The sequence below is a fragment of the Lathyrus oleraceus genome, chromosome 3 (assembly GCF_024323335.1).
Source record: "Lathyrus oleraceus cultivar Zhongwan6 chromosome 3, CAAS_Psat_ZW6_1.0, whole genome shotgun sequence".
Taxonomy (NCBI): Eukaryota; Viridiplantae; Streptophyta; class Magnoliopsida; order Fabales; family Fabaceae; genus Lathyrus; species Lathyrus oleraceus.
The window spans coordinates 138,930,111-139,002,199 of NC_066581.1; the positions used below are offsets into that span (position 1 = coordinate 138,930,111).

Below are 72,089 nucleotides of genomic sequence, written 5' to 3' on the forward strand. Positions count from 1 at the left end.
GACACCACCGAAATTGGTGGTTCTCAAAGAGGAAAAGAAGAAAGCACCTAATGTTACTCCTTCTTCTTACAAGTCAAAAATTCCATTCCCATAAATGTTGGTGAAGGCTAAGGTAGACGCTCATTTTTTGAAATTCGTAGAGATGCTGAAAAAACTTTATGTCAATGTGCCTTTCACCAAAGTTCTACCCCAAATGCCCACTTATGTTAAATTCCTAAAGGAAATTCCGTGCAAAAAGAGAAAATTGGAAGAAAATGAGGTCGTGGTAATGGATGCCATAACTAGTGTTGTGATCTAAAGTATTCCACCTAAACTAAAGGATCTGGGGAGTTTTTCAATTCCTTATCAGCTTGAAACTATTGAGTTTGATATATCACTATGTGATTTAGGGGACATCGTTAGCCTGATGCCCATATGCGCGTGTAAGAGGTTAGGAATAGGTGAGTTGAAACCTAAAATGTTTCTTTGTAACTTGTAGACATATCATTCAAATAGCCAATCAGTGAGTTAGAGGATGTGCCCATGAAAGTATGACATCTCTATATACCAACTAATTTTACTATCACGTACATTAAGGAATATTCCCAAGTACGTATCATTGTTGGTAGGCCCTTTTTGCGTACTTCTGGTGTAATTATTGATGTTAAGAAGGAAAAGTTAGAATTTGAGGTAGGAAATGAGAGAATTGAATTCATAAAGACAAGCATCTTGAAAGATCCTTATACAAAGGTTTCTTGTTATTTAGTTGATGAGGCTGAAAATTATGATGAAACCAAGACCAAAAAGCCAACAATCGAGGTAGAAAAAAAACCACCGCACCAATTAAGAAGAATGAACCATCCTATAAAAGGAAGAAAAATTATGATGAAACAAACCCATTGGAAGAACAAAAAACATCCCCCACCGGTTCAAAAGTATGAGCAACCCCATAGAAGGAAGAAAAATGGGGAGTAGTAAATACGAGAGCTGGCTAGATAGGTGGACATGGGTCCCTAAGACCGTTAAGCCTAAGTTTAAAGGACCAATTTTGAAGGAACCACCATGAGTGCTTTCACACAGAGATCGTCGAGCTAAACGAAGTTAAACAAAGAGCTTTATGGGAGGTAACCCGCATTTTTAATTGCTAATATCTTGCATGGTGTTTCATTTTGCATGCTTGGTTTGTTTTTATAAGGATGGAAAACTCAAGAGAATAAGGAAAAAAGAGCATAATTTTTATAATTTATATGTTGAATTTTCCACCTCCTCTGGGAGGTGCTTTGTAAGTTTTCTCTTCACCCTCTCTTCTCTTATTCTATGATATTGGGACAATGTGTAGTTTAAGTTTGGGGGAGGGTTTCCCTCTTTTAATTTTATCGCATTTTGTGTGTTTGTTTGTGTTTCTATATGTATATACACTACTTTGAAATTTCTTCCAAACGTTTTGAGTAGTTTTTAAAAAAATTCTTAAAAAGCTTTTGATTGTGAGAGAACTGGGAAAGTATATATAATTGGAGGAATAAGAAGTTGAGCTTAGGTATCCCATGAAAGCATGATAAAATTTGTATTACTTGAACACCATAGGTTTCCCGAGTAGGATATGAATTTAACGTGTATTTTGTACCATATTGTAGCGGCAAATTCATGACCGTCAAACTATGGATAAACTTAACGTCAATAAAACCAGAGTCGCCACCACACTTTTATTGTTTCCAAAGGAAAAGGGAAAAGTACGAACAAAACCCAAAGATAAGAAGTTTTCAAATCAAAACTAATAAAATGCCAGAGATTACAGGTAAGGGGGTTGGTTACACAAAGGGAATGTGTTAGCATCCAAAGTGTCATAGGTACTCTTAGGGAGCCCTTTTTATGTGTGCATGTGTTTTTGGTATAAATGATATTTGATAAAATAGAGTGTGAAGATGAGAAAAGAATTCATTGATTATATTTTTATGTTTGACAAAACCTTCGGTCTTGTGCCTACGTACAAACATAAAAATGAGGGATCAAAAACCCACAGTTCGTGGTAAAAAAATTCAAAGAAGTTGGTGAATTGATTTTAACAAAAGTTAAATAAAAAGGCACAAAAAGGCCAAAATTTTGAATGAGATTGTTAGTTCTTTTTGTATTTTGAAATTTAAGTCAATATGGTTAAGTTTAGTTACAAATTTGATTTAAGAAAAGAAGTTTAAAAATCTAGTGGCATAAGGCCAAAGTTTCTAATTATTAAAACATGTCTAAGTTTGAAATCACAAGCAAAGAAAAGTTTTTGAAAAGAGGGAGAGATTTTGAAATTAAAGAAGTGGGATAATATGAAGAGACTACCCTAAACAAAAAATTAAAAGTTAAGAGTTGAAAAGATCTGACCAATGGGATGCAATCCAACAGACAAGAATGTAATATAAAAACTCATTTTCCCTTGGACTTTAATCAAACAATAAGCAATAAGCAATGGGCAATATCCAGACATCATGAAGATCGAGGCATCAAATAAAGATATCCATATCCAAGCAAGCATTCCAATATCTAGCAGTCTTCAATGTCTTCCAATGTATCAGATGAAATATTCCTTGATCAACTTAGAACAAAACATCAGACATAGACAATAATGATAAAATAACAATTAAGCATAGAGACAAAGTAACAGATGAATCAAGGGCATTCAAGGTCTTGCATCAGATGAAGGCACATGCAAATATAGCTCAGTCTCAAATGTTGGCATTGACCAAGTCCTTTAGCATGTGGAATGTTGCCTAATTCTAAGTCCAAAAGCTCAGATCAAGTCTCAACAGTCCAACAAATGTTTTTTAGGGTTTTTATTGTTATTAAATGTTTTAAGGTTATAAGACCACAAACAAAACAAAAGCAAGCAAAAAATATATACAATCACAAGACATGGCTCAAATGAGCAAAGTGAAAATGACTTGAAACATAAACAAGTTGCATGAAATGTAAATGGAAATGAATGATAAAGGTACTGAAATTTAAATTGCATAAAGTAAATGACTTGAAAGTAAAGTAACATTAATAAGAGTTAGTCAAGGATTAGTCAAAGGTTAGTGTTGAGTTTTAATTGATTAAGTCATTCTTTGGAGAACACTCAGCCATTCATTCACAAGTATGAATCCTTAAACCAAGACATCTTCCATGTGAATGGCTCTAACTTGGATAACTCAACAAGTATGCCACTAGCTCTCATGAAAGGAAAAAAGGTCAAGTTTCTATACAATTCCATGAAGAATGGGATACTTACAATCTCACTTACTAGAATGATATGCCTTCTTAATCAAATTTAGCTCTATGTTAAGCAATCGTAATTGGACTTATGTAGAAGTCACAACTATTTGAGGTAGGGCAATAGAAATATAGGTGTTAATGCACATTAGAGATTTGGTACAAAGAACTAAACTCCTAAAACATACCATACACTAAAAGAAAATGGGAAGGACCTATCTCAGTCAGACTTGTATTGATTCATCTGACACAAGGTCATTGATGAATCAATTAGTCATTTAGACAATAGAGATTTCATTGGTCAAATGAGAGAATGGGGAAGAATAGGGATAAGATGAAGAGGGAGAGGGAGATAGAAATACAAATTGATCATAATAAGAATTTCATCTGATCAATATCATACATTCATTTTGGGAGATGAAATGTACATTTCATCAATCCTCTAAATTCAATGGTTTTGATTAAACAAAAGTCAAATAAACCATGACCAAGGCCCAAATAGAAGGTCAAACATCACAAGACCATAAAAATGGCTCAACAATATTTTTAAATATTTAATCAATTAAAATTCACATTTAAAATAAATTAAAATGCATTTTAATTTGGATAAAACCTCAAATCCCTTCAAAACACCAAATAAATGGCCAAGATATTTATCATAGGTAAAATAAGGTCAAAGGACCTTAGACAATTTTTTTTACAATTTTTAAAAAGTCAGAAGTATTTTAACACAATTAAAAATATGCACAAAACATTTAATTCATGAAAAATACCAAAATTAATCCAAAAAATAATTTTAATTCAAAATATGGAAGATAAAAATATTTAAAGATTTTTGGTGAAAGTCCCATATTTTTTGGATTAAAAATGGATTTATTATGAATTAAATAAAATAAGTGGATTAATGAAAATTCAGAAAATACAAAAAAACAAGGGTCATCAGATCTCCCTCATTAATTGAGGTCGCATATCTGATGGCCAAGCGCGCGCTTCACACCATACACCTTAATCAATGTGTCATAGGGATGGTAATTACAAGGAGCGATCAAGATTAAAACATTTCAAATGGATCAGAAGATTGGGAGACTGCCAACGCACCACCGGAGCCCTAGCTCTAGTCTTCTTCTCCGGTGGATCTCACTGGATTGGTCCACCACCAACCTTCACCAAAATAAAAAAGTGTGGACATGATTTTAAAGGAAAAATGCTCATGAGCTCGAATCTGGCCTCCATTTCATCCAATTCCAAGTATATTGAAAGATACATGGATTTGAAATTTGAGGTTCATGATCTGAGTTGCTTCGATTTAACCTCAAAGCAACTCAATCTTGTTTCCTACGTTTGTAGGACTTCAGCCAACCAAAAATCAAAGACAATGGTGAAGAATTGGGAGAGAATCGAAGGCTCAAAGTTTCTAAAAAATCATCTTCGAGTAGCTTCAAATTGGCTTGATCTCGATCTTAATTTGCTTGGTTCTTCCTCCTCTTGCTTGTAGTGACCAATTGAGATGAAAAAGACAATGAGTCCTTGGAGTTTGAACCTTAAAATAGAAGGTGAAATTCAAATTCGATTTCTAAGAAATCCTCAAGGTATTTTATAGTGTAGGGTTCTGGGGTCTCTTGGCAAAGCTTGGGCAATGTGTGTGTCCTATTTCTAAAGCAATAAACTTGCTTATATAGGCAATTGAGTTTATTTTTGCACCCTTTGAAAATTTTCCAAAATTAGTAACATTGGTGCATGGATGCATGGATAATGATTTGGGTCCAATTCATGATGCAATTCAACTCCAATTCATGCATATTGAGTATTGAAACAATAACATGTAAGCATGCAATAGGAAATGGTTATTTGAATTCAAATTTTGCCAAAACAAACCTATGAAAGGAACCATGCTCAAGTCCCTCAATCTTAGTCCAAATAAGGTGATCTTGGACTTTTTGAAAAGGTGACATCAAGGGAAACAATTTTAATGTTGAACACATTTCTATTTGGAGCTTGGATCATGATGAATTATGAGGTGGAAGTTTGAGATGTCAAACATATTTGAAAATTTTCTAAGTACCAAGTCAAATGACCACTTCTTCCACCTTGAATAACTTTTGCTATGAGTTTCAAATGGAAAAAGTTACTTCATCAAAGTTGTATATCTTTCATATCTCTTAAATTTGGTTAGAAATTTGACAGCATTTGGATTTGGCATGAGGGAGTTCTGCATTTTAGAAGTTGAGGAAAATTGCTTGTTTCAATGATGATGACCCAAAATGACCTATAATGTTTCCTCTTGACACATGCCCTTGAAAGTTGAATTTTAAGTCTCTCAAAGTATAAAAGTTGGATAAGACATATTGGAATTGATCAAGAAACTTGTATGGCCTTAATCTCATAAGAATTGAGCAAGTTATGGTCCTTGGAAGTTGTCCTCATAACTAGGGCATAGACAAAATAATGTATAATCTTTCACCATAAAAAATAACTTTCCAAGAAAAAATAGATCTTGATGTCAAGATTAAAGTTGTTTGGAATGTCATAAATAGTAACTTTTATCTTGGAATAATTTTCATATGATAAATATTGTAGGAGATAGAGTCTAGGGAACCCCAGTTTTGACTAGTTGACTTTCTCTGGTCAACCTCTTTGAACCAACTTGCAAACTTGAAGTTCTATTGATCTTTGGGAATCATGGAGGATCATATATGCATAATATGATGTAATATGAAGTATCCCTTGAAATATTTGATCAATTGTTGAATAAACTTGTTAAGGAAGTCACACAAGATACCCAAATGAATTAGGACTTCCAAGGCAAACAAGCTTCAAACTTTTGATGAATTCTTGATCAAAATGATAAATGAAGAACATGAGGATCCATATATGATGTTTATAACCAATTTGAACCATCTCTTGATTGATATCATTGCATTGAGGGTCTCAAACTCTAGTTGTGAGCTTGATAGGGCATAAGTGGAAGGATACATTACCTACAAAAGAAACAAAGCTATACATTGACATATTTTTGGTATTTTGGTTAGTAAACAAAGAAAATAAAGTTATGATACAATCAAATATGCTTGGTGATCTCTCCCAATGCAAACCCAATGAATGAGGGGTAAGGAGGATGCCAAGGTGTGATCCCAAAGTCAATGCAAGTGATGAGATAGCATGAGGGATCTTATGGTGGGGTCTTACACATATCATATGAGTTTGAGAAGTACTTCCTAAGTAGTTTGTCTTAGACATCATGGCATACCATTAATTTACATATCACTTTTGATTAGTTGAGGAAGAATAATGCCAAAAACATGAAAATGGAGGTAAAAGGAAAGTGCATCTATTAAGTTGGGTAATTCTCATCAAGTTATTCAACACAACATTAGTTGAACCCCAAACGTCAATCCAAAAAGGGAAATAATAAATAAACATGCATTTGTGTGTACTTTCATCTACAAATAAAAAAAGGCAACTAATGTGCTTAGGTCTTGTAAATACTCAAATAAATTTCCTGATCGATCTTGTGTGTATGTGATGATTATTAGTATTCTAAATTCCTTAATTTGATTGTCAGAGTCGCCCTACATTTTTAGAGAACAACACGGACATGCAATGTTTCTTGACACTACTCGTGTTCATCTTAACGATAGTTACAAACTCTTGAAGTTTTGAACATTTTGTGACGGTTGGTGCTTCCAGAGTGTTCCATTTTGGGTGCTTAATAATCTTAAGTATCATTTACATGAATTTAGAGCCTTGAATGTGATTAGTGGCTATAAATAAGTCTTGAATCATTGTTAGTAATAATCTTGTGTTAGCTTCATATTATTCTAAGATTTTTTTCCAGCTTTTAAGCTTTTGTTCTAAATTTTTGTGTGTTATTTTGCTACATTTTTCACTTTCCTGTAAGAGCACTCAAGCACTATTGGAGCTATTTATTATAATTAAAAGCCTTGTCTTCATTCATGTTTACTTTTTCCATTGGCGTTGCTTTGATATTATATGCTTAATTTGTCTCTACCTTGTTTAATTACGAAAAATATCACCATGAGTGAGTAGTCCATTAGAGATAATGGGTTGTGAGACCTATCTCATGGCAAACCCTAGTTGAACTATACTTATACGAATAACAAGAAAAATAAAGTGTTGGAGTTATTTTATAATCCGAACGATTAAACATATTTATGTCGGATGCAAGAGCAAAGTCAGCTCAGATACCAGTCATGTACTGAAAGATTGTGAGTTTGAAATGTCATTTTATTTTGGATGAGTGCAATGGTCTAATAGAGTATGGGTAAGGAGTTATGAGTATGAAAGATTGTGAGTTTGAATCTCACCTTTTTTATTTTTAGTGATTTTTCTCTTTTATTTTTATTTCTAACCTTTCTATTTATTTTCAAATCACAAAAATAGTTTTTTTTTAATAATTTTATTATTATTTTTCGTATTTTTTATTAATGTATTTTTTAAAAATATGATTTTTCATTAAAATCATGATTTCATGCACAAAATAGTCACAAAATCATAAAATAAAATAAAATCAATCAAAATCTTTTTTTTTACTATTACTATTAAAATATTTTTATTATTCAAAATTCACAAAGTCACAAATCTATCTAGATTCATTCACTTGATCCTTAAGAAATAGATAAAATCAGGTTAGATGAAATATTTTCTAACCGATTCAACCACATTCAATTTTTTAACCTAATTTTTATCTATAAATAACACATATTTTCTACACTTTTCTCATCCACGGTTTACAAATATTACCATCCTTAAAGTTGATGTTGTTCACAATAAATATAAGCTTTAGTCATCTATGTAAGAACCTTAATATAAGCTTTAGTCATCTCTGTAATCCAAATTCTGGGAGGCAAACCTTACCACCTAAGAAGAACAAGGAGAGGAGTCAAAAAAGGAAGAGTAACCTTGAACCATTGATTTTCTTAAAACTATTATCAATTTTTTTTGTGTACGAATGGTCCTGACAATATCAATAATTTTATAATACATATATTATCAACAATTTTATAATACATATATTATCAACAATTTTATAATACATATATTATCAACAATTTTATTAGTATAAAATTTAAACATTAAATTGTATAGTTTAGAGAAACTTATTCCATGTGATCTATTAAAACAATAGATTAAATTCGTTAAATTATAATACCTACTAACTTGTATAAAAGGGATAATTTTTTTAAAAATAAACAACCGTCTACAAGTAGTATATTTGTTGTACGTATCAAGAGGATGATGGATTTGATCCTGATTTATTTTATAATAAATTCATTAATAATTATTGAATTATACCAAAAATAGTTAACATTATCCTAACACACTAAATTTTAAATCTCAAAACAATGTTGATATCCCTGTAAAAACATCCAAACCGATTTAAGAAAATCCAGAATCTTATAAAAAAAAATTTACTTCATAACAAGATAGGCTTTATTCTTAATAAATTAATAAAATACAAAAAATAAATATTCAAAATATACCCTCGGGTTTTTTAATTAACTAATTATTTATTATACTTTTTAATAAAGAACTTCATGATTAATCCACTTAATTTAGTAACTAATTTTAATTAAATCTTAATAATTAATTTATACTTTTGTAGAATCTTAAATTATTAATTATTAATTATTTAATTATTCCATTTAGGGTTTAATATTTAAAATTGAATAAATGAATTATGGTTAATTTAATTAATTATAATATTCATATTTTAATTAATTAGGGATATATCATATTAGGGTTAATTAAATCAAAAAGTATGGGATAGAACTAGGGACAATTCCTAGGGTTTTAAGGGATATAAAATGGGATAAAATCGAGAAAGGAGATATATATTATTATATCTAATTTAATTTATTTTTATTAATTAAATTAAATAATATCTTCAAATCTAATGGGATAGGGACATGGGATACAATGTGGAATAAAACTCCAAAGTTTTTAAGAGTTAAGTCGGGATTAAAATTGGGATAAAGGGTTATGGATAATATCTAATTATGACTCCTAATTTATTTTCTTAAATAAATTAAATTACTATTTTTTTGCAAGGGATAAAAGGGATAAAATCGATTTAAACTCACTTCAAACCGTAAGACCTCTACCCTAGTGTATTGAGGCACTTTTCAAAAATTGAATATTTCTCCGTCCCTGATGCATGAGAAAATTTTAAGGGATAAAAACAATCAACCAACCAACATTTTTAAAGAAGGACTACGGTACTCTGATCCCTCGCCTAATGCGGAGATACGTAGAAATAGAATTGTAAACTCTAGCGAGTACACTTATAAAAAAAATTGGGTCTCATCCATTTAAAAGTAATACCTTATTTAAATAAATAAATAATTAATAATTAATAAATATTAAAGCAAACACCTTAGAAACATACACTAGTCCTAGAATTGTAAGAGGATCCCATTGAATACAATGGAGGTAAGGGGTGCCTAGTACCTTCCCCTTACTTAACCGACTTCCAAACTCAGTCTCTCACCCTTAACCATTAGGTTTTGTCATTATTTCCCTGTTCATTAATAAAGAATAAAGGATGATGGAGACTCTGTTATTTTTCCAACCGTGATAGTAATGATTTGGTATCCGAGAGCGGATTGCTAAACAGCCAAGTTGCGGTGTCACTAACAAGGTGTCTCGCTCTTGGTCGAGAAAGCCATAATTCAATACTAATTACGAGTCCTCAAATGAATAATACGGGCTAGCAAAATTAAACAGATTATTCATCTGAGAGAATACACATGCTACGAAAGTAGGTGTTGTATAAAGTTTTATCTATTTTCTATAACTTGATATGTTTTTCTCGTATTTAATTCAGAAATTCAGTTAGGTATGTCGAGATAGATAATCACATACCCCGTGTCCTGCTCTTTATTCTGTTAATTTTAATTCATTTGTATTGAATTCCAAATTTTTTGATTGCTTTAGATACACAACGTTTGAGTATAAATCAGTAATCAACATATCTCCCACCGTGCACTTGCGGGTTGCATCATTATGCTCACGATAAATTTCTCAAATGCTTTCAACATGGTAGATCGATCAACCCTATTGCACGAGGTAAGGGAGAGATGCCCATGTATTTCTGTGTGGGTTGAGTTTCTTTATGGCCAAGTAACAAGGTTGCACCTTGTGGATGTACATATTATGTCAGCCACTGAAGTGCAACAAGGGGACCCGTTAGGGCCGCACTTTTTTTCTCTTATGTTACAATCACTCATTTATCAAGTTAGAGAAAATTGTAAATTTCTTCTTCATCCCTGATATCTTGACGATGGGACTATTATAGGGTATTTATAGGAGGTGGCTAAAGCCATTGATATCATTCGGGAGACGGGTCCAGGATTAGGTCTTGAATTGAATATTCATAAGATTGGGATATTTTGGATTTCATGTGATGGTAGTAAACTTTGTGAGGATTTATTCCCGTCGGACATTGGGTGGCTGGTGTTAGGGATGAGGTTGCTTGAGGGGGCTGTTAGTCGAGATGAAAACTTTATCAAGGGTTTGTCCATGAAGAGAGCTTCCGGGTATATTGAGATAATGCATCTTCTACCACAACTAAGGGATCCTCATAGTGAGATTCTTCTACTTTGATCATGCATGGGTATTTCTAAATTATTTTTTGGCTTAGAACGTTCCAACCTAATCATATGAGGGAAACATCTACTTGGTTTGATGAAGAGTTGTGAAGGGAGGTTGGAGACATTGTGGTTGGAGGAGGTCCTTTTATGGGGGACCTTCAATGGAAAGAGACTTATTTACCCATTAGAGTTGGGGGATTGAGTTTGTACTCGGAAGTAAAGGCTGCCTCATACGCTTTTGTGGCTTCTAGGGTCCAATCTTGGGTGTTACAAAATCATATATTGAGAGACAGTGGGGTATATGGTATGAACTTGGATTTTGACAGAGCTTTGGATGATCTTAGTGTTGTGATTCCAAATTTTGACCTTGACAGATTTACTAGCAAGGACATTGTCTCTTCTAAATCACAACATGTTTTGGCGAGTGCCATTTTTAGTAAAACTGTTAAGGACATGGATGTAAAGTTTGCCATGACCATAAGACAAAAAGTAGTTTTTGTTTTTTTGCAAGCCACACATGCTCAAGATTTTCTCCTTGCTATTTGTCGCAACCTGCGGAAAAAAAAACAACCGGCGAAAAAAGAAAAATGACAGAAGAGTCGCCACCGTGCGTTATTTATCCCAAAGGAGGGAAAGGAAACACTCGAAGTAAACCTGAAGAAAAGGAAAGGAAAAGACAAGGTCTCGCAACCAAATTTTGGGTTCGGGAGTCGATTATGCGAAGGGAAGGTATTAGCACCCCTACGCATCCGTAGTACTCTACGGGATCCACTCTTGTTGTTCTTGTCTAAAGGGTGTGTGTATATCTATTGTACTATTTACTAAAAGAGAGGGTCAAAAGAAAATGACTCACACGGATGTCGTATCCACTGCATACGTATCTCATCTAAATATGAGAATCAGAGTCTTCGTATCTCGGCTACCTATGGGTTAAGGAGAAGTGTGCTCGCTAAGACATCGCGTCTTATGCCTACGTAACTCACTCATCTGGAATGAGAATCAGAGCAAACCGTAGTTCGGCTAACTACGGGAACAAGGGTCTCGATTGCAACTAGGGCAAGAGAAAGTGAATGTCTCGATCGCAACGAGGGCGAGAGAAAAGAATCGCAGCGAGGGCGAGAGCAAACAAGGATTAGTTGTTAGTCGTCAGTCAAACTCGGCAAGACATCGCATCTTGTGCCTACGTATATCATCTGAACATGAGAATCAAAGTTGCCATAGTTCGGCTAACTAGGGGTTGCCATCTGAACATGGACTTACAAAGAAGGACACCAGTTGTGTCAAAGGAGAGTGGGCAATGTGTTCACGTCCTAGCAGCAGGTGTCGCAGCTCGCTGAATCGAGTCTTAGGCAGTTACCTCTTTGCAATAGGACGGAGTTACATGCCACAGGATCGGAGACGCACGGAAGGTCTAAAGAAATGAGGAAGCTCTGCCCTAGAGTTGTCATGCAATGTGGACCTAAGTGTTAGGATTTACAAATGGGAACATCTACCTAATGTTAGCATGCAAAGAATAAGGGAATTCTACCTATGTTATCATACAAAATAATAAGGGAATTCTACCTATGTTATCATACAAAGGGTTCTACCTAATGGGTGCTACCTAAACGGAACAAGAGTCGACGAATGGAGCAAGGAGAGGAGCCAGGGATAAGGGTAGATGGTGATGCATGAAGCAATCGACTTACAGGTGGTAGATGGCGATGCCAAAAGCAATCGACTTACAAGAGAAATGGCGATGCATGGAGCAATCGACTTACAAAAGGATGGATGAACACGTGTTGGTTCTGTTAAGTTTTGAAAATGATTACTCGACGTTGGATCGAGGTTTTGATCTTGTTTTGAAATGGTTATCGGGTGTTCATTTTAATTCTTGTATTAACAGATGAATAAAGAATGAAAGAATAAACATTATACACTTCATGGGAGAGGGGTGCATTTGTTATGAATGGGGGTTGTCCATGGCAATCAAACAATAATATTATATGCCTCATACAACATACAAGTAGGCAACAGTTAATCAAACAGATAAATAAACAAGTATATGATCAAATCAAATAATCAAAGAATGAAATAATGAAGCATTAAACAATGCATGAGGAGTATAAACATGTTAAGCAATCAAACAATAGAAGCATGGATGAAAGAAACAAGTATAGAAAATATCAGATGAATCAGACAGATGCAACTATGCACACAAAGGATCAATGAATAATTTAATCGGGAAATGATGCAAGGATCAAATAAAATCAATGTGAAAGGCCCATAATACATGGCATATGAGATGAACAAGGGAGGATCAAAAGATCTCTTCAATTTCCCTAAGCAATCCCTTAAGTCAAACATCAATGATAGAAAAGTCAACTGTAAAGTCAAGTCAACTTAAAAAATGTCAAATAAATAGTAAATTAATCAAATAAATTATGAAAAATTAAACTAAGTTAGGTGGGGTTAGGACATTATCATCCCCCAAAAAGATTTCAAAAATAATGAAAATTAGTGTATAAATTAATTGAAATAAAACAGAAGTCAAATGAAAAGTCAACCAAGCAAACTAGGTCAAAAATAAATCCAAAATAAATTAAAAATGGGGAATAAAATTCAAATAAAAGGTTAGGTTGACCATGAGACATTGGTTAACCCTCATCCCAAAAATCAGAAGTTAAAAAAAATTTGAAGTCAAGAAAATAAAATTAATAAAAATATGTGTGTTAAAATGGACTATTTGAAACAAATAATTAAAATAAAATATTAACAATAAATAAAATATGAAAATAAAAATTAAATAAATTAAATAAAACATTAAAGAATGTAAAAAATATTTTTTTGGTATTTTTATGAATAAATAAAATATTTTTATTAATTAAAAAGCAAAACAGAATAAAAAAATGAATAAAGAATAAAAATGAAAATGAAATGGTGAAATAGTGATGGGCTTTGTGAATGGTGGGGGGCGGATAGCATGGAAGTGCAAAGCCCAGGTCCAGCGGAATAAAAAGAAATGTGACACAAAATAAATGTACCATTCATTAAAATCATGTAGACATGCCCACGATCGGTCAACCTTGCTTTTAAGTTATATAAGAAAAAACAGTAAATCAGCGGCCAGGATCGAACGGTGTATGCGTGATCTAACGGCTAAAGGCGTGACACACATTTTCTCTTCATGCAACGTAAAACCCAACAACGTACAATAAGAAAACGCGAAAGCCATGCAGCTATTTCCTCCATCTTTCAACCAACATTGCTCTCAACTTAGTGCACCAAATGGCATGGTGTAAAAAGAAAAACTCAAGTACGAAATGAGAGGAACATCATGGTATTTTATTTTATGCAAAATAGTGACTTTAGCATGAAGAAAAATGAACAACAAGGTAGGCATATGAACACAGATATGAGTGAAAAATAACAGCATGAACTCCAACTCAAAACAAAGCCTCATGGTGAGGGTTTCATGGACAAGTAGTGCACGATGTTAACATGAAAAAACAACATGATAAGAGCATGGCCATAGCATGAAAACAATAGTAAGCATAAGCATTGCAAGCATGAAAAACAATAATGAGCAAGACAAAATATTCATGGCCATGGAAGGTTGGGATAAGGAGGTTACCTAGTGGAAAATGTCAACTGCCCCTTGAAGATGGAGGAGTGGAAGAAGAAATGAAGTAATGCTTCAATGCCTTAGCTTGAGAAATGGAAATGGGATGACACTTGATCTTTTGCTCCTTGCTTACTTTGAAAATACAACAGCCACCACTCTTAACTCAAAAATGGTATTAGCCTCCCTTCATATTAGGGTTTATGATGTTTAAATATTTAGGCTCAAGGTGTTCTTAATGGGCTTAAGTGTATGATTTTGGTTCATGAGCAAAATGCTACAAAAGGTGAGGTGTGAAATGAAACTCTAAATATGGAAAGACTTAAGTGAGTGAACATAAAGCAAATGGCCAAATGAGGTAAAAAATGTGTTGGTTGGTTTTGTGGTCAAACTTGGTTTTCTTGTGCAGCACAAAAATAGTCCAACAGGGTGGCTTTAAGACCTTGTATCTTGATGAGTATGTAACCAAATGGCAAGGCAATGCAAACAGTAGAAAGAGGGCATGGAGCTTAACATCTTTCATGTTGAATACAAATTGAAATGATGAGTGTAAAGAGGTGAAAATGGCCATAAAGTTCAGGTTCCATAGCTTCAAAATGGTTGGGCCAGTTTGGCCTAAATGCTGTCAAAAAATTCAGTCTATGATACCAACTTTAGATGAGTGTATCTTTCAAACCAATGATCCAAATGGTATGATTCCAAAAGGATGTGAAAGAGGACATAGCAAGGTACAACTGTCATGAAGAAAGTATTTTCAAAAGATGCCTTGAAGTGCAAGAAAACTGGCCCATAAGTCTTGACAAATTTTGCAAATTTTGGACTTAGAAAATTTCCTAAGTGTTCTAAAATAATATCTTACTTTGACCAAGTATAACTTTCTCAATTTTAATCAAAATGAAACAAACTTTATATCTCTAGAAAGCTTGGAACAAGAAGAACAACTTTCATGTTGGAGAAATTTTCAAATGGAGCTTGCATCTTGGTGGAAAATGGGCTTAAAGTGGGTGCAAAAACCATAAAAACTTGCCCTAAATGGAAAGTCAACTATTTCTAAATTTGTTAACTTTTCCAACTCCTGATTAAATGATGAATCCATGATCCAACTTTGATCAAATTTCACATGTAGGCTCCCTTAGGCATGAATTTTGAGATTCCGCTTTCAAAATGTCAGGAGTTGACTTTTCTGGCCCCACAGTTGACTTTTCCCAAACTGTCTGATTCCCGATTCCATTGATCAATTGAAGCACCTCTGACTCAAATAAAGAGCTGATTTTTTGTACGTAGACCCTTGTGGACACATGGAGGACCATGGAAACGAGTTTCACCCAAGGAATCAGAAATAAACCGATTTTATGCAAAACCCTAGTTTTAGGGCAAAATGATCAGGAACTGATTGCACTGATTGCCAATGGATCTTTGTGAGATAATTGTGAATCTCCCTAGGCCAAGATGCCTCTCTAATCATGACATGAATGATCCCCTTCACTTCCAACCAAACCTTGCCTGTTGCAGATAGCCATGAAATCCTGATTTCTGATTAAATCCAGATGCACACTTTGAGAGCCCTGATTCTTCCACTGATGAACTGAGGACCATAATAAGACATATGGAACCCCTTGAGACTTGTATATTTGGAGAATGAAGTTCAATTCTCAGTCTTGCTTTGTGTGGGCTCCTTCTGTTAAGGAGTGATCAATCAAACCCTGATTTCCCAAGTCACTGATGCAGTATGCAATGAGTATGACCTAGTATGGTGCTAATGCAATGTGAAACACAATCCCATGCTTTCAAAAAAAATGAAGGGTAAATTTTGGTTTATTACACTATTCCTATTAATGGACTAGGCCAACATATGTCATCGATGGAATATCGTACACTTAGGCTAGCAAATGTTCTAGTGTATTGATTCCTTTTGATATATTTTGGCGGGCCAGAGTATCTGTGAAAAAAAAGGCACATGTGGATTTCTTGACTGACCCATATGGGGGAGATTGACACTTAGGCTAGCAAATGTTTTAGTGTAGGGGTGGGTAGGAAGGAAACAAGCTTGTGTGTATTTGACTGGAGTATCTCCACTGGTGGGACTGAGGACATGAGATTTTACTGTGGGACAGGAAGCTCTCAAAGTTGCTTCAAGTAAAGTGGTCAAACATGAGAAATCGTGTTCCGACAATCAACATGCTTTCATACCATTTGCCTTTGACACTTTTGGTTTCATAACACCATAAACAGTTGATCTTTTACAGAGAATCCAAAAACTTATGAATAACAATGTTGTATCTCTAAGGTCTATGAATGCAATTTTTAAAAGGATTAATTTTGTCATCTAAAAAGAAGTTGCAACACTTGTTCCCCGTTTGCCTCTATTTTTATATAAACTTTATTTTATCAATTATTAAATACAAAATAAATTACTAAAAAAGAAACAAACAAAAAATATGAGTCATCATAAAGTGGAAAAACGTTTAAAGAAGACAAAGAGAAAATCCACAAGAGAAAGGAGAAGTATTCAAAGAGGAGTAACCAAATGAAATAACACATATAAAAAATCAAACAAATAAAAGAACAAATAGAGAGAAAAGCAGACAAATAAAAGAACCAATAGAACAGGTCAAAAGCAACAAAAAAAACAATAGATAGAAGCAAGAACCAATAATAAGAAAAATAATTGAACCAATAGAGAGAGGGTCAACCATATAAAAGATGAAAAATAATTAAACAAAATCAAATCGAATTGAATTAAATAAACTAAATCAAACCAAATCAAATTACAATCTAATTCAATTCAAAACAAATGAAACTAAACCAAACCGAAAAAAATAAAATCAAACAAAATCAAACACAATCAATCCAAATTGAACAAAATAAAACCATATCAAATCAAACTAACCAAACAAGTCTTAATGAAATTAAATCAAATCAAACTAAACTAAACATAAATCAAACAAACATAGAAAGGAACCAAACAAGATCAAACGAGACAGAACCAAATAAACAAGAAATTCAAACAAAAAACATGGTGTGTCATGTGTGTTTAGGTGCAGGTTTTTGTTTCATCTTGGTATGAATATGGTGTGTCATTCATGTGTGCTTAGGTTGTTTTTTCCTACAGCTCCGTGCTTCCTTGTGTAGCCATGCTTTTAGGTAATAGTAATGTTGTGAAGCTTCTGTTCTAGTGTTTTGTTTCCCTTGGAGCAGGGAGTGGTTTCCTTTTTGTAGACTTGTTTTTACATTGGCGTAATTTATGCCTCTTCAAACAAAGAAAAAATAATAGTATTTTTTTTTTTTTTATATAAGAGGGTCTAAGCTCGAACCAGAGAAAAACCTACAAACACATCAATTTAAGGGAAGTTATCTCTTATCAATTTAAGAGAAGTTATCTCTTTAGCATCATCATCTAACAAGCTCCATATAAAATCCAGTGTAACATCAAGAAAACTATAAACGAAATCTAGATTGCAACCTACATTGACTAGGACATCAGCACATTTGTTTGCTTCTCTAAATGAATGCACCACCTTCACCTCCACATAGCACTCAAACAACCGACTAATCTATTTAATCAAAGACAATTCTTCTATGCTACTCGATGATCCCTTCTCTAAAGCTTGTACAATAGTAATCTCTCATGGTATAAAAACACAAGCTAAATTTTGATCCTCTTTTTTCATTTATTTCGTAGGCCTCACTCTCAAGATAATCAAATTCTTTGCATCTCATCATTTTCAAAACAAAGCTTCAATCTCTTGCTCACGTTAACATCTAATAACAGACGCATTATCGGTAAATACTAAAAAATCAATATTATTAGATTGAACGCCAACACTAAGGTTTGAATCCTGAATCTCACAACTGTATGTTGAAATTTATAGTAGTTATTATCGCATCGTCTACCTAGAAAGAAAAACATAACACCTTAAAAAACCAAGGTTTGGTAGGAAAATAATAAATCATTGATTCATATGATAGTGTCTATTATAAAAGAATAAACCATTCATTCCGGCATTACTCAATACGCACTGACATAACGATCCTCACACACCTCTGTTGAAACGGTGATACATATGGGCATGCCTATCACGCTAAATAATTTATTTTATCGAACTTTGAAATAATGTTTGAATATATAGAAGCAAAATACTAAGCATTGTAACTTAAACAAGAATCTATCTGTACCAGACTCTAGAGTCACCAAAAACACAAGACAATATTCAGCATAATTTGAGAGCTCGCAGCAGCAATATATTGTCAAGGACTTTAGTTCTTCACAGTTGTAACATATTTGAGAAGCATGGAAACAACATCTCCTGAAATTCTAGCAGCCTCAGTCTTCAGCTCATGGATTTTCGTATCAGTCTCTTGCTCAAGTCGTTTGACATTAGCACCAGAATCTCCACTGCTCTGTATTCATTGAAAGAATGCAGAGAAACTTATAATGAGATAGAAAGGAAGTCTAACAGAAACATTTTCCATTTATTACTGGAGTCAATCATCAACATACCGCTGATAATTTCTGTTGAAACTGGTTTTCCAAAAGAGTACGCTGTTCAGCAATCTCCCTTTCAGCCTCTTCTTTGGCTTGTTTCAGCCTAGCATATTTTTCTAACAGTAGAGATGCAGAATACTGATTAGTGTACAATTAGGGGGATTCAACATAACCAATATAATTACAACAAAGAAAAAGTAAAAGAAAAAAAAGAGAGAAGGGAAACGGGTTTATATCGTAGCAATATCTCATAATTTGTTCTGTGACATATATGAGGACACAAGAAATTCCATACTCATGATAAAACCAATAGCTCAGTTTTCCATATGAAAATGAAAAAAATCAACTCAAGAAGGATAAAGAGATGGAAATTCACTTTACATAAAATAAAATGGCATGGTAAGATTTTTAGTAAAATAAAGTAACTTTTGGCATATATGATAAAGATTATAATGAAATAGCAGGAAAATGGGTAAGAAGCTGCACTGCTACCCTTTTTGGATGGCAAAACAATTCCTCTTAAAAATTACATTCATTGTTCTAGGTAACACAACATTGTTATGTATGAGCCTTTGCACTCTCTGTAAAAGATTTTTTTAGTGAAAACACAAAATGGACAAAGAATGAGATGACATCATGGCGACAACATGCAGAAATAATAAATGAAGATCAGTTACAATACCATTTTTCGCAGCATTCACAATTGCCTGTGCCTCATGTTCAGCAGCCAACAACTGTTGAATTCCACCTTGACCACTGTTGGATGCCATTCTGTGATAAAATAAGTTTGTAATTATTAATCAACAGTCACAAAATAGAGCTGCCAGAAAGTAAACATAAATCTCCTTCACTGTCAGCACCAGAGATGAAATCTTTCGCAAACAAACCACCATGGTTTTCAATTGGAAAGAATAAGATAGGAATACCAAGACAATAGAGCCAAAAAATTATACAAAATAACCTTCCAATCATAACACGAATTTTGCAGGATAGCACGGTGTGGAATTTGCAAAAATGCAACAACACATTCTAGTCAAATAATCCACAGGTGTATCTATCCATTTCCTTCCATGCTCCTTTGGTGGAATGATCAAGTTTCAATAATATTCCACACAAATCACCAATTTATTCAAGAAACAGTACGCGTCAAATAATTTGGTATCGAAATTAACTAAATTTCAAAATCATCTATGAAATTGATAATCTTAAATCACATTAGTCCTTTGGATTGGTCAATTTTAGTTCTGAAACTGTCCCTGATGATGAACTAAAGTGATAAAATATTTTCAATTCCATGCCATTCTGTCATAATTCCATCAATCCAATTACCAGATTGTCTAACCTACACTATAATACCAATTTCGATAGAATTCTCCAATCAATTCCATTGAGAGATGAAAAAACTACTCACAATACAAATTTTAATAGAATCAAAATGGAGATTAACAACAACAACAGTGTTAATACTCTGTAATACAATTACTCATAGTTGATTACAGAAATTCAAACCGATGCAGATGAAATACAATCGATCAGATGCAAGTACTAATAGAATATTCTATGGATGAAAATACCACAGAAATACAATCGATCAGATGCAGATGAAAATTTAATCATCAATTATGCAACAAACGCAATGGAGAAACCAAAAGGAATGCAAGTTGAGGTAAGTTAAAGCGCGAATCATATTCGAAAACGGTTGCATTGCAGATCTGAAGAAATGAACAAGAAAGAGAGAGAAGCATACCTAGAGTGTGGAATTTTCAGACGAAACCAGAGAAAGAGTGTGCGAGCGAGATGGAGAATCCGAAGATTTGTGAATTTTATTTTATTTTAGTTATAAAAGATTTATATTTTACATACCAACTATGTATTTATAAAAAAATAAAAGTAAAAATTATTTTGGGAAGTACGATGTTGATTTTTTTACAGCTGTTTTCCTAATTTTTACTCATTTTGAGTTTTTTTTTTAAACAAAAAAAATTATTTATTATTAAATATGTTTGAAAAATCTTGATACAATAGAATTGAGTTTGAAGAGGAATCTTCCTCCCACCTTTATATTTGACATTCCATAATTTTTCATAATAATAAATTTATCCTTCACGTTATTTTATCTTTCAAATTTTCACGTTGAAATAAAAAATTCTTTTTGAAAAAATCTGGTAGAAACAAAATATGGGGTAGTTGTTATAAATATTCGGTACAAAAAATTGACGAAGTTAACTTTTTATACATTTTTATTGGACATTTAAAAATCTCGTATGATGTTTTATCGATTTTTTTCAAATATCCAGAAATCTGTTGAAGTTTTATCAGATTTTTAACAAATACTTGAAATTATTATGCAGGTTTATCGTTTTTTTTTTAAAATTCGAAAATCCCTTGAAAATTTACCTTACTTTTTTGGAAAAAATCGGAAATCCCTTGAATATTTATTAGATTTTTGGGAAACATCAAGAATCTTTTGTAATTTTACCGATTTTTTTCCCCTCTCTATGGATACAATACAAATAATACTTACTTTTGATTATACTGAACATCAACTACTCATACATGAACCACATAGTTGAACTTTAAATATCTTAATAAGTAGCGGAAATTATAAAATATTTGGCATGAAAAGCCTCAACAACATTATTAGTCGGAAGAGCTGAAATCGGTTGGAATCTCAATAATCATGTAGACATATGTGTTGTTGTGAGTGGTATGTGAATATAAGAATGAGTATCAATTTTATGCAAAAGGAACTAGATTTTCATATGTGAAACTAGGCATGGCAACTGGGCGGGGCGGGGACGGTTTTTACCTCCCCAAACCCAAACCCGAATCCTCAAACAATCCCCGTTCCCCGCCCCAAACTCAAACGGGGATGGAGAATCAAAACTCAAACTCGTCCCAAACGGGTTCGAGCTGGGTTCGGGTATCCCCGTCCCCGCCATTATTCATTTAGTTAAATCAATTTTTTCAATAAAAATAGTTATTTTTCCAAAATAAAATTTCATTTCAAATAATAAAATAAAACAATCTAAAAAAATTTCATACATACATTTCAATTATTTTAAATAATAAATTAAAATTAAAATTTCAAAACATTGACCACATTTTTAATATTCTTAATTATCAAAAATAAATAATAATGTACATAATGTAATAAACGGGGCGAATTCGGGGTGGGTACTAATGTTCTCATTATCCGACTCGTCCCCATATTTTAAAATCGGGAAAAACCCAAACACAATCAAAGCGGGTTTTCCTCGTCAACTTTGGGGCGGGTTCGGGTGGATACCCGCGGATACGGGTTATGTTGTCATGCCTATGTAAAGCATTATATGATTAATTGCAATTTTGATACCTTTATATTTTTTTTAGTTTTGATTTCTCTATTTTAAATTATAGGTTTGTGTTTCTTCAATTTAATTTTTTTTTCTTTCAGGATTTTAGTTCCCTTTGGGTGATAAACTGACATGTCCACCCCGTTTAGGTCTGCCCCGTAAAAGTCCGCAAAAAAACAGGGCGAGACGGGACAATCATAATTGAGGATGTGAATCTAAAACTTAGGTCCGTCCCGCAAAAAAGTGAGTGAGGGGCGGGGAAAGTCCGCGAACATTGCACATTAAAGTCAAAACATTATTTTGGTGTAGTCTATTTTTTCTTCCAAAAATACCCCTCTATAACCTCCAAACTTTTGAATGGCAGATCCTTATTGATGGCAGTTTCTTTTCATTTATTTATTTCTTACCGTTACCACTAACTTTTGAGTTTGTATGCGTTCCGTTACCATTCATCTGATTTCTTATTATTACATCAAGGGAGAGAAAAGTGGTAAAACATAAAAAAATAAAATAATAAACTGAGCATTTTAGTTCATTTTAAATATCCGCTATTTTTTATTTCTTTCCTTGACTCTATAGATTCTCAGTTCCATCGCAAAAGAAGGATGAGGGTGGTTGGTCGATAGTAATAGAAGAAACAAAAATTCATTTTTGAGAGGAAGAATTGATGAACATGTAAAAGTTCTCATTCCTATTCTTTTTGGTCTTTCAAAAGTTTGGTGTTTAGATCATATTCTACAATTAATTTGGGCTTTCGGTAAATAGATTCTATACATTATAATCTATACATTATAAACATGCAACTATACATTATAAACTGTTGGTGCAAAGGTAGAATGAATGATGAACGGAAATATTCTATTAAGAGAATGACGGCTACAAAACATGATAAAAGTTACAATGATTGTCACCCTATTTATAAGCTAAAACTAGGGTTACTAGAATAGGATAAAATACTAAAATACCCTCTAACAAACTTAGGGGCTAAGAAAATAGTACAACTAAATATGAATTACTTCTAATACCATCCCTTAATTCATATTCCATCAAAACTTGTAACACCAATTTCATCCCTTAATCTGAGAAATTGATCAGTCTTGATAGCTTTCGTCAGAACATCTGCCAACTGTTTCTGAGTGCTGCAGTGTACAACTTCTAACACTCCCCTCTGAACTTGATGTCTCAGAAAATGATACTTGGTCTCAATGTGCTTGCTTCTCCCATGCAACACTGGGTTTCTGGCAAGATTGATTGCAGACTTGTTGTCAATCATCAGCTTCAGAGGTTTGTTTACTTTAATCTTCAGATCCTGTAATAGATTCAGAATCCACACAGCTTGGCATGCAGTAACAGCACCTGCAATGTATTCAGCTTCACAAGTTGACAACGCCACAACAGGTTGCTTCTTGGAACACCAAGAAATGGGACCTCCCAGAAATTTGAATAAGTACCCAAACGTACTTCTTCTGTCAACTCTGTCTCCACACCAATCAGAATCTGAATAACTCAGAAGTTCTGACTCATCCTTTCTTCCAGAAGAAAATAATACTCCATACTTCAGAGTTCCCTTGATATACCTCAGAATCCTGACAGCAGCTTGGTAATGGGACCACTTAGGTTTACTCATGAACCTACTAACCATCCCAACTGAATAGCAAATATCAGGTCTGGTATTGCACAAATACCTCAGAGAACCAACCAACTGTTTGAAGGTTGTAGCGTCCACATCCTTTCCATCAGAGTCAGAATTCAGTTTCTGATTTGTATCAGAAGGTGTGACAATAATCTTACAATTCTTCAGATCAAATCTCTTCAGAAGTTCTAATTCATACTTGAGCTGATGCAAAATAATACCTTTCTCAGAGTATCTGAACTCCATCCCTAGAAAGTATGTCATTTTGCCTAGATCAGTCATTTCGAATTCATTCATCAGAACTTTTTTGAACTTGGCTATCTCCTGTTCAGAACTTCCAGTCAGCAGTATATCATCAACATATAAACATACCAGAGTCATATTTCCTTCAGAAGTATGCTGAACATAGACACCGTACTCCATCTCACATTTCTGAAAACCTTGCTTCTTGAAAAATGAATCAATCTTCTGATTCCAAGCTCTGGGTGCTTGTTTCAATCCATATAGAGCTTTGTATAATCTGTACACCATCCCTTCTTGATTCTTTTTCACAAATCCAGGAGGTTGTGACACGTAAACTTCTTCTTCTAATGGACCGTTCAGAAATGCAGATTTTACATCTAAATGCATCAGAGGCCAATTCCTGTTAGCAGCTATTGCAATCACCATTCTGATTGTTTCATGTCTTGCTACAGGTGCAAACACTTCAGAGTAATCCAGCCCAGGTTTCTGTAGAAATCCTCTGGCTACCAACCTTGCTTTATGTTTGCCAATTGAACCATCTGGCTTTAACTTCTGCTTGAAAACCCATCTGACGTTGATGGCTTTCTTGTCTTTTGGAAGTTCTGTCAGCTTCCAAGTCTTGTTTCTCTCTATAGCATCAAGTTCTTCTTTCATGGCCTTCAGCCAGAGCTTCTGCTTAAGAGCATCTTCTGTACTTATGGGTTCAGAGTCTACTAACATGGCACACTGAATAACTTCTCCTTCAGAGTCTACTTCAGTGTCTTGCAGCATGTCAAATTCTGCATATCTTTTGGGGATGTTTCTGATTCTTTGTGGTCTCTGAACTTGTTCAGAGTCTTGAGCTTCAGAGTTTCTAGCTTCATATGGTTGACTTCCTCCAGAGCTTTGACCATCTTCAGGGGCTGGCATATTTCCAGAGTCTGAATTGCCACCAGAATCTGGATTACCATCAGAGTCTGGATCATCAGAGTCACCTTCATCTTCTGAGTCTTCTCTAGAGTCAGAATCACTATCAGAATCAGAATCAACGTCAGAGTTTACTCCAACTTCAGAAATTCTTAACTCTGACCTTTCTTCAGAAGTTCTAACATCAGAATCAGATTGAGACTTATCCCAATTCCAAAATTTTGATTCCTTCACAATCACATCTCTGCTGAATTCAATTTTGTTGGTTTCTGGATAATAGAGCTTGTATGCACCTGTACTGTGGTACCCTATCAGAATCATCACTTTGCTTCTATCATCCAGCTTCTGTCTTCTGGCTTCTAGAACATGTTTATAGCAAACAGAACCAAATATCTTCAGATGACTAACACTTTGCTTATCTCCAGTCCATTTCTGTATTGGAACTATTTCCTTCAACTTCTTCGTAGGACATCGGTTGAGTACATACGTTGCAGTGGCAACAGCTTCTCCCCAGAGCTTCTGAGGAAGTTTCTTCTCCCTTAGAATGCTTCTCACCATATCAAGCAAAGTGCGGTTTCTTCTTTCAGCAAGACCATTGTGTTGAGGGGTATAAGGAGCAGTAACCTCATGCTCAATTCCATTCTCCTCACAGAACTTCTGGAACTCTTTGGAGTTATACTCACCTCCACCGTCAGTTCTAAGAATCTTCAACTTCTAACCACTCTGATTCTCAGCCTTCATTCTAAACTTCTTGAATTCATCAAACACCTCGTGTTTAAACTTAATAAGGGATACCCATGTCATTCTTGTGAATTCATCAACAAATAACACAAAGTATTTATTCCCTCCAATCGATGCTACTGGAAATGGACCACACACATCAGAATGTACAACTCCCAAGGCATGTTTTGCTCTTGGAGCAGTTTCTGACGCAAATGGCAATCGTGGTTGTTTTCCTTCCATGCAAACTTTGCATGAATTTTCAGGCTTCTTAATTGCAGGAATTCCATGTACCAACTTCTTTGAATTCAGATGTTTTAGGCTTCTGAAATTCAAATGACCAAATCTTTTGTGCCACAACTCACTCTCCTTCTCAGCACTTGTTGCACTAAGACATTCTGAGTCTGCAGTTCTGACATTCACCTTGAATGTTCTATTCCTTCCCTGTTCTGACTCCATAATCAACTTCTGATTGCAGTCATACAGCTTCAGAAGATTGTCCTTCATGGTAACTGAAAAACCTTTCTCAATTAATTATCCCACACTCATCAGATTGCTTCTGATGCCAGGTACATACCACACGTTCTGAATCAATGCTGTTTTCCCATTGTTCAGAATCACTCTGACATTTCCCATACCTTTTTCATTAAGATATTTGTCATCAGCACATCTGATCTTTGTCCTCTTTTCAGAGTCAAAGTCAACCAGCCATTTCTTGTTTCCAGTAAGATGATTTGAACAGCCAGTGTCCATATACCACCAGTCTATCAGATCCATATCATCAGATTCAGAGGCCATCAATAGCACAAATTCTTGATCAGAACTTCTGGCTATATTTGCTTCTTCTGATTTTCTCTCCTTGTTTGACCAACAGTCTCTAGCAAAGTGACCAAACTTCTTACAACAGTAACATTGGATCTTCTTCTTGTCATACTTCTCTTTTCCCTTTTGAGCATTCTTTTGTCTATCAGAGGTTGAGCTTTTTGACTTCTGACCACCATCAGATCTTCTCCTGGCTTCTGACTGCTTCTGATACCTCATATCAGAAGTTGCTTTCAGAGCCTGCTGCTCTACTTCCCTTTCAGAAGTTCTCTCAGTCAAACGCAACTCTTGCACTTCTAGACTGCTCTGCAGCTCTTCAATTCTCATGGTGCTCAGATCTTTGGAATGTTCTATTGCTACCACAATGTAATCAAATTGAGAGGTAAGGGATCTCAATACCTTCTCCATGATTGTTTCTTCAGAAAGAGTTTCTCCACACGCTTTTATCTCATTAGTGATCAGAATCACTATGGAGATGTATTCAGAAACTTTCTCATTATTCTTCATGTTGAGATTCTCATATTGCTTTCTCAAGGACTGAAGCTTCACCTTCTTCACTGATGCGTCACCACCATAACATCTAAGCAGTGTGTCCCACGCAACCTTTGCTGTCGTTGAATCTGTAATCTTCTCAAACACATTTACATCAACACATTGATGAATGAAGAACAATGCTTTCTGATCCTTCTTCCTTACTTCCTTCTGCGCGTTTTTCTATTCATCCGTCGCATCTGCTGCTACCGGAACATAACCATCAGTGACAAGATCTAGAACATCTTGAGCACCAAACAGTACACGCATTTGGATCATCCGACGATTCCAGTTTTTACCGTCAAATACTGGAAGTTTGGTGTTCATGTTGCCGTTTCCGTTCATCTTTCTACCTTGCACAGTACACTCAGATTTCTCACACAGTGTTTCCCAACCCACAAAATTAAAATTCTGATCAGATTTTGTTCAAGATTCAACACGAATCTAAGAATCAAAATCAAACACACAAGACCTCACGTTCACTCGTGTTTCCTGTGTTTCCCAATGAATCCGAACCGGAGCTCTAGATACCAATTGTTGGTGCAAAGGTAGAATGAATGATGAACGGAAATATTCTATTAAGAGAATGACGACTACAAAACATGATAAAAGTTACAATGATTGTCACCCTATTTATAAGCTAAAACTAGGGTTACTAGAATAGGATAAAATACTAAAATACACTCTAACAAACTTAGGGGCTAAGAAAATAGTACAACTAAATATGAATTACTTCTAATATAAACATGCAGTTACTTCGTGTGATGTGGTCATAAATATTTGTTTTAGAAGAAAGAAAAATAATGCTTCACATTAAAGAATGGTAAAAATAATTGAAAGATACTAGATAAGTTTTTTTTTGCAAATACATTTATATTTATTCCAGATTTCTTTTTTTTACTTATTATTCTATTTACATCCTATTTATCCTTCCTATATTCTTTTTTACTATTTTCTTTTGATTCCAGTTTTTCTTTGTAATTAATAATTAACTTTCTACTTAAAATATGCCAAATCATCTTCCGATGATATATCGATTTTCGATTAATTATTTTTGTAGAGGATTCGGTATAGTTCTCAGTTGGCAGTGATTGAAGAACAAAATTTATGTCAAATTAATCATCGTTCGATGATATATCGGTTTTCGATCAATTTTTTTTATGTACATTTTGTTTTTCTCTTTACATGATTCTTTGATGTTTTTCCGATATTATAGATTTTGTTTCAATACTTTGTACATATTTCAATTCTTCTTATAATTTGAACAATGCTTGAAAAGAATATTGCATCGCATTTGTACGTTGTTTGTTACATCAATAGTATTTATTGTTTTTGAAAATTGTGATGATGCTTTCTTTGATATGCTATGGTTCTTCATTGCTCATCGACTTTTATTACTTGCAACTGAAAATGAGAAGGTTGCATACTAGAATGACAATTACTTTACCAAGATCAAATCGATTTATAATTATTTCTCTAATTGTGCAGTGGGCTTTTAAATAGATTTATAATTATAATTTATTTTTTTAAAAAAAAGTTTATAAAAATAAAGTATTCTTCTGATAGTAATGATAGAGACTAAAAATAAAGATCAAGTTAATAGTGAGTGAATGAAATATATGTGTATGTGTGTCATATTTCATTTATTTTCTCATCTATCTTTTTTCTACTGTCAGCTATTTCAATTTTTAAGTTTACTTTTGTTTTAAATTAATGATTATGAAACATAAATAATATATATATAGCAGTTACAATTGAAGGAAGTCATTAGTAATTTATGCTTCAATAAAACTACAAACTAAAAATTGAGAACCAATGCATAATCAGAGAAAAAAAATCAAAGTTAAGGCAAGAAAGGATGAAGGTGAGATATATCCATGAAAATCGGAGAAGAGAAAATAATATGTATATAAGAAAATAGTTGTAACGATAGCGAAAAATAGGTGACAATTTACATTTCTAATTTTTTTTTGCTTGATTTTTCATTCTATATACATCTATTTTATCATATTATGATCACATACTCAATCATTTTGTTATATTTAATAGAGTATTATTATCTTATTTGTTTATATGTAAATTCAAGGCATTGTGATTTCTAACAACCTAATGATCATATCAGTCATTGATATTGAAGATAATATAGATTAAAAAATATAATACAATAATATAATGGAAATTAATATAATGGAAAATATAAATAAAGTGAAGCATAAAGGCACATATATTTTCAAAGTTTTGATATTTTTAAATACTACATTTAATTTTACAGATAAAATAATATAATAGAAAATATTCGTAGTCAAGATTCAAGAGAACGTCAAAGAGAAAGACGAACACAATATGCAAGACATCAAAGACAACGGATGGGTGTTAAGCAAAGACAACAATAATTGGTTAAAAGACGTTCGAATTACAGACAAAATAAAGACAAAGGAAAACAAGTTCAAACATGATGCCATTTCAAGACTTGACAAATGCCAATCTTGCTTCTCGATTTTATCAAAGAGCACATGACAATGAAGCTGGACCGAGTACCACATATGTCAGTCGCGTTCCATCCACGGGTTAGAAACTTTAAATCATTGTATAGATTATACTTTAATACTTTACATTTACAAAATATCAATTAATTATGCAAAAATAATTGGCTGATATGTTAATTCAATACTAATTTACAAATCAAAATTTTACATACCCGATTTTCCAACAAAATGATAACCACGAAACAAGACCATTTATAAGAAATATTGATGACAATAATTATGGTAACTATAATTCTGTCTATACTCAAATTGATAGTAACACATATTTAGATTTAATTATCGTTGCTATTTTTCAACTATATAACTCTATATTGAAGTCAATACTTTCTTTTATAGAATCACATTCGCAAAATATGAATTCACCTGTTGAAACTCACGAAACACAGCAGTTTTTGATCAAGGTACAGTTATATATTTTTAATCCATAACGTATATTATATGTTTGTATTTAAATATTATTTCATGTTAATCACCATGTATATACTAAGTATATTTTTTTAATGCATGTTTTGTATGTAATAAAACACAGAATCACGATATATTTTTCAAGCAAGACATAACATTGCTAGAAATTTTCGAAATACTGTTATGAAAATCAAATCCCTACTGCCTACTTCGAGTGAGTGTAGATGATGCAATGCAAAATTGTTTCATAGAGAATCTCAAGATATGTGTTGCAAAGATGGAAAGGTGACAATTTCACAAGTGTCTGCTCCTTACGAGTTGTTACAATTATTTTTAGATAGTTCTACTGAAGGCAGACATTTTAGACAACATATTAGAAGTCACAACCATGTAATGTCGTTTACTTCACTAGGTGTTCGTGTCGACGAAAGTTTGGTTGCAACTGGTCGTGGTATTTACACATTTCATGCTTAAGACGTAATTTATCAGAAAATAGGAGGTTTTCATCCGAATCAAGGTTCAAGGCCACATTACTTGCAGCTATACATTTATGATACCGATCATGAACTTCAAAATAGGATGAGGGAAAACCCAATACTTAACCAAGCTGTAGTGTATAAATTGCAAAAAATACTCCACCAATGCAACTCTTTTGTCATTGTGTTTAGCCAGCTTGCACTAGAGCCAAATATTGAAGAATGTAGGTTACTCATTAAAGAACATCCATCGAATCAACCACGATATAGTCTCCCTTCAGCTTCCCAAGTCGCAACAATTGTTATAGGCGGTGGTGATGAAGATACAATAGAACGTGGAAGAGATATAAATGTCATCAACTGTGATGGAAAGCTAACAAAGGTTCAAGAAACAATGGGGTATTATGATCCTGTACAATATCCTATATTATTACCCTTCGGAACATACGGTTGGGACATAGAAACAAAAACTAATGTTGGAACAAATGTTACATGCCGAGAGTACTACAGTTATGTGCTTCAGGTACACGCTATTTTTCTAAGAAGTACACTTCTAAGTGTGTGAAAAAATAATTCAAGATTGATTATTTTATTCAATGTAGATTCGTCGTAATGATCAATCTGTATTGTTAAAAATCGGGTCGACTTTTACAACAGTATGTTGAAGACAATTATGTAAAGGTTGAAACAAGAAGGTTGAGATGGATCCGAAGAAATCAAAATAATATTCGGTTTGAGGTATATCAGGGGTTACAAGATGCATTGCACAATGGGGAGAATAACGTAGGTATTTAATATAACATGTTATATTTATACATGAAGAGCGTATACTTTATGTTTACCACTATTGACACATTTAATTTTTATACTTTTCATATATTTCTATAGATAATGTCGGACAAAGAACAATATTTCCATCATCATTTATTGGCAGTAAGCGAGATATGACATAGAGTACCAAGATGGTATGACCATTGTTCTTAACAATGGTAAACTAGATATATTCCTTATAATGACATGCAATCCTTCTTGGATTGAGATAACTTCCAAACTAGGCCTCCATCAAACCACACAAGATCGACTTGATTTGCTAACAAGAATTTTTCGATCAAAATTTGAGCAGTTGAAGGATGATGTCATTAACAAAGGAGTCTTAGGGAGGGTTAAAATTTATATGTATGTAACAGAATTTCAGAAATGTGGACTACCACATGTGCATATGATACTAATCTTGGATACTGATGACAAATTACGGGAACCTGAAGAGTATGATAGTGTGGTGAAAGCAGAAATACCACGACATGAATCTGAACCAAAATTGTATGAAGCTGTGTTAAAACACATGATCCACGGGCCATGTGGAGTATTGAATCAAAGCTCTCCATGTATGAAGAATGCTCATTGTAAAAAAAGATACCCAAAAAACTTTTGTGAAGAGACGTGTCAGGGAAATGACTCATATCCCGAGTACAGGAGAAGGTTTAGTGATCCCGTTTTTTAAAATAGAAATAAGTATGTTGATAATAGATGGATGGTTCCTTATAATCCATGGTTGTTGTTGAAGTACGATTGTCACATCAATGTTAAGATTTGCAGCAACATCAAAAGTATTAAATATTTGTATAAATATGTTTACAAAGGTCCTGATCGAGTTTCAATGGAGGTTCACAGAGGTACAAGTATGGATGAGATTCAACAATATGTTGATGCAAGATGGATTTGTGCTCCAGAGGCATTGTGGAAAATATTTAAATTCACACTTTATAAGTTATATCCCTCTGTTGAAAGACTACAAATCCATTTGCCAAATTATCATCAAGTGCGGTTCTATAAGCATCAAAGAATCACAAATATACTAAATGATAACCAAAATGCAGTAACCATGCTCACTAAATTCTTTGCACTAAACCAAATGGATCCACATGCTAGGAATTATTTGTATAGAGAGATTCCAGAGCATTATTGTTGGCTAAAAGGGGTCAAAAAATGCAAGCGAAGACAGACAAAACGAAAAGTTATTGGTCAAATCTATACAGTATCTCCTTCAGAAGATGAGAAATTTTATTTACATGTTTTTTTGTCTCATTTAAGAGGTCCAACAAGTTAGGGATGCCTTCTTACACATAATGGTGCATGTTTTTTCACATTCAAAAAAGCATCCGAGGATTGGGGGTTATTAGAGAGTGATAATGGTATTCGTAAATGTATGCTTGAAACATCAAATATGCATATGCCATATGCTTTACGAAGGTTGTTTGTGACTATATTAATTTTTTGTGAACCAACTGATGTTAGAGGCCCATTTAATGAGTTTTATCCCTACATGGTGGAGGATTATCAAATGACAAATATTGTTGTGGGAGATAACTTTGAAAATATGTTATTGAGAGAATTGAGAGATCTTTTGCTGCTACATGGAAAACTAATAAAAAACTATGATCTTCCAATATTGACAATGGAAACAAATGAAGTCGGGGGAGTGCCAACAATTATTCAAGAAGAGTTGTCAGTCCAAATTCCAAATGAAGACATTCAATCTGTTGAGAAGTTAAATAATGACCAGATGAGTGCTTACAATACAATTATGAACGCCATCCACCAAAAACAAAGTCAATTTTATTTTGTTGATGGTCCTAGAGGGACAGGTAAAACTTTCCTTTATCGAACTATAATGGAAAATTTGAGACGTAATAGTGAAATTGTCTTAGCAACAGCTTCCTCAGGCATAGTTGCTACATTATTACCTGGTGGTAGAACTACACACTCTCGATTTGAGATCCCCATTGATATAAAGCCCCTTTCTATTTGCAAAATAACAAAGAATTGTGACCTTGCAAAACTCATTAGAATAACCAATGCAATCATTTAGGATGAAGCACCCATGATAAATAGATATTGTATGGAAGTATTAGATCGACCACTGCAAGATATTATGAATATCAATGCTCCATTTGGTGGAAAAATAATGATCATGGGAGGAGATTTTCTCCAGGTGCTTCCTGTTATTGAAAAAGGAAGTAGAGGACAAATAATTCCAGCGTGTATTGTTAGGTCTCAATTATGGGCCACCACAAAGATCCTACATTTGCACCAAAATATGTGATCAACTCATGACCACAACTTTGCACAGTTTCTGATAAGGATTGGAGATGGCAATGAACCTGCTAAAGAGGATGACATGGTCAGGATGCCTGCTGAAATTGTAATACCATGGGAAGGAGAAATCTCCATAAAAAATCTTATACAACATAAATTTCCCCAATTAGAAAACCATGGATGGGATGCTTCATATATGGTGGAGAGAGCTATACTTAACCCCAAAAATTGTGATGTACATATGTTGAATGACATGATTATTAATAAGTTCCCTGGAGATGAACATATTTTGTTATCTTTTGATGAGGTTAAGGGTGATACTCATAATCTATATCAACAAGAATACTTACACATAGTTGCTCCTGGTACTTTACCACCACATATTTTAAAGATAAAAATAGGGGCTCCGCTGATGTTGTTGCGAAACATATACCCTAAATTTGGGTTGTGTAATCGGACAATATTGTTATGTCGTGTTTTTTTTATGAATTTGCTTGATGCTGAAATACTTACAGGCCACAACGCTGGAAAAAGAGCTTTCTTGCCAAGAATTAAGCTCAAAACCACTGATGGTGCGGGACTTCCTTTTGTGCTTATTAGAAAACAGTTTCCTGTCAAACTAAGTTTTGCAATCACTATAAATAAATCACAAAGACAAACAATTCCAAATGTCAGAATTTATCTTCCACGACATGTTTTCAGTTACGGACAATTGTATGTTGCTTTATCAAAAGGTGTTTCGCGGGCTGCAACAAGAGTGCTAATTAAAGATGGAAAAGTAGAGGGTGAAGAAGGGGATTTTACCAAAAATATTGTTTTTAAAGAAATTTTATTGTCACAACCTCAGGTATTTGTATATTATGTTTAATCGTTCAACTATACTTTTTCAACGTTACACTTGGCGTGTACTCACTAGAGTACACTATATTTTTTACCACTAAAATTTACTTCATTTGCTTTGCAGTGAAACGAGAGATATTTATGATTTCGATTCCATGGTTAACATTCCTATTAAACAACAATGTCACTTAATGTCTCTGTTAATATTTATGTTTATTTGCTTAATAAATTGTGAGAAATATTTTCTTCTTCTTATTTTATCTAAATCTTCTTATAGTTTTGAACAATCTATTACATTATATAAACACAAAATTTAATTTTGGTGTAACCTATTTTGATTTTCCATAATACGGTATTCCTAACCATCAAATTATTCCACTCACATTATTGATTTTCTTGAAAAAAAAAGGTTTCAATAAAGTCACGTCCCAATGCGGTTTTCTTAATTCAAACAAAATTTAATGCGCAAATATTACATATTGCAAACAAAACTTAATATATATATATATATATATATATATATATATATATATATATATATATATATATATATATATATATATATATATATATATATATATATATATGAATAAATATCATATATTTTATCATATAAATAGTTTATATTAAAATCAAATTTATATAAAAAACACTGTTAATGTTTCCATGCGTTAGCGCAATAAAAGAAAGCGGACAAACGGGCACGGAATGCCCGTTTGAACGCTAGTAAAAAAATAAAAGTAAAAATTATTTTGGGAAGTACGATGTTCATTTGATGAAATGCATCTCCTATTTTATATAGTTAAATGGTTTATATGAATTTTTTCTTCTTCTCACTTTTATATTTATCATTTTTTTTACGGTTGTTTTCCTAATTTTTACTCATTTTGAGTTTTTTCTTTTTGAAAACAAAAATAAAAATTATTATTAAATATGTTTAAAAAGTCTTTAGATACAATAGAATTGAGTTTGAAGAGGAATCTTCCTCCCACCTCCCAATTTATATTTAACACTCCATAATTTTTCATAATAATAAATTTATCCTTCACATTATTTTATCTTTCAAATTTTCACGTTGAAATAAAAAATTCTTTCTGAAAAAAATCAGGTAGAAACAAAATATGTGGTGGTTGTTTTAAATATTTGGTACAAAAAATTGACAAAGTTAACTTTTTATGCATTTTTACTGGACATTTAAAAATCTCGTATGATGTTTTACCGATTTTTTTTCAAATATCCAGAAATCCGATGAAGTTTTACCGGATTTTTAACAAATACTTGAAATTATTATGGAGGTTTATCGGATTTTTTTGAAAAATCTGAAAATCCCTTGAAATTTTACCTTATTTTTTTGAAAAATTCGGAAATCCCTTGAATATTTATTATATTTTTGGGAAACATCAAGAATCTTTTGTAATTTTACCAGTTTTTTTAAAACTTCGAAATCTGCAAAGTTTTTGAAGTTGTTATTATTGGAGATTCTGAAAAATATGGAAAACGTGTTTAATTCCAGATTTTTTGGAAAGTCTGGTATACCGGATTGTGAGAGCCGCACCTGCCTATAACCTTTCAGTATGCTCCAATTGTGCGATCCTGTTTCTAATGGTTCCCAAGTGGATTTTACTCAACTTTTCACCACTGATGCGGTATGTTTAACATAAATGTTTACTTTTTACATAATTATGCACTCCTTATTTATGATATCTCATACATTGATAATTTATTTTGTATACGTGTAAGACCTCAATTTTGACCCTAAGATCCCTCATGCAATTTCATCATAAGCATTAGCATTGGGATCATACCTTGGCATCCTCCTTACCCCTCTTTCACTGGGTTTGTTTTGGGAGAGATCACCAACCACTATGTGATTGTATCATACTTGTATATTATCATTTTACCAGCCAAAATACCAAAAATATGTCTTTGCATTTGCCTAACTCTTATGTAGGTAAAGCATGATCCCATTGATTTATCAAGTTCATATCTAGGGTTTGAGACCCTCATGACAAAGATCACAACCATGAATTGATACAAGAATGGTTATGAGCATCATATATAAGTTCCATTGATTCCTACATGATATATTGATCAAGTGTTCTTCAAGAGTTTGGAAGTGATTTGCCTTGAAAACCCTAGTTTGACTGGGTATCTTAAGTAACTTCTCCAATAGGCTATCTCACCAATTGATCAAATTTCTCAAGGGACACTTAAAAATTCATCATCTTATGCATATATGATCTACCATGAGCCAAGAAAGTCAAGAGAATTGAAGGTTAGCAAGTTGGTTGATGGTGGTTGGCCAGATGAATTCATCTTATCAAAACTGGGTCTCCCTAGACCCTATCTCCTACAATTTTCACCATATGACAATGATTACAAGATAAAAGTTACTCTAAATGACATTCCAAACAACTTTCATGTTGAGACCTAGAGCTAGTTTTTCTTGAAAAATCATTTTCTATGTTGAAACATTATAGGTCATTTTGTCTAAACCCTAATTTGAAAGTCAACTTCCCAAGGCCATAACTTTCTCAATTTTTATGAGATGAAAGATTTCAAAGTTGCACAATCAAATTCAAGATGTCTACTTCAACTTTTATTTTTGGAGTGGAAGCAAATTCAACTTTTATGAGCATGTGATATGAGGATACATTATAGGTCATTTTTTACCTATACCATTGAACAAGTGATTTTCCCAAACTTCAAAAATTCATAACTCTATCATTCTCAATCCAAATTGAAATTCTGGCATAGTCAGAATTCAGATGTTCTATTCCAAGTAATGACATCTAATCCAACTTTGTTACTAATACAGCAAGACAGTTATACAAATTAAAACCCAGTACTGATAAGCACACATTCACAGATGTCACGACATCTGCTACTATATCACCATAGAATGGAAGAACACCCAGTTCTGTGACTTTCGATGTCACACGAGTTGTTATGACATCCAATTCTGCATAGACAAGAATTAAGCAGAACTTAAAAAGTAAGTGCAGTAAATAACACAAGTAATTGTTAACCCAGTTCGGTGCAACATCACCTACGTCTGAGGGCATACCAAGCCAGGAAGAAGATCCACTATCAGCAGTATTAATTCAGAGTTAAACTCCCCTGTTTACAACTCTTCACTTAATCCCTACCCAATGTAATCTATACCTAGGAACTCCTAGATAGAAACCTCCAGTTTCCATTCCTATCACTACAAATACAATGTAATGCTAAACAACTTGAACTTGCTTCACAACTTCGTTCAAGATCATAACAACTCATGCCTACAGGCTTTGAGTCACAAATACTCTCAGTGTTGGAACACTGAGAAACACATGGTAACCTTCCCACAGGTTGGGAGGTTTTACCTTACACATACCCCTAATTTTACATTCTCAGAGGCTTACAAAAACTAGGTGACAATATGCTATTTATAACCTAATCACCCAACTGGATTTGGGCATTCAGAAATCGCAGCAAACTTCTTCTTTGCTGTTACAAAGTCAGCAGAAACTTTCTGCTACAAACAAGGTCTTCAATCTTTTAGTTCCTAAAATATCTCCATATTTAGTTCCTAAAATATCTCCATATTTAGTTCCTAAAATATCTCCATATTTAGTTCCTAAAATATCTCCATATTTAGTTCCTAAAATGTCTTAAGACCTCCACAAATAATGCCACATAGGATTCTAACTAATTTCCACATATTAGTGTGCTAACAAATAGGCTATTTGTTAGGTTCCTTAATTGTAGCTCAGTTGTTAGTTTCCTGGATTTTAGATCAGCTGTTGGATTCCTAAAGAATAGCCTGAGAAAAATCCTGAAACAGAAAAACTAAACAACCTACAATTTAGCATATGCTGTCAGGAATGAATGTCACAACATTCAGTTTGACGTCTAGGACATTAACCATATGCTAAGTCTGTTTTTCCTGAAAAACAGACTGTACAATTTGCTATACTGTGCAGAACCAATTTGTCCATACTTCAGTATCAGCGTACAATAATAAATGTCAAAACCTCCAATTTGACATTCACACATAGAGCCTTACATCAGGTCTGTTATCCTCTTGATAAGCAGACTGAGCTGTATACTGAAATGTAGCAGAAAGCCAATCTGCCTATTGTTCAGTAAATGCTGTCAATGAATGTCATAACATCCAGTTTGACATCCAGACAATAGGCCTTATGCCAGGTCTGTTATCCTCTTGATAAACAGTCTGAAACTAAATGCTGAGTTATAGCAGAACACCCATTGTTCTATTCCTTAGTATCTGCTGACAGGGATGAATATCATAACATCCAGTTTGACATTCAATAAATCCTGTATTAGCTAAACCTGCAGTACACTACTCAGAATGTCATGACATTAGCCAAGACATCAGAGTACAGCTAGATATTCTAACATACAATGCAGTCAAACAAACATCTCCACAGCATGTCATGACATCAGTCAAGACATTAGAATCCAGCTAGTGTTTTACCATACAATGCAGCCAATTAAACATCTACAAACTCCCCCTTTGGAATTTTTTTGGCTAAAACACTTTGGTCTCACAACAGAGTCCATAGCAGCGGAAATCTCACATCTAGCAGCAAATTAACCTAGCTAATACACTCAGAGTTGCAACACACTCACACACATGGAAGTTAAATAAAAACTTCACATATCAGCACACATACAGAAGTTAAATAAATACTTCTAATTGCAGCACACATAAACACACTCACACTCATTAGAAGTGGAACAACAGCTGCAGCACAACCTCTGGATTAGAGGATCTTCAATATCTGTTTAACACATAATCTGTTGTCCTGGGGCATCACAGGTGTTTCTCCCCCTTTTTGTCAAAAATGTTGCCAAAGCAACACTTTAAATTACAGACCAAAATAAAACAGAATTACACACAAATGTCAGACAGACAATCTTGATTTTACTTCACAGTTTTAATCAAGAATACCCCCTCTTGATCTTGCTTTACAACTTTGATCAAGACACCACCCACTTGATCTTGCTTCACAACTTGGATCAAGTAGTCACACACTCTTTCCTAAAACCACTTTCTTATCTCCAGTGGCAGCTTGACATCTAACACCACTACAACCAAAACAACAGTAGATGGTTACTCCCCCTGTACCACACAACTGTAACACACAGGCTCATTCTAATATATCATAATGAGACACACAACATCCATATTTCCTTATGACTGTAAGTTTTGGAAGGAAATAACAATATTGTCCAAGGCAATGTCATGACATCCGGTCAGACATTTTTCTGCTCACTCAGCCTTGACACACACCACATCATCCCACTAACTAACAAGGTGCCATACCTTGTTATCTGAGAACACATAGACCACAAGCTTGATGATTTTGCAGCGCAAAGACAGAACTCCCCCTGTCATTAACAACCAACTCTCCTCTTGAAACTTGGAGATCACACATGAACATATCCAACACCCCAAAGTTGGACCTTCACATACTTCCTGATTCAAAGAGAACCCAGACCACTTGATGAATGGAAAACATAAGACGCATCTTCATGTCTTCAAGAGAACACCCTCTGTTCAACCCTATTGGCTGAACACATCCACACTCTGTGTCAATCTCTCTTCTAACCAGAACAGAAAGCCACTTCACAAAGTGTTCTAACATTAGTTAGGACATCCTTCACAACATAACGAAGAACACCATCTGATAGTCTTCAGATATCACTGAGTCACCAGCTTGATCCAAAAGAACCCAGACATAAATTGGGACATATACATTGTCATCCCATTACAAGAGACAATCTTCCATAGATAGCTCAGAACTTCTACCACAAGCTCCAAGAGATGAATAGAAAACACCTCCTTTTGTCTTCAACTTACTACTTTTCTGCTCAAAAGTAATTTGTCTCAGACTTTCCTCAAGAATAATCAGCTGCCATATGTTGATTATCTTGATTCTTCGAACTCACTTCTGAGATGGACCAAATGCCACTGGTTGATTACCTCCTTCATGAATCCTCATATGAAAAAGTCAAATGCCACTTATTGACCTCTCCACGTTTATCAGACTTCTCCCAAAGATATTCTGACCTTCCAAGTGAGACTTGAACTTCAAGCTACATGTTAAACAAGACTTAGATTCTCTAAGACATGAACATGTAACATCTTCTCCATCCAGCAACTCCAAAGAACTGCAATGAGCACGATCTTTTTGAAGTACCCAATCTACAACTCCGTAGACCCTTCTATCTTAAGTTGATGTACCACTTCACCGACTAAGATTCTGAGGTTGAACCAAATGTCACAACATTGTGTTTTAACATCTAGCTGTTGAATTCATCTCCTTCTTCTGCCACTTGAAAAAACTTCCTCCCTCCATCCTGCAGGTTTGCAGTTAAGTCATCCAAGCTCACACCTTGATGAATCCCTGCTTCTTCTCCAAAGACATCAGACACTCTGATGCATGAGTCTTCAGAAGGACCAGTTAGAAACTAACCCTTCAGCTATACCAAGGATTTCACTTCCTAAAGCAAGGCTGTTTCCATGATGTCAAGAATGATGCCACTTATTCTTAACTCCACAGTGTGCATTAGCCAATGCACTTCCTTACCTAGATCAGAAGTAAACTGATCCAAGTAACCACCATCAAGACTATGATGTCTTCTTCTTCTTGTTCATACCAAGGCTGGACATGTTTCTTGCCAGGAAACCTTTTCAGAGATCATATGCTTTTGTTGCCACCAAAGAGATAGATCAGAAGCCAATGTACTATCCTTCCTGTGATTCTGCACAGGGTCTTGAAGAAGTGATGTTCCAACATCTTTAAGAACATCAGTTATCTTGAGCTCCAAGGATAATCAATTAAACACTTGTACTTGGCACAAGTAGACATTGATCTTAAGTCCTTTCATAATCATCCTTTCAGATACTTCCACCATAAGAATACTTTGAACGTACTCTTCTCGTGTCAACATCCTCTGTTTGCAAGCACCTCGACAATTTTGAAAGTCTTCCCAGATTAAATTCATCCTTAGGAATGAGAGAGATGAATTCTTCCTTGCAGATGTGTCACACAACCACCATAACCCATGTGACACAGGTCAACAGCCAACCAGACCCTAGGCTGTCCAAACGTGAGGAGGTTAACCAAAACTCCCCCTCAAATTAGCAATCATGGAAACTCCACACCAATATCCATGCATTATACACAAATGTCTCAACATGACATACAACATCCCTACCAGTGTCAACTAACTCTATGAGTTATACCTATACTTACTCCAATCACACCAATCAGACTCCAGCTGACCATAAGTACTAGGAAAAAACAGTTAATAGTAGATATGCATTGCCAGAGCATACTACCTCAACCAACCTCTGAATCTTCATATTCTCACTCCTTGAAGGAACTGCCACTTCTGAGCGTGGTGTTTGAATAACAAGATTCATGGTCCCACTCCTTTTAAATGAAGTAGCAATAAGGTTACCCCATTATTGACTTCTAACATCCAGGGGACTTGTCTTCCACCATAGCATAGTACTTCAGGGAACAACTATCCAACCCTGATCAATCCATAGGAATAAGACAAACAGCAGGAAGTTGCACACTGTCATATTTCAACCAACTCCACTTCTAGAGATCAAACGTCTAAAAGTGACCTTCTTGAGCACACACACAGTTGACCCTACCCTTGTCAACTTAGCACACACAGATGTCTCCTCTTCCAGGTCAGGAGTAGGTTCCAAACAAAAGTATCCCTTTGTTTGACACCTAAACAACATCTGCTCTTCAACTAGTAGCTGCATACTTGTTGAACAACATGTTCTAACATCCCATAGAACATTAGTTCCACCTCCTTGGAACAAACCCTCCTTGAAGGACTTCAAGGTCTTCATATACACTACCCAAGAGAGTAAAAGAATCAGTGATCAGGTGATTCTTATCATCCTGAAGTGAGAACGTCATGATGAGTGGACTTGAGGATACTCAAGTATCTTTGACATCTTCAGTAGATTATGATGAAATCTTGAATGCAACAGCCTTTCATCCATATGAGGGGAAACTTCATCAGAGTTTGAGTTTAGCCAGGTATTATGCAGCGGAAATCATAATACAACTCAACCTATGACCACGCACTTCACCAGATCAGCCTTCAAAAACTTACCAAGTTTGAATATGGTTTAATACTAGCATAGATTTTCCACACAAAGGCCAATTGCCAACCTCTAGAGACAGGTATACGCAGTTCCTGTCATGAATAGTCCAACCACCTACTTCAAGGGACCATTCAGGGGAATCACAGAACCTTCCAACGGTTCCACCATCAGTACTAACATAACTCATTGCAAGATACCAGAAAGTATCACCCATGGATCTCATCCAGAAACATAACATGATGCCTGCTCTGATACCAATTGAAATTCTGGCATAGTCAGAATTCAAATGTTCTACTCCAAGTAATGACATCTAATCCAACTTTGTTACTAATACAGCAAGACAGTTATACAAATTAAAACCCAGTACTGATAAGCACACATTCACAGATGTCACGACATCTGCTACTATATCACCATAGAATGGAAGAACACCCAGTTCTGTCACTTTCGATGTCACACGAGTTGTTATGACATCCAATTCTGCACAGACAAGAATTAAGCAGAACTTAAAAAGTAAGTGCAGTAAATAACACAAGTAATTGTTAACCCAGTTCGGTGCAACATCACCTACGTCTGGGGGCATACCAAGCCAGGAAGAAGATCCACTATCAGCAGTATTAATTCAGAGTTAAACTCCCCCGTTTACAACTCTTCACTTAATCCCTACCCAATGCAATCTATACCTAGGAACTCCTAGATAGAAACCTCCAGTTTCCATTCCTATCACTACAAATACAATGTAATGCTAAACAACTTGAACTTGCTTCATAGCTTCGTTCAAGATCATAACAACTCATGCCTACAGGCTTTGAGTCACAAATACTCTCAGTGTTGGAACACTGAGAAACACATGGTAACCTCCCCACAGGTTGGGAGGTTTTACCTTACACATACCCCTAATTTTACATTCTCAGAGGCTTACAAAAACTAGGTTACAATATGCTATTTATAACCTAATCACCCAACTGGATTTGGGCCTTCAGAAATCGCAGCAAACTTCTTCTTTGCTGTTACAAAGTCAGCAGAAACTTTCTGCTACAAACAAGGTCTTCAATCTTTTAGTTCCTAAAATATCTCCATATTTAGTTCCTAAAATATCTCCATATTTAGTTCCTAAAATATCTCCATATTTAGTTCCTAAAATATCTCCATATTTAGTTCCTAAAATGTCTCAAGACCTCAACAAATAATGCCACATAGGATTCTAACTAATTTCCACATATTAGTGTGCTAACAAATAGGCTATTTGTTAGGTTCCTTAATTGTAGCTCAGTTGTTAGTTTCCTGGATTTTAGATCAGCTGTTGGATTCCTGAAGAATAGCCTGAGAAAAATCTTGAAACAGAAAAACTAAACAACCTACAATTTAACATATGCTGTCAGGAATGAATGTCACAACGTTCAGTTTGACGTCCAGAACATTAACCATATACTAAGTCTATTTTTCCTGAAAACAGACTTTACAATTTTCTGTACTGTACAGAACCAATCTGTCCATACTTCAGTATCAGCGTACAATAATAAATGTCAAAACCTCCAATTTGACATTCACACATAGAGCCTTACATCAGGTCTGTTATCCTCTTGATAAGCAGACTGAGCTGTATACTGAAATGTAGCAGAAAACCAGTCTGCCTATTGTTCAGTAAATGCTATCAATGAATGCCATAACATCCAGTTTGACATCCAGACAATAGGCCTTATGCCAGGTCTGTTATCCTCTTGATAAACAGTCTGAAACTAAATGCTGAGTTATAGCAGAACACCCACTGTTCTATTCCTCAGTATCTGCTGACAGGGATGAATATCATAACATCCAGTTTGACATTCAATAAATGTTGTATTAGCTAAACCTGCAGTACACTACTCAGAATGTCATGACATCAGCCAAGACATCAGAGTACAGCTAGATATTCTAACATACAATGCAGTCAAACAAACATCTCCACAACATGTCATGACATCAGTCAAGACATTAGAATCCAGCTAGTGTTTTACCATACAATGCAGCCAATTAAACATCTACACAAATTACATGAAATTGGTTACTATTTTGAAGGTCTTTGAAAGATCTACAACTTTGATGAAGACACTGTTCTCATTTAAAGTTCACATAAAAAGTTAAGCAAAGTGGAATATTGAAGTATATAGCTTGACACTTAGTAAATTTTTTAACATGTTGAAATTTCCAAACTTCCACCTCAAAATTCTCCATGTTCCAAGCTCCAAATGAAAAAGTGTTGAACATAAAACTTGTTCCCCTTGATCCAAGCTTTTCAAAGAACCCAAGTTCATGCATTTTGGATGAAGATTGCTAGGTCTGCACATGGCTTTATTAGGGCTGCATCATTGGAAAGAATCAAATGTACAAACTTCAGTTCACATTGCCTTGCCATTCAAGCTTCATTCAGACTTCAACATGAATCATTCTGGAACTTTAATGCATTGCATCATGGGCCTGTACATGCCCATGCACTCGTGCCATTCACATTGCCAATTTTGGACAGATTTTGAAGTGTGCAAATATCATTCCCTTTGGCTATAAATAGAAGGCTTATGAGCTCATTTTAAAGACACCTTGCGCGCTAGCGTTGCCCCCTAATTCAAACCCTCTCATTCTAAAGGAAAACCTGAGAAATTTCAATTTGAAATTTAAGTTTGAATCTCAACTGTTGGAGATTCAAAAACTCCAGGATCCACAACCTTGCAACCTCTCCAATCACTTCCTGCTAGCTTCTCAAGTGTGATCGGATCGTGTTTGAAGCAAGTAACATCAAGTTCTGCATATCATTGAAGGTAATTTTCAGAAAACTTCATATCTTCGATTCTCACTCAATTCTACTCAATTCTCTTGGATCTTTGGTTGTCTGAAGTCCTACCAATGTAGGCAAGAAGATTGAGTTGCTTAGAGGTCAAATCGAAGCAACTCAGTTGTCACACCTCAAAATTCAACTCCTCATATCTTTTTATATATTTGGAGTTAGTTGAAATTGAGGTCAGATTCGTGCTCTACACCATTTTTTCTTTCAGACCATGTCCTCCTTTTTTTATTTTGGTGATGGTTGAGGGTGGACCAGTTTGGTGAGGTCCACCGGAGAAGAAGACTGGAGTTAAAGCTCCGACGGTGCGTTGGCACATCTCTCAGCCAAAGGATCCGTCCAATTTGTTTTAATTCTGAGCGCTCATTGTGATTACCATCCCTGCAGTGCGCTGACTCGTGTGTTTGGTGGAACGCGCGTTTCAGGCCACTTGAGCTGCCACCTCAATTAATGAGGGAGATCAAGTGGCTCACGTTTTTTTGATATTTTCTGATTTTCTTTTATTCCTTTTATTTTCATTATTTCATATTAATTTTAATATTGATCCAAAAAATATGAGAGTTTCACCAAAAATTTTCAAATAATTTCCTCTTCCATATTTTGAATTAAAATTATTTTTTGGATCATTATTAATATTTTTTATAATTTAATTGATTTTGTGTTTGTTATTAATTGTTTAAAAATACTTTTAAGTCTTTAAAAATTCTGAATTTTTTTCTCCAAGGTCCTTTGACCTTGTTTGACCTATGATAAATCTCATGGCCATTTCTTTGGCGTTTTGATGAGGTTTTAGGAATTTGACAAACCATATTTAATTTTAATGTATTATTTTAGTCTTTTTTAATTTGAATAAATACCAATTAATTGTGTTGATCAATTGTGATGACTTATTTGAGTTTGACTCTTGTTGTTGGGCCTTGGTCAAGGTTGATTTGACTTTGTCAAGATAATATCATTGGATTTAGGGGATTGATGGAATGTACATTCCATCTCCCAAAATGAATGGATGATATTAATTTGGTAAAAGTCCTCCTTTGACCAATTTGAGTTTTGATCCATTCCTCTCCCTCTTCATCTCATTCCCATTCTTTATGCATTCATCTCATTTGGCCTATGATATCTCAAAGTCCTAAGGCTAGTTGATTGAAAAATCAACATAAGTATGGATAAGATTAGACCACCTATTTTGCATATTCTTTTTGTGTGTGGTATGTTTCATGAGCATAATCCATTATACTATGTCTCTAACATGCATTAACACCAAAATTCTATTGCCCACCCTCAAATAGTTGTGACTTCTACATAAGTCCAATTACGATTACTTAACATAGCGCTAAATTTGTGACACAAAAAGGCATATCATTCTAGTTAATGAGATTGTAAGTCTCCCCTTTTTCATGGTATTGTGTGGAAACTTATGTTGGTGTAAGCCCTAGAGGCCAATACTTTTGGTACTTGTATCGAATTATTTATTAATAATAAAAGGCATTTTTCTTTATTATGCTTGTTTAATAAAGTCCATGGAATAGATAGTCCGTTTAATGTATCAAGTATGACTTAATCATGAGATTACATTAAACATAAGGACACTATTCTTAAAGTATCCGTAGTCAAGCTTTATTGTGAAGTGGGATAACATTAAAGCATGAAGACTATTATGTTTATAGACTGATGATAACGTCTCATGGATCATGGATAAAGAGTTATCAAGTCTTAAACATAGGTATGAATATTAAGAGTAATATTCATACTGGATTGACCCGCTATGAGAATACTATATAGAATGTTATGAAAAGTGTCATAAGTTATTCTCATGGTGATAATGGTGTATACCACTCTTCGACCTGAAACCACTATGGACCTTAGATGTAGAGTCGAGTGCTTTATTGCTGATCCAACATTGTCTGTAACTGGATAACCATAAAGACAGTTGATGGGTACTCCACGAAGCATGATAAGGGACATGAGTGACCTAGATAGAATTTGCCCATCCTGCGTAACAGGATAAATGTCTATGGGCCCAATATTGAACTGGACAAGGATGACACGGTCTATGCCTTGTGTTCAATATAGACATAAGGGAAAAGGGTAATTATACACATAATTATTATCACAGAAGGATTTGTCAGATCACATGACATTTTCGTGTCTTGGGTAGCAGTGATGTGTTGCTAGATACCGTTCACTGTTTATTATGTTAAATGCATGATTTAATATAATTGACAACGTCGCGAAAACCTACAGGGTCACACACAAATGACAGATTGATGAGAAATAAAGTAACTAAGGAACACCGTAAGGTACGGTGCACTTAAGTGGAATACGAAATATGGTAAGGTACCACACGCTTAAGTGATTTTGGGCATATTATAAGATATGGGCCAAAATACACTTAAGTGGGCTTTTTAGCTTGAAGCCCACACAAGTGGTTCTATAAATAGAACCCTTGGGTAGAAGCATTGTCACTCTTGCATTCCATTTCTCTCTCTCTCTCTCTCTCTCTCTCTCTCTCTCTCTCTCAATCAAAGCCTTCATTCGTAGCAGCTAGCACTGAGATTGAAGGAATTCGTTCGTGTGGACTGAGTAGAGACGTTGTCATCGTTCAACGTTCGTGATCGGCACAAGAGGTAACGATTCTATCACTGATCATGCCCATTCGTAAGGATCACTAAATGGAGAAATTTTTAAATTCCGCTGCACCTTGGATGACAATTCTCCTTCAATGGTATCAGAGCCACTTACGAAATCATGAATCTGATAACTGTTTATTTTTCTGTATTAATACGATTAAAACAGAATGAATCAAAGATTAAATTGAGATCGATCAAATTATATATATGATATAAGTAATCCTGATGCAAAATACATTATATATGATATAGTGTTCTTGTTTCGTTCATTCAAACACTCAATGGTTGTTTTCCTTTGAGCGATCAATGGTCGTTTGCTTCTTGATCCGACATTAGTATGGTGAAGCAATGACGTGTTGATCAGTCATACTGAATCAACAATCGAGATGTGTATGACGGTCTGAAATTGGTGCATCAGGGTTAGTGACGGCACAAGGGTTGTGTTGTCAGAGAGTTATGCGATTGGGGTTGTGACTGCACAAGAGTTGTGCTTTCTAACAAATTTTCGTATAGTGTTAACCGGTTAACGCAAGACGGAATACTGTTTTCTAAAAGATTTTCAAACAGTGTTAACCGGTTAACGTATATGGTTAACCGGTTAACGCGAAACGGAATACAGCTTTCTAACAGTTTTTCAACAGTGTTAACCGGTTAACGTATTTGGTTAACCGGTTAACGCAAAACAGAATACAAATTATGAACAGATTTTCAAACAGTGTTAACCGGTTAACGCATATGGTTAACCGGTTAACGCAAGGCAAAATTCACCCGTTCGACTAACTCTGCGTAATGTGATCGGTCGTCGAGATTTAATTTGGTTTTAATTAATTAAAAGAATTAATAATAATAATAATAATAATGTGTTTATTATTGTCTTGTGGTGATCGGTTATGGCCTTAGTTTTCCTTTATTTTGTTTTGGGTTTTAAAATACGACCTGCGTGTCGTGCCTCTCTTTTAATCTCTCAATGTAACTTCTTTTCTCATCTCACTCCCTCGTATGTAAAACGAGTTTCTTTATGTAATGTAATGTTATGAAGAAAGCAAAGAAGTCAGTGCCAAAGGAGGACAACCTTGAAGATCTTGCTTGGAGAAGCTTAGATCGTTATTAGGTTGGCTTAGGTTCTCTCATTGGCTTGGGAGAACAATTGCGCTAGGGGTCATAACTGTTTCATTATATATGTATGTTGTTGCATGTGTATGTATGTTGATGCATGTGAGAGACGATTTATATGATAAATAAGCCGGTGAGATCAGAATAATTGCAAATTCCCTCAAATTAAATATTAAGTTTTTGCTTTCCAAGTTTTAACACTCATCAAGACTAGTATCGGATAATGTAGGTTTCGCCTACGCGAGGTGCATGTTCTATATTAGTAAGGTGCGATGGGATAATTGTAATATCCAATTGTTAAAAAAATGGGTCAAACTTGACTAAACAAATTATAATAAGATTATATATGTTTAGAAGCAAGAGTTGTGAATTATCCATGTGATGGATTGGGATAAGGAGTTATTCACCCAACTAAAATATTCGAGAGTTGTATTAGATACAATTGGAAGGAGTTCCTACCTAAATAACCTAGTTTTGTGTAATCCGCCTACGCGGACTTAGAACGAAGTGAAATATGGATCTCGACCCACTAGAAAATCTTCCAACGGGATTTTCCGAATCAAATGATGTGGGTCATTTGTTTTGAGTAAAATAGTGGGAGCATATTTAATTAAAGGCCTAATTAAATATGTCAATGATACTTATATTTTCATTAATTCTTATGTAGATTACCATGACAACAAACACCTCTAACAACATCTTGCGATCAATCCTTGACAAAGAAAAATTGTTTGGGACAAATTTTCTAGATTGGCAATGAAACCTGAGGATTGTCCTCAAACATGATAAAAAGCTGTATGTCTTGGAGAAACCTGTTCCTGAAGAGGAACCTCCTAGTTCTGCACCTAAGGAAGAAAGAGATGCTTATAAGAAGCATGTCGATGATGCCAATGAAACTGCTTGTCTCATGCTAGCTACCATGAACTCAGAATTGCAAAAGCAACATGAGAACATGGCAGCGTTCGATATGATCGAACACCTGAAGATGCTCTATCAAGAGCAAGCGAGGCATGAGAGGTTTGAAGTTTCAAAAGCCCTTTTTCAAGGCAAGTTAGTTGAGGGAGCCCTTGTAGGTCCCCATGTGCTCAAGATGATTGGGTATGTGGAAAACCTTGAGAGATTAGGTTTTCCCCTCGGAAAGGAACTTGCGACTGATTTGATCTTGCAATCGTTGCTAGATAGATTAAGTCAATTTGTCCTAAATTTCAATATGAATGATATGGACAAATCTCTTCCTGAACTGCTCGCCATGTTAAGAACTGCTGAGCAGAATCTGAAGTCAAAAGGGAAGTCCATTCTGATGATCAGAAATGGAAAGAGACAGAACGAAAGGCCCACTAAGCAGGGTGATAAAGGGAAAGGCAAGGAAGTTGCCAACCCAAACCCACCGTTGCTCCTTTAAAGCCTAGTGGAGGCATAACAAAAGAAGGCACTTGCTTCTATTGCGGTAAGACCGGACACTGGAAGAGAAACTGCCCAAAGTACCTGGAAGATGTGAAGAATGGAGTAGAGACTTCAACTTCAGGTATTTTTGTTATTGAAATTAATTTATCTACTTCAGCATCATGGGTATTAGATACTGGATGCCGTTCTCACATTTGTACAAATGTGCAGGGACTAAAAAGGAGTAGAGATTTGGCAAAAGGTGAAGTCGACCTATGAGTTGGCAATGGAGCAAAGGTTGCTGCTTTAGCCGTAGGAACTTATGTATTGCTTTACCTAGTGGTTTAATAATTCAGTTAGAGAACTGCTATTATGTACCTGCAATTAGCAGGAATATTATTTCCATTTCTTGTTTGGACAAGTTTGGTTTTTCATTTATAATAAAGAACAATTGTTGCTCAATTTATTTGAATGATATATTCTATGCTTCTGCACAAATGAACAATGGACTGTATGTCCTTGATCTTGAAATGCCTATTTATAACATTAATACTAAAAGGATGAAAGCTAATGAGTTAAATCCAACTTACCTTTGGCATTGTCGATTAGGCCACATAAATTAGAAACGCATTTCCAAACTCCATAAAGATAAACTGTTGGACTCTTTTGATTATGAATCATATGAGACATGCAGATCTTGTTTAATTGGAAAGATGACAAAGTCTCCATTCACAGGAAAAGGTGAAAGAGCTAATGATCTTTTGGCCCTCATACATACTGATGTATGTGGACCACTGAACATACCAACCAGAGGAGGTTTTCAGTACTTCATCACATTTACTGATGATTTCAGTAGATATGGTTATGTGTATTTAATGAAACACAAATCAGAGTCCTTTAAAAAGTTCAAGGAATTCAAGAATGAAGTACAAAACCAACTAGGTAAGAATATTAAAACTCTTCGATCAGATCGAGGTGGTGAGTATTTAAGCCTAGAGTTTGATGACCATCTGAAAGAGTGTGGGATCCTATCCCAACTTACTCCTCCTGGAACACCCCAATGGAATGGTGTATCTGAGAGAAGAAATCGAACCCTGTTAGACATGGTTCGATCCATGATGAGTCACGCCGATCTTCCAAACTCCTTTTGGGGACATGCACTATTGACAGCAACTTACACACTTAACCGTGTTCCATCCAAAAAGGTTGAGAAGACATCATATGAGATATGGAGTGGTAAGAAACCACATATGTCTTACATGAAGATTTGGGGTTGCGAAGTTTATGTGAAACGACAAATTTCAACTAAGCTTGAGCCCAAATCTGACAAATGCTTATTTGTGGGGTATCCTAAAGAAACAAGAGGGTATTACTTCTACAATCCTTCAGAGGGAAAAGTGTTTGTCGCTCGAACTGGAGTTTTCCTAAAAAAGGATTTTATTTCCAAAGGAATCAGTGAGAGGAAAGTAGAGCTTGAAGAAATTCAAGAATCACAAAGCATCGATACACCTATGGAGGAATTATAATAGGAAACACAAGTAGTTGTGGAAGAGCAACCTGCTCAAGTAGAACAAGACCAGCGTAGGTCAAGCATGATACGTCACCTACCTGAGAGATATGGATATCTCATAACAAATAAAGGTGATGTATTACTCATGGATCAAGATGAGCCTGTGACCTACCAAGAGGCCATAACTGGTCCCGAGTCTGAGAAGTGGCTAGAAGCCATGAAATCTGAAATGGATTCCATGTACACAAACCAAGTTTGGACCTTGGTAGAGCCTCCTGTAGGAGTCAACCCTATAGGATGCAAATGGGTCTTCAAAAAGAAGACTGACATGGATGGTAAGGTACATACATATAAGGCAAGACTGTTTGCAAAAGGATATAAACAAATTCATGGGGTTGACTATGATGAAACCTTTTCACCAGTTGCAATGCTTAAATCTGTTCGGATTTTACTTACTATCGTTGCATATCATGATTATGAAATATGGCAGATGGATGTCAAAACTGCTTTCCTTAATGGGAATCTTCTCGAGGATGTGTACATGACACAACCTGAAGGATTTGACATACCAGAAGAAGCCCAAAAGATATGTAAGTTACAAAGGTCAATCTATGGATTGAAGCAAGCTTCCAGAAGCTGGAATCTTCGTTTTGATGAAACAGTAAAACAATATGGATTCATCAAGAACGAAGATGAGCCTTGTGTCTACAAGAAGGTTAGTGGGAGCATGTGAAGGAGAATTTCCTTCCAAGGCGCAGCGGAATTTAAAATTTTCTCCATTTAGTGATCCTTACGAATGGGCATGATCAGTGATAGAATCGTTACCTCTTGTGGCGATCACAAAAGTTGAACGATGACAACGTCTCTACTCAGTCCACACGAACGGATTCCTTCAATCGCAGTGCTAGCTGTTATGAATGAAGGCTTTGAGTGAGAGAAAGAGAGACACGAAATTCCAACTCTTTAGTTGTGTTGTATTCCCATACAATGCTTCTGCACAAGAGTTCTATTTATAGAACCACTTGTATGGGCTTCAAGCCAAAAAGCCCACTTAAGTGCATTTTGCCCATATCTCATAATATGCCAAAATCACTTAAGTATTTGGTACCTTACCATATTTCGTATTCTACTTAAGGGCACCATACATTACGGTATTCCTTAATTACTCTATCTCTCATCAATCCGTCCTTTGTGTGTGACCCTGTAGGTTTTCGCGACGTTGGCAATTATATTAAATCACACATTTAACATAATAAACAGTGAGCGGTATCTAGCAACACATCACTGCTACCCAAGACTCGAAAATGTCATGTGATCTGACAAAACCTCCTGTGATAATAATTATATGTATAATTACCCCTTTGCCCTTATGTCTATATTGAACACAAGGTATAAACCGTGTCATCCTTGTCCAGTTCAATATTGGGCCCATAGACATTTATCCTGTTACGCAGGATGGGAAAATTCCATCTAGGACACTCATGTCCCTCATCATGCTTTGTGGAGTACCCATCAACTGCCTTTATAGTTATCCAGTTACGGACAACGTTGGATCAGCAATAAAGCACTCGACTCTACATCTAGGATCCATAGTGGTTTCGGGTCGAAGAGTGGTATACACCATTATCACCATGAGAATAACTTATGACACTTTGCATAACTTTCTATATAGTATTCTCATAGCGGGTCAATCCGGTATAAATATTACTCTTAATATTCATACCTATGTTTAAGACTTGATAACTCTTTATCCATGATCCATGAGATGTGATCACGAGTCTACAAACATAATAGTCTTAATGCTTTAATGTTATCCCACTTCACAATAAAGCTCGACTACGGATACTTTAAGAATAGTGTCCTTATGTTTAATGTGGTCTCATGATCAAGTCACACTTGATGCATTAAACGGACTAGCTATTCTAGGGACTTTATTAAACAACTGTAATAAAGAAAAAGCCTTTTATTATTAATAAATAATGCGATACAAGTACCAAAAGTATTGGCCTCTAGGGCTTACACCAACAACATGATCGTTTTCCTGGTATTATATGTAGATGACATATTACTCATTGGAAACGATATCCCTACCCTGCAACAAGTAAAGTCTTGGTTGGGGAAATGATTTTCTATGAAGGACCTAGGTGAAGCGGCCTATATATTAGGAATCAGAATCTATAGAGATAGATCACAAAAACTGCTTGGCCTAAGTCAGAGTACGTACATAGACAAAGTGCTGAGACGCTTTAATATGCATGATTCCAAGAAAGGATTCATATCTATGCAACATAGCCTGTGTCTATCAAAAACACAATCCCCTTCAACTGAGGAAGAAAGGGATCGCATGAATAAGATTCCATATGCATCTGCAATAGGATCTATCATGTATGCCATGTTATGTACTCGACCAGATGTCTCGTATGCTTTAAGTGCCACGAGTAGGTACCAATCTGATCCTGGTGATGCCCATTGGGTAGCTGTCAAGAATATCCTTAAGTACTTGAGAAGGACTAAGGACTCATTCTTGATATATGGAGGTCATGAAGAGTTGGCTGTATTTGGATACACCGATGCTAGCTTCCAGACAGATAAGGATGACTTTAGATCGCAATCTGGTTACGTGTTTTGTTTAAACGGTGGTGATGTGAGCTGGAAAAGTTCAGAGCAAGATACAGTTGTTGATTCTACAATCGAGACCGAGTATATTGCTGCCTCAAGTGCAACAAAGGAAGCTGTTTGGATCAAAAAGTTCATTAGTGAACATGACATAGTTCCTAGCATTGTGGATCCCATTGGTCTCTATTGTGATAACAATGGTGCTATCGCACAAGCTAAGGAGCCTAGATCTCACCAACGATCCAAACACATACTTAGGCGTTATCACCTCATTCGAGAGATAATAGATAGAGGAGATGTGAAAATATATAGAGTACCTACACTCGACAATATTGCTGACCCACTGACAAAGCCTCTTGCGCAGCAGAAGCATGATGGCCATATTAGATCTATGGGCATTAGGGATATGCCTGATTGGCTCTAGTGCTAATGGGAGATTGTTGGTGTAAGCCCTAGAGGCCAATACTTTTGGTACTTGTATCGAATTATTTATTAATAATAAAAGGCATTTTTCTTTATTATGTTTGTTTAATAAAGTCCCTGGAATAGATAGTCCGTTTAATGTATCAAGTATGACTTAATCATGAGATCACATTAAACATAAGGACACTATTCTTAAAGTATTCGTAGTCAAGCTTTATTGTGAAGTGGGATAACATTAAAGCATGAAGACTATTATGTTTGTAGACTGATGATCACGTCTCATGGATCATGGATAAAGAGTTATCAAGTCTTAAACATAGGTATGAATATTAAGAGTAATATTCATACTGGATTGACCCGCTATGAGAATACTATATAGAATGTTATGCAAAGTGTCATAAGTTATTCTCATGGTGATAATGGTGTATACCACTCTTCGACCTGAAACCACTATGGACCCTAGATGTAGAGTCGAGTGCTTTATTGCTGATCCAACGTTGTCCGTAACTAGATAACCATAAAGACAGTTGATGGGTACTCCACGAAGCATGCTAAGGGACATGAGTGACCTAGATGGAATTTGCCCATCCCGCGTAACAGGATAAATGTCTATGGGCCCAATATTGAACTGGACAAGGATGACACGGTCTATACCTTGTGTTCTATATAGACATAAGGGTAAAAAGGGTAATTATACACATAATTATTATCACAGAAGGATTTGTCAGATCACATGACATTTTCGTGTCTTGGGTATCAGTGATGTGTTGCTAGATATCGCTCACTGTTTATTATGTTAAATGCGTGATTTAATATAATTGCCAACATCGCGAAAACCTACAGGGTCACACACAAAGGACGGATTGATGAGAAATAGAGTAACTAAGGAACACCGTAAGGTACGGTGCACTTAAGTGGAATACGGAATATGGTAAGGTACCACACGCTTAAGTGATTTTGGGCATATTATAAGATATGGGCCAAAATACACTTAAGTGGGCTTTTTAGCTTGAAGCCCACACAAGTGGTTCTATAAATAGAACCCTTGGGTAGAAGCATTGTCACTCTTGCATTCTGTTTCTCTCTCTCTCTCTCTCTCTCTCTCTCTCAATCAAAGCCTTCATTTGTAGCATCTAGCACTGAGATTGAAGGAATCCGTTCACGTGGACTGAGTAGAGACGTTGTCATCGTTCAACGTTCGTGATCGCCACAAGAGGTAACGATTCTATCACTGATCATGCCCATTCGTAAGGATCACTAAATGGAGAAATTTTTAAATTCCGTTGCGCCTTGGATGACAATTCTCCTTCAACTTAGCCTTTTTTCCTTCCTTTTGGAAGATGTCTTGGTTCAAGGATCCATGCTTGTGATAACTGGGTTGAGTGTTCTCCAAAGAATGACTAAAAAATAAAAAGCAAAAGCAAAACAATACTAACTTCTAACTCATTAACAACTAACTTTTAATTTCAAGCCATTTACTTTAATGTCATTTAATTTTAGTCTTTATTCATTTGCCATTATTCATACCATTCTAATTGTTTATGTTAATGCAATTTTCACTTTGTCCACTTGGACCATATTGTGTGATATTTTCCATTTTGTGGATACTTTGTTTGTTTGTGTGGTCTTTGACCATTAATGTACATAATAACCATAAAAATCCTAAAAAAAGCTTTTGTGTGGACTGTTGACTTGATCTTGGACAAATGGACTTAGAATTTAGGAAACATTTCTATGCTAAAGGACTTGGCCAATGCCAACTTTCTGTGAAACCAAGTGCTTGCAATTTGAAACTTCATCTAATATATCTTTGAAGATCCTTTTGAGTTCATCTGCAACATGATCATTGTGAAGCTGTTATTTTGAACCTGTGACTTGTGAATTCATCTGTTACACGGGCTATCTTGAAGAAGAACATGGAGTGGCTAAGCTTGGATGTGGCTATATTTATTTGATGCCTTGCTCTTCAAGATTGATATAATTATGCATTTGTGTGTTTCTTGATTCTAAATGTCCAAGGGAATTTGGATTTCTATTGACATTCTTGTCTATTGGATTGCTACCCATTGGTCAGATCTGTTCAACCCTTAACTTTGAATTTTGTGCATAGGATTAATCTCTTTATCTCCCCCCATTTCTTTAATTTCAAAAGTCTCTCCCTCATTTTTTTAAAATTTTCTTTGTTTGAACTAGTTTTGTTCTAAACTTTGACCACTTTGCAAAAAGATAGAAACTTTGGCCTTATGCCATTGAATTTTCAAACTTCCTTTTCTTAATCAAACTTGTAAATAAACTTAATTATACTTGACTTAAACTTTCAAAAAGCCAAAAAAGAACTAACTCATTCAAACCATTTTTGGGCCTCTATGCCTTTCAAACCTAATTTTTGTTAAAAGCAATACATCCACTTTGAAATTTGTATCACGAACTACGAGGTTTTGATCCCTCATTTTTATGTTGGTACGTAGGAACAAGTCTGAAGGTCTTGTCAAACAGAAAAATATAATTTACAAATTCTTTTCTCATCCCCCCATTCTATTTGTTTGTAAACATCATTTTGTACAAAATACATATGCACACAAAAAGGGCTCCCTAGGAGTACCTATGACACTTTAGGTGCTAACACCTTCCCTCTGTGTAACCAACCCCCTTACCTGTTGTCGCAACCTGAAAAATACAGTGCGCGAAAAAAAACAACCGGCGAAAGAAAATGACAGAAGAGTCGCCACCGTGCGTTATTCATCCCAAAGGAGGGAAAGGAAACGCTCGAAGTAAACCTGAAAAAGGAAAGCACAAGACGGGGTCTCGCAACCAAATCTTGGGTTCGGGAGTCGGTTATGCGAAGGGAAGGTATTAGCACCCCTACGCATCCGTAGTACTCTACGGGATCCACTTTTGTAGTTCTTGTCTAAAGGGTGTGAGTTTATCTTGTGCTGTTTACCAAAAAAAAAGGTTAAATGAAAATGACTCGCGTGGATGTCGCATCCACTGCATACGTATCTCATCTGAATATGAGAATCAGAGTCTTCGTAGCTCAGCTGACCTATGGGTTGGGGGGATGTGTGCTCGCTAAGACATCGCGTCTTATGCCTACGTATCTCATCTGGAATGAGAATCAGAGCAAGACGTAGTTCGGCTAACTACGGGGTTATGGATTGGGTTTTGGACGAACGACGTCACTACGCAATCTACCGGATGCTCGACCTTTGGAGACTTACTCACCTATAGTAGAAGGAGTAAACGTGTGTTTAGGAGAAGAAAAATCAATGAAGGGTTAGGGTTTGGGATGCTCATGCAAAAAGGCAGTCCTTGACGAAGGAACCGTGCTACCTGTGGGGATACGAACACATACAAAACAAACATGTATAAAGTAAACGTGCCAACAAGGGGCTCAGAAGTAAATAAACAAAAGAAAACAAATGCCTCCTATCGTGGTCTTCCAGCTAAGAAAGCGATAAAATGCGGAAAAGAGGTAAAAGTACCACACGGATGAAGATCCGAAGTAACAACAATTAAAGGAGTAAGAAACCCAGGGATCTCCCAAGCTAATGCCATCAAAGAAAGGTGAGTCAGTACAGGTAATCAGAATGAACCTCCAGGGGGTATCCCACAAATAAAGTGGGAAAACCACGCAAACCATCTCTGCAAGAGTCTGTGAGCCCTCACAAAAACTCAACAAAAGGGTTAGTGAAACACGATAAGCATTTTTTTCATGGATAACAATATGGTTTCAGAAACCTCAAACCCTGTGGCATACATTTCAGAAATCATGTGATTAAACATTCAAGGCATAGGTTTCACCCATTCATGCATAATTAAACCCGTGGGCAAAAACATAATGAAATTCATCCATCATACCTCATACATTCAGATGATCCAAATTAAGAGCATAAAATTATGGGAATGAGGCGAACCTGATGGGAGAGACCGGTTGAAATCAAATGGCACGGCTGGGTTTGCAAGGCAATGTTAGGGTTTGCGTGAGATGAAAGTGTGTGAGTCAGATTGAATTTTTTTCAGAGCTGCCTGGGGGTTGCTCTGAGTTCTCTGTCAGGTTTTGTCCAGGGTTTTGTTTAAAGGAAACCTCAGAGTATTTTGCTTCTCTTCCTTTTTCTGTCTGATCTCCCTCTTTTATAACCTGATTTTCATGGCTTTGTGGGCTCAAATGAGAGAGGTCCAAGTCCAAGTTTTTTCTATTATATTTTATTTTTTTTATTATTATTATTTTTATTTATTTATTATTTATTTATTTTTTCCGTTTTTTTTTTATTTTTTTTAAATAAAGTTTCTTGGATCTAATTCTGATTGACATGATGAAATGCAATATGAAATGCTAAATGAATGCATGAATGAGGAGGGCAAATTTTGGGGTGTTACAGCTGCCCCTATTCAATCATCAGCTAACCCGAGTAGGATGAAAGCGAACAACTTATCAGACAAACGGGGTGAGCTGTGATTGAATACCAAAGACAAACCGAAAATTTGCGCTCCGAGAACACCACAAAAACGCGGAAATACACCGCGCTGTTTATTTTTCTTCCGATCCTCTGGATGGATCTGAATCAGTCTTCTGGCTTAATCTGGAGTTTCGATCCTCTGGCTGAACCTATACTCAATTTAGTCCTCTGGGTGGATATTAATTTTGATCCTCGGGCTGGATACGATTTTGATCTTCTGGCTAGATCTTCTTCGATCTTCTGGCTAGATCTCCTTCGTTTCGATTCTCTGGCTGAATCTATTTCCTTTGATTCTCTGGCTGAATCTACTTCGATCTTCTGGCTAGATCTGAATTGTTTCGATTCTCTGGCTGAATCTATTTCCGGTCTTCGGGCTAGACCTCACTTCGATCTTCTGGCTAGATTTTCTTCGATCTTCTGGATAGATCTCCTTTGTTTCGATTCTCTGGCTGAATTTATTTTCTTTGATTCTCTGGATGAATCTACTTCGATCTTCTGGCTAGATCTGAATTGTTTCGATTCTCTGGCTGAATCTATTTCCGGTCTTCGGGCTAGACCTGACTTCGATCTTCTGGCTAGATCTGGATTGTTTTGATGATAAATTCCCATCATTAGGATCCCGCATATGAGGTATGCGCTGGTTGACCCTCTTTTGACATCTACACCCAACCTTCATATTAGATATGCAACTTCGAGAATATTCCACTTTTGGGCTTCGTACATATTCTTCGGGCTAGAAGATGTTGTAACGACTCCTCAATTAGACTTGGGCTTGCTGGGGAAATAAAGCTTGTAGGCGACTTCACTGGGGAATCTTCAAATTGAGCCTTAGGCTGGCTTACTAGAACACGATTCTCAGGCTGAATCTTCGAAATGACCCTCAGGCTGGAACACTGGAACACGATTCTCAGGCTGAATCTTCGAAATGACCCTCAGGCTGGAACACTGGAACACGATTCTCAGGCTGAATCTTCGAAATGACCCTCAGGCTGGATCACTGGAAAACAATTCTCAGGCTGAATCTTCAAAACGACCCTCAGGCTGGATCACTCACGCTCGATCCTCTGGCTGGATCTCATGACCTTGGTTGTAAAGTAATTCTTCAGTCTGCTTGGAAGAACCTGCTTATCAACTTATGTGTATGCTTGATATGATATGCATGCAAATGCAAATGTTATGCATGGTGTAAAAAGAAATCTGCTTGGGGAAGCAAACTCCGGTAGGGAACAGATCGCTGTATCAATCCTTGAATGCTCTGTGGGGAATGATCCGTCTGCCGGGACCAATGAGCCACCAAAAATAAACTGGCTGCTTGAAAAGTTGACCTTGCGGGGGGAGTATCAACTATGGAAACTTTGTTCGACGAGGCTCTGTGAGGAGAGTCTGCGGGGAAAACACTTCCTGGGGAAATGTCGTAGGAAACGACCTTTGCTGGGGATATGAACTTGCTAATCGCCCTCAAGCTGGGGATTAACAAATCTGTTAAAAATAATCTGCTGGGGAATGAGATGAACACTGGGAACACCACCCTCTCATCTGTTGGTTATGCAACCACTCCGCTGTTGCTAGGGAGATACAGTCTGACACTGTCAACTCCGCTGGGGATATATAGTCTGGATACTGTCAACTCTGCTGGGGGAACATGCTCTGCTGAGGAGAGACTTTGTCAACCGCTTAGGGATGAGGATTCATGACTTGGCATCCGGTTCCTGTGACCTGCAACCAAAAATACACGTATGCCTCGGGGGAATTACTCGGTTTGAATTCACCGTCCGGGATTAAGCACATTCAAAGCAATTTTAAATGTTTTCCTGTGCAAATCATCTGCAAAAGCCACCATTATGTTCATATGCAATATATTTTATCAAAAATTCGGACATTTTTGCAAACAAACTGATAAATGAAAAATAAAGAGGCTCTTCAACTAAATTATTCGACTCTTACTGGGGAGAAAATTTGTGCCAGGAATAGGCGAGGGTATCAGGAAGCTGATCCCTGAAAAGAGGTGATCGCTATAAAAAGAGAACTATCCTAATGGCAATGTGGAAACGGGGTCCCACTGAGTTTCGACTCTGCTATGGCTCGTATGTCCTCAAGACGCTCTACTCATCTTGCTTTCTGAAGTGGATGATTAGTCGATCTTTAACCTTCGAAGATTTTCGGATTGAATGAAACGGTGATATAACACTGATGAACTCAGATCACAGTCATTCGCTTATTCCCTAACTTTTGCCTGGATCGCCCTCTTTTCGGGTTTTCAATCCACCGGGATACCCTTTTTTGCCTGAGCCGCCCTTTCGGGTTTTCGACTCACCGGGTGTACTCTTTTTTATATCCCTAATTTTTGCCCGAACCTCTTTATTCTTTTTTTTGGTTCGTCGGGATGCCCCTTTTTTGCTTGGACTATTCTTTTTACTGTCCAGCGGGTCTATTTTATGCGAAGTATTTTTTTAACTGCGTCTGAGTTGACAGGGAACGGGAAGTCTTCGCCATCCATGGTTGTTAGCATCAGAGCTCCGCCAGAGAAAACTCTTTTAACCACGTATGGACCCTCGTTGTTCGGTGTCCATTTGCCCCTGTGATCTGTGTTGGGAGGAAGAAATCTTTTGAGTACCAATTCACCGACTTGATACCCCCGAGGGCGCACTTTCTGACCAAATGCTTTCTTCATTCGTCTCTGACCGAGATACGTCAATTCTGGGTACGTAGTTCCAGCATAGCACCATTTCCCGTTGGTTTGATTGATGACCAAAGCTGAATCCCCGTATACATCCAGGGTTTTAATCTGTATATTGACGGCTTCCTCAAGTCTTAGGATACAAGCTTCGTATTCGGCTTCATTGTTGGTGCAGGGAAAAGTTATTCTGGCACCAAATGGCATATGAACCCCCTTCCGGTGTGATCAACACTACACCAACTCCGCGACCATTGACGTGGACCGCCCCATCAAACATCATAACCCATTTGGATTCAGGGTCAGGCCCCTCCTCCGGGAGTGGTTCCTCTCAATCTTTCGATTTGAGAAACATGATGTCCTCATCAGGAAAGTCAAACCTCATAGGTTGATAATCATCAATCGGTTTCTCTGCAAGATAGTTTGACAAGACACTTCACTTGATGGCTTTTTGTGAAGTGTATTGGATGTCATACTCTGTCAGTATCATTTGTCACCTAGTAACCTTTCCGGTAAACGCTGGCTTTTCAAAAATATACTTGACTTGATCCATCTTTGATATCAATAGAGTCGTGTGAGTCAACATATACTGTCTTAGTCGGCGAGCAGCCCATGCCAAAGCGCGGCAAGTTTTCTCGAGCAATGAGTATCTTTGTTCACAGTCGGTAAACTTTTGCTAAGGTAGTATATTGCATGCTCTTTTCGACCTGACTCATCATGTTAACCGAGCACACAACCCATTGACCTTTCTAACACAATCAAGTACATGATCAACGGTCTTTCCTCTTGGCCTATAGACTTGCCCCAATCTTGATTTCTTTCTTGTCGTCTGCGGTACCGATGTTGACGGTCTCAATCACCTCCTGATAAGGTGTAATAGCTCGGTCCTCCTGTTTCAACAATCTGGCTAACCCTTCAGGCAATTCACAATCTTCCTCAACCCCTTCTTCGGCTTAATAGATAGGATTGTCGAAGTCATACTTGGCCATAGCAGTGTCGTTAGTAGTGAGATCCGGGTGGTCCGCTATGCATGATGGAGGATCATGCTTTACCTTAGAATGAGAGATTTTTTTTTTGGAAAGAAAGAAAAAACGAAAAAAGAAACATTGCCATTTTTTTTTGTAAAAGTAAAAAAAAACTGAAAGAAAGAGAACACAAAATTATTTGCAAAAGCCGTCCTTTATTGATGATAAAAATAATTGCGAAATGTAACTAAATGGATGGCCCTACAAATGAGTCGTTACACCTTGGGCAAAGTGTAAGACTTTATTATGCATGTAATAAAGGAAAACAATAAAAATCACTCTTTCAGTAGAGTAACCCGGACGGTTTTTTCAGACGACCAATTGTCGAGCTTTTCTCCCGGGACACACGGGCGAATCCAACTATCTAAGTCACAGTCGCTGTCAGCCTTGTCTTCATCTGCAACATTGATGATGTGGGGAGAAACCAAACCCCCGCTGGAGAGAGTACCGACTTCATTCTTCTGAGATCCCGGAGCATACCCCAATCCAAACTTGTCTTCTTTGATGACTGGCTCCACAAATTTGCCCCAGCCTTGGGCATTACCAGCTTTAACCACTTCGACAGCTTGTTTGTATGAAGAGATAGAAGTCCCGACCTTCTCAAACTCAGGTGAAAAGACAGCTTCGGGCGCGACCTCATTGATGTTTATGGCTTCAAAGCCCTGACACAGCATCTCGTGCATCTCGCCGTCCATCTCTACATACTTAAATGTAGACAAGTGGCTAACAAAAATATCCTCTTCACCACAGACAGTGACGACCTGACCTTTTAGTTCATATTTGAGCTTCTGGTGGAGGGTAGAAGTAACAGCACCGGCAACATGAATCCAAGGCCGACCTAGCAGACAACTGTAGGCAGGCTGGATATCCATCACATAAAAGGTGCTCTTGAACACCTGCGGTCCAATCTTAACTGGCAACTCAACTTCGCTAAAGACAGCTCTCTTAGAGCCATCAAAAGCCCTCACAACTAAGTTACTTCGCCTCAGGATGGTGTCATCGCAATCCAACTTCATTAAGGCTTTCTTTGGAAGAACATTCAGAGAAGAGCCTGTATCAACCAAAACATGGGAAAGCATCACCCCTTTGCACTCCATTGTGATATGCAAGGCTTTGTTGTGATTCCTGCCCTCAGATGTCAGGTCATTATCGGTGAAACCTAGCCCCCGGCTAGCGTTTACATTGGAAACTACTGACTCCAGCTGGTTAACAGTTATCTCCGGTGGAACATAGGCCATATTCAGTACTTTCAACAAGGCTGCTCTGTGCGCCTCAGAGCACAGCAATAGTGAGAGAATGGAGATCTTTGAGGGTGTCTAATTTAGCTGGTCGACTACCTTGTAGTCACTTTTCTTGATAATCCTCATAAACTCATCCACTTCCTTCTCGAATGCGGTCTTAGGAGGATCTTCCTCAGTAGTAACCTCTTCGGCGGCCATCTGTTTCCCTTTAGCCTTGGCAGCTGCCTCGGCTTCAGTATTCGCGCGTAATGTTGATGGTGCAAATAGGCGTCCACTGCGAGTGAAGCCGCCAATCCCTCCAACATTGTCTACAACGGAGCTACCAATGTTAATGTCTTCTTCGTTAACTCTCTGCCCCTGGCAGTAGATATCAGCCCCATAGTGCCACGGGATAGCACTGTCTTTCTCATACGGAACAGGTCCTGGTACCGTGATGGTGACCGGACCAACCAAAGCCGGTTGAGGGCTGTCAAAGTGAAATGTAACTGGTGCTGGACTTTCGATGTTCACCGTTGCTGGTTCTGTACTTTCTGGGAAATATATTATTGTCGGAGCGGGTCTCTCGGGAACATATATTTCTTCAGGAGTGAAATAAAATGTCACTGTCGACACATCATTCTTCACTGGACGAGTCTGATCGAACTAAAGACAACCTTCATCTATCAGTTGCTGAATACCCTTTCTCAAACTATCACATCCGTTCTCGGCAGCTTGACAATTTCTGCACTCTTCCCCACAGCCCGGGAAAATCTGTCCTTTCAGAAGTCGGTCTTTAACCACCGATAGCGAAGTCTTCACCTTAGTCACATCAGAAACCAAATTCAAAGTTTCCCCACTATCAACAGCATTAATCCTCTGCCTGCCGTGAGCCGGCATCGGGTTCTGGATAACATTAGGCACCGGAGCAAAATTGATAGCCTAGGCATCTCTCAAATCTTGTACCTTTAACTAGAGAGCCTTGCAATTATCTGTAGTATGGCCAGGTGCGTTGGAGTGAAAAGCACATCTGACGTTGACATCATAACCTTTAGGCAAATTATTGGGATCGATTGGTGGGGCCAGAGTTCTCAACGTAACCAGATTCATGTCAATCAGCTTGGGAAGTAATACTGAATAAGGCATTGGGATTGGCTCGATGACCCGGTCCGTCTGCCTTGGACGTTGTTGATAGTGTCTCTGTTGACCCGGATTACCTCCTTGTTATTGATTGTTGTACCTGGGTTGTTGTTGCGGATGATATTGCGGTTGAGGAACAGGTGTTGGAATAGTGACTGCGGCCACTTGATCTTGATAATAATTAGGGCGTCCTCTACCCCTTCCTCTTCTGGCATACATAACGCTTGCCTCGCCTTCTTTTCTTCGCTGACCGTTACCAGCAAACGGTCTCTTGGGACCTGATGAGTTGGAAGCACTATTGTCTTGAATTTGGCCCATCTTCAACAGACTCTCGATTCTTTCTCCAACAATTACTATCTCTGCAAAGCTGATTGACAGGCAAGCAGCCAATCTCTCAATATAATTGCCTTGAAGAGTGTTCATGAACATGTCCGCTATCTCCCTTTCAGACATAGGGGGTTGGACGGACGCAGCAATATGTCTCCAACGCTGAGCATACTCTCTAAAGGTTTCCTTGGCAGTCTGAGACATACCTTGCAACAAGGTCCGATTTGGAGCCATGTCCAAGTTGTATTGATATTGCTTGACAAAAGCCTCTGCCAAGTCTTTCCAGCTCTTGATGGTAGTACGAGACAAATGAGAATACCATTCACGAGAAGCTCCAGTTAAACTGTCTTCAAAATAGTACATCCACAGCTTTTCATCTTCCGTGTGAGCTCCCAACCTTCCCAGATAAGATTGGAGATGAGTGCGTGGGCAAGAAGCCCCGTTGTATTTCTCAAAAGTAGGGGGTTTGAACTTGTGAGGAATCCTTACTCCCTGCACCAGACCAAGATTTGTGACATCAAAGCCTAAGGAATTTTGAGACTCCAAAGATTTGAGCTTCTCAGCAAGCTCATCCATACGGCGAGTGGTCTCGAGGGCCTCGTCGTGCAAAGAAAATTGATCATACTGATAATCTTCAGTAACGGGGCGCTCGTTAATCCGAATTCCTTGATTCACATTGTACCTTCCGCCAATACCATTTCTAACATTCCCTGTGTTGCCAACATTACCCGGGTTTCCATCAGCATTTGTGTTACCCGCGTTACCAGTGTTCACAGGGTTATCAGCGTTCCCAGGGTTACCAGGGTTTCCCTCAGCATTTGGTATCTCCACCTCCGGATCGGGTCTCGGTTGCTCAACCAATTCCCTCAGCTTTTCCTGGCCTTCTGCCATACCAGTCATCAATGTCATGAACTGATCCATCCTTTCACGCATATCAGCCAACTCCTTCTGTACTTGGTCCATCGCTAGCTGTGGACGATTTTCCTTTGTCGGGTACCTGTGGACTCGCTTGGGACCAATAACTGCCTGATACAGGGAACAAACATTAGACACTGCGGTGACACCTGCAAAACAGACAAGGGTTAATATGCATGGTATGCGATGCACTGCTTGTTCAGTTTTAAGGCACCCCCATTTTGAAAGGGAATACCCTACAAATGAATAAGCATGAGATGTTGGATGCAAATATGCAGATGATGTTATGCAATGCAAAGGCATGTCAATCAGAATTGATGGATCTGCTTGAACATCTGTCAGGTTGCACTGCCTGGAGAGAAATTCACTGAGGAATATAATACAAGACCAAAACTCTGCTCCAGAAAACCGGGTTGGTTGGAGGTTAAGGTTTCCTGAATTTAGCCCGCCCCTCACTGGTAGGTTCTAAGAACAGAAGTTCGTCAGCTTCAGCCCTTCAGTCGCGAATAATAGTTTACCACTGAAGGTTTGGTATTATTACGGGACAAAAGACCTCCATTGACTCCCCTCAACAGGACATCCTAATAGCAAGTTCCCAGTCTCGGGATCCTCGGATTGAGCAGCGAGAATGCGCCCACCAGAGGTAACATAATCACGTCTCGGAGGAGAGGCCTCGACTGAGTTCTCGGGAAATGGTCACCAGAGTCGACGATTTCTAGAGGAACATCCTGCCGTTACGGAACACCCGTAAGACATAATATATCCAAAAGAAACCTCGTCTAGGTGTGGTTCTTCACGAACGACTTAACGTAGCAACACGCCACGCAAGCCTCATGATTATTCACTCTAAAACCTGTGTGTACACTCAAGCCTTGGTAATGGGCTTATCTCTCATAGAACACCCCATCCCAACAAACAAACAAACAGATCCAACAGATACAACAGATGCATGCAAGCAGGTAAGCAAATAAATGTACAAAAGCATGAACACCCAATAAACAAGAAATCACACAAGCTATGAGGGACTTGCTTAGGGAAGATGGACCAGCAAGAGGTCAACTTCTTTCACTCCCCAGCAGAGTCGTCAGCTGTCGCAACCTGAAAAATACAGTGCGCGAAAAAAAACAACCGGCGAAAGAAAATGACAGAAGAGTCGCCACCGTGCGTTATTCATCCCAAAGGAGGGAAAGGAAACGCTCGAAGTAAACCTCAAAAAGGAAAGGACAAGACGGGGTCTCGCAACCAAATCTTGGGTTCGAGAGTCGGTTATGCGAAGGGAAGGTATTAGCACCCCTACGCATCCGTGGTACTCTACGGGATCCACTTTTGTAGTTCTTGTCTAAAGGGTGTGAGTTTATCTTGTGCTGTTTACCAAAAAAAAGGGTTAAATGAAAATGACTCGCGTGGATGTCGCATCCACTGCATACGTATCTCATCTGAATATGAGAATCAGAGTCTTCGTAGCTCGGCTGACTTATGGGTTGGGGGGATGTGTGCTCGCTAAGACATCGCGTCTTATGCCTACGTATCTCATCTGGAATGAGAATTAGAGAAAGCCGTAGTTCGGCTAACTACGGGGTTATGGATTGGGTTTTGGATGAACGACGTCACTACGCAATCTACTGGATGCTCGACCTTTGGAGACTTACTCACCTGTAGTAGAAGGAGTAAACGTGTGTTTAGGAGAAGAAAAATCAATGAAGGGTTAGGGTTTGGGATGCTCATGCAAAAAGGCAGTCCTTGACGAAGGAACCGCGCTACCTGTGGGGATACGAACACATACAAAACAAACATGTATAAAGTAAACGTGCCAACAAGGGGCTCAGAAGTAAATAAACAAAAGAAAACAAATGCCTCCTATCGAGGTCTTCCAGCTAAGAAAGCGATAAAATGCGGAAAAGAGGTAAAAGTACCACACGGATGAAGATCCGAAGTAACAACAATTAAAGGAGTAAGAAACCCAGGGATCTCCCAAGCTAATGCCATCAAAGAAAGGTGAGTCAGTACAGGTAATCGGAATGAACCTCCAGGGGGTATCCCACAAATAAAGTGGGAAAACCACGCAAACCATCTCTGCAAGAGTCTGTGAGCCCTCACAAAAACTCAACAAAAAGGTTAGTGAAACACGATAAGCATTTTTTTTCATGGATAACAGTATGGTTTCAGAAACCTCAAACCCTGTGGCATACATTTCAGAAATCATGTGATTAAACATTCAAGGCATAGGTTTCACCCATTCATGCATAATTAAACCCGTGGGCAAAAACATAATGAAATTCATCCATCATACCTCATACATTCAGATGATCCAAATTAAGAGCATAAAATTATGGGAATGAGGCGAACCTGATGGGAGAGACCGGTTGAAATCAAATGGCACGGCTGGGTTTGCAAGGCAATGTTAGGGTTTGCGTGAGATGAAAGTGTGTGAGTCCGATTGAATTTTTTTCAGAGCTGCCTGGGGGTTGCTCTGAGTTCTCTGTCAGGTTTCTCTCCAGGTTTTGTCCAGGGTTTTGTTTAAAGGAAACCTCAGAGTATTTTGCTTCTCTTCCTTTTTCTGTCTGATCTCCCTCTTTTATAACCTGATTTTCATGGCTTTGTGGGCTCAAATGAGAGAGGTCCAAGTCCAAGTTTTTTCTATTATATTTTATTTATTTTATTATTATTATTTTTATTTATTTATTATTTATTTTTTTTTCCGTTTTTTTATATATTTTTTTTAAATAAAGTTTCTTGGATCTAATTCTGATTGACATGATGAAATGCAATATGAAATGCTAAATGAATGCATGAATGAGGAGGGCAAATTTTGGGGTGTTACACCTGTAATCTCTGACATTTTATTAATTTTGATTTGAAAACTTCTTACTTTTGGGTTTTGTTCGTACTTTTTCCCTTTTCCTTTGGAAACAATAAAAGCGCGGTGACGACTTTTGTTATTTGATGTCTAGCTTATCCATAGCTTGATGATCATGAATTTACTGCTACAATACGGTGTAAATGAAAATATTCCCCTATCGGGCTAATGTTTTGGCATGGACGCAGTTTGTTGGTAAACAATATGGTATTGTTGTTGTCACTGTTTGTCTCGATACCGTAAATGATATGAGAGAGAGGAAAAATAAATGTAAGTATTGAGAGTGCACAATCCAGGGAGGGGGTGAATTAGACTTGCTGGATTTTCTATTTTTTATGCAAGTTCCTTTTCTTTTTACTTTTCCAAAAAGAAGTTAAGTGTAGAAACTTGATTAGAATAAAGTTATGCAGAAAAGTAAATGGCACATATGTATACTAGTCCCCCTTATCAACCAAGGGTACATCTAGTCCCCTCACACCCTATGAGAGATTTCCACTATTGTTAGATCTTTGCACAAGCCTCACACCAAGAATTCTCCTAAAATCTACTAACAACAAAAAAGGAACACACCACTTCCTTGATTTCCAACAACACCAACAATTGCGGTAGACTTTGAATCAAACCAATTCAAAGGACCTTTTTACAACAATCACCAATAACTTGTTGATCACAATAATACATATTTAATATTTGAGTTTGTATATCTTTTGACTTGCTTGAATTACAAGATATATGAAAGTTTTTTCTTTTCTCATTCCCTTTTGATTAAAATACGAACATATACACTTAAGTGCTCATATATGATATGAATGAAACTTGTTTAAATAATGTGAGAGTTTAATGCACAAAGTTTCATTTGAAAGTATATGAACACTTAACAACTTTGTTCGAATTGATTTGAAAAGTACATTTTGAAAGAGTTGGTTTTCATTTTTCTGATGTATGTACCTTATATACATCAATAGGAACACCTTTGAATGAATACAAATCTGTGTAGTGGTTTCATGAAGCAATGCTATCTTTAGGAATGAAACAGATTGATGAAAAGAGCTAGTGCTTCAGCGGTAACCGGTTGCCATAATGATGTAATCGGTAACAACTGTAGCTGTTAAAATATTTTTTGAAATTTTTGAGCCTGTATCCGGTTACAGGTTTTTGTAACCGGTTACAGCTGTAGTTGTTAAAATAAAACATAGCTATTAAAGATCCAAACATAGTTGTTAAAAAATTTGCACCTGTAACCAGTTATAGGTTTTGTGTAACCGGTTACAGATGTTCGAAAATGTTAAAAAAAAAAAGCTTGTAACAACATAGTTTGGTTCCCAATGATTTTGAAAGAGGCACAAATGATTTAAGACGAGTTATGCATAATATTCTGAGCCATTAAGATATATAATATGAATTGTAATGCATATTTTAACCATCTTGATTCTTTTCTTTGATTTGTGCTAGCCTTCAATCTTTTTCTTCTTAGACAAGCTTTTGTCTTCTTTTTGTTGATGTGTTTCTCTTCATCCAAACTTTAACCAAGGTCAAGAAGAACTTTTATTCACAATAAATTGATTATGGGTAATGAGAGAGGAGAAAATTACAAGAAGAAGGTTGTGGTTGCATGGAATTATACTATGAAAGTGAAATGTCCATTTATGTTAAAATCTATGCCAAGTGAAAGAAACTGGAAGCTTACAGTCAGGTGTGGGTTTCACAATCATATGCTAGCTACAGATTTAAATGGGAAAGTTTGTGAATGACATGACCAAGTATAATATGGCTCCTATTTACATAGTTGCTGCTTTGAAAGATAGAGATTCAGAAAACCCAACAAGCGTTACCCGGGTCTACAAGGCTAGTTCTATATACAATGCGAACAAGAGAGGTTTGTTGACTGAAATGAAACGTATGTCGAGTCTTATTCATGAAGATAAAAACATGTATTGGATAAGAAAAATGGATTCTTCCAATGGTATTGCTGATATCTTTTGGGCGCACTCTGATTTAGTGAAGTTGTTAAACATATTTCATCTTGTGTTGATTTATGATTTCACATAAATAAATAGGCACTTCTTATGCCAAATTCTTCTATTTTAATTTATTTGTTTCGGAAGTTGTTAAGGGTTGTCGATGGTTTAATGTACGTACAAAACAAACAAGTGTCGGCTACCACTAATATGATGTTTGTTATGTTTATGTTTCAAGTGGGCACTTGAAAAGCTAAAAGGGATGATTTATTGCACATGATAATATGGTGTTTGTTTTGGTTATGTTTTTTAGGGCCAAGTATGCTAATTAGAGACTAAAAAACATACTGGCAAGTAGCAGGGGAGATTTATGTAGTGGTTGGGGTGTTGTTAGCACCATGTTGAAGCTGCAATTAG

General features: G+C 36.3%; 3 protein-coding genes and 1 pseudogene across 3 annotated transcripts; 3 read left to right on the top strand and 1 right to left on the bottom strand.

Annotated features, from left to right (window-relative positions):
* Positions 1-18,354: 18,354 nt before the first annotated feature.
* On the bottom strand, positions 18,355-20,767 carry LOC127125819 (V-type proton ATPase subunit G1). The gene is made up of 4 exons (XM_051054644.1): positions 20,658-20,767; positions 19,593-19,681; positions 18,926-19,026; positions 18,355-18,825 (listed from the first exon to the last, which is right to left on the bottom strand). Exons 2-4 carry the CDS (start codon positions 19,678-19,680, stop codon positions 18,682-18,684), a joined length of 333 nt encoding a protein of 110 aa, XP_050910601.1. The 5' UTR covers position 19,681; positions 20,658-20,767; the 3' UTR covers positions 18,355-18,681.
* An 8,785-nt stretch (positions 20,768-29,552) lies between these two features.
* Positions 29,553-31,480, top strand: LOC127130062 (uncharacterized; annotated as a pseudogene).
* A 1,370-nt stretch (positions 31,481-32,850) lies between these two features.
* LOC127130063 (uncharacterized) lies at positions 32,851-33,396 on the top strand. Its single transcript, XM_051059136.1, has one exon. The coding sequence runs from the start codon at positions 32,851-32,853 to the stop codon at positions 33,394-33,396; it is 546 nt and encodes a 181-aa protein (XP_050915093.1).
* Positions 33,397-33,705: 309 nt separating this feature from the next.
* Positions 33,706-34,491, top strand: LOC127130064 (uncharacterized). Its single transcript, XM_051059137.1, has one exon. The coding sequence runs from the start codon at positions 33,706-33,708 to the stop codon at positions 34,489-34,491; it is 786 nt and encodes a 261-aa protein (XP_050915094.1).
* The last annotated feature ends 37,598 nt before the right edge of the window (positions 34,492-72,089 follow it).

Bases quoted from the DNA above. Each gene is read 5' to 3' on its own strand.
- LOC127125819 (XM_051054644.1), bottom strand. From the start codon at position 19,680: ATGGCATCCAACAGTGGTCAAGGTGGAATTCAACAGTTGTTGGCTGCT. The intron at 19,027-19,592 runs GTATTGTAACTG...CTCTACTGTTAG, and splicing joins TGTGAATGCTGCGAAAAATG to AAAAATATGCTAGGCTGAAA. The intron at 18,826-18,925 runs GTATGTTGATGA...CAATGAATACAG, and splicing joins TTCAACAGAAATTATCAGCG to AGCAGTGGAGATTCTGGTGC.
- LOC127130063 (XM_051059136.1), top strand. From the start codon at position 32,851: ATGGTGGAGGATTATCAAATGACAAATATTGTTGTGGGAGATAACTTT.
- LOC127130064 (XM_051059137.1), top strand. From the start codon at position 33,706: ATGGTCAGGATGCCTGCTGAAATTGTAATACCATGGGAAGGAGAAATC.